Source organism: Vipera berus, assembly GCF_964194415.1.
Source record: "Vipera berus genome assembly, chromosome: 11".
Taxonomy (NCBI): domain Eukaryota; kingdom Metazoa; phylum Chordata; class Lepidosauria; order Squamata; family Viperidae; genus Vipera; species Vipera berus.
The window spans coordinates 924,007-993,384 of record NC_138214.1 but is presented as its reverse complement, the minus strand read 5'-3'; the positions used below and the strand labels follow the sequence as shown (position 1 = coordinate 993,384).

The window sequence follows — 69,378 nt, the reverse complement described above, 5'->3', positions numbered from 1 at the left end:
GATGGAGATAATCACCATGGTGATTCCCACGCCTGGTCACAAAGAGAAAAGAGGCCAGACCATCAGGAGACCTGTTGTGTTTCCGAGCTCCTAGGAGCCAGCCTGCTGCTATGGAAGGAAAGCATTGCAAAGAGGCAGGCCACCTGGTTAGCTCAAAGACCTGCTAGCTTTGATGAATGCACAAAGGTAGGGTCCGCTTTGTTTTCCCGCGAGGGCAACACGATGGCAGGCAGCCTGTGTTGTAGCCAAAACAAATGTATTGTCTTGAATGTTCCTATGAGATGTTTGTCAGCATTGCTTTTTCACACGGGTAATCAAGCTGATACGAGAACCCTGCTTGTTATCTTCGAGGAGGAAAACACAATGGGGTTCAGATTGCAGGTACTGTATGCTTAGGAGATCCGCAGGTGTTTCCTTGTTTCACCTGAGATCCATAGCAAAGCCCAGAAAGCAGTGTGGGAGACGCGGTGCAATTCTCCAAAGAACAAGTGGGCAAAAAAAGGAACAAAGATAAAGATCGGTTCACGGAGAATCTGCACAAAACCCCTGGTTGGAGCAGAACGGCCCAGTCCTGCCCCCACGCCTTGGGAAACCTGCGCCTGGGGCCCCCACACCAAGTTGGCCTGGCTTTGGGGGAGGAACCTTTGTCTCCAGAGGGACCCAAACCGTTCCTCTCTTGGCCTGAGATGTCTCCCCACTTCTGAAAAGGAGTCAAGGAATGCCAAACAGCCAACAGTAAACAGCCCGACCCAAGAGCCTTGAACACCTCGGCAGAGCCAGCCACTAGAATATCAGCTGAGAGCAACCCCCCCCCCCCAGCACTGATGATGTTACCTAGTTTGGGTAATGAAACGTCTGCAAAAAAAAAAAAACCCACAGAGCTCAGAGAGCACTGAAGACCCCACAGTTGAGATTCAAACTTAAGTGCTACAGAAAGAGACTTTCCCAGGAGTCTGTCCAAAAAAATACCAGGACAAAGAACAGAACTGACCTTGAAGTAGAGGGAGAATTCTCCAAATTGACACGGGTCCCAAGCTGGCAAACTGTCCCAGGGAGCACTCCATGAAGAACAGAGGGAGGCCGGCCAGGGCCAGCATGATGGTGTAGGGGATCAGGAAGGCTCCTGCAAGAGAGCAGCATCGGGTGAGAATTCAGCCTGCTACCTTTCTCAGAGCCACAATCACAAGCCAATACTTCTGTCCAAGGCATCCGCCAGTGCGAGGAAAGAGCAGAGATCCTCAAAGAGCCAAACATTGGGGGAAACTAGCTTTTGTCTTGCAGCTGCCTACTGGTCTAGAGAGGAGGGGTGACTGCATCCCCAGCGGGGCTCTGTTCATCCTGCAAAACAGCTGAAACCTGATTTGGTGCCAATGCCGGAGAGTGTGTGGATTTGGTTTCCACCTCAGGGACAGTCCCCGGCTTTCTTCGCACGCTTGGCACATTTGCGTAATAAATGGGATGAACCTTGAGCAAAAAGGGTTGAGTGTGCCCAAGCCATTCTAGTCCTCTGGGTGTGTATCGTTTGCTTTGACAGTGGCTCCTATTGTTAGTTTCTACTTTTTGAATGGAAAAGGACACAGAGAAGTCAATGAACCGGAGGAGAAAAGAGAGGGCAGCCATAAAACCTTCCAGCTGAGCACGGGGTCCATAACCCCAAAGTCTTTGGCTGAGGCCTCAAGGTCAATGGAAGAGAAGGACAGCCCAGCTCTTGAAGGGAAGGGCCACTGGGTTGTGGTCTCTCTAAAAAAGGCCCATCAGAGCATGGAATCAGAACTTGAGTCCTCTATTTGCACCAGGCCTTCTGCTCCACATCGTAGCCATCTGGGCACATCTGGACTTTCAGAAGTTGCAGATGCAAAGTTTCCAAACAACTGAGGATCTGGAATATCCCCTCAATGTTCTGCCTCCTGGTGTGCACTCATCTCCTGACCCAACGCTCAGAAAAGGGAGAAGAGGAAAATAGGATAGGTGAAAGAATGGCCTTAGGGCACAGTGTGGAGTGTGGCAAAGTCTCAGCCCTGGTAGCCCGAACAGAGGGTCCCCTTGACCACCCACTTCCAAGCCTACTAAGGCTCCAGGGGCCCAGGGCGGGGGCTGGCTGGGGTTCTCTGGACTCGTTCTTAACAGGCAGAAAGATTTCTATAAATGAGCCTTGCCAAGATGTCCCAAACCTTAACAGGCCACAAGCGTTGCGGCTGTCTCTCTGGTTCATTTGAGATCTAAGGCAGGGGTCTCCAACCTTGACAACTTTAAGGCTTGTGCTGGCTGGGAAATTCTGGGAGTTGAAATCCACCAGTCTTAAAGTTGCCAAGCTCGGAGACCCTGATCAGAGTTGGGCGGGCTGCATCTGCCTGGGGAAAAGAAAGTCCTCATAGCCAGCCAGGTGAGCGGCTGCTGAAGGACCCCTGGGCAGCTTTGGCCATCTGGATGGGGAAGCCTCCGCAAGCCTCTCCTTGTGTGTGGTGGGGTACAGCGGCCTCTTACCTCCTCCATTCTGATAGGTCAGGTACGGGAACCGCCACACATTGCCCAGGCCCACCGCATAGCCGACCATGGACAGCAGGTAGTCCGTTTTGCTGGACCAGTTGCCCCGTTCCGTGTTCTCATCCTGCGAGTCCGCGATCTTCTCAGTGGACAAAGTGAATTCCTTTGGAAGAAGAGCGGACAGTCAGCCCGTCTTCATCGGAACAGCTTCCTTCCTGCCCGGGGCAGGGAAAATGTGCCCTGGTCTGCTCAGAGATCCTGCCAGCTGAGGAGAGTTGGCAGCTGCCCTCTCGGAGCTGCCGCCGGTTTCCTCGGCGTGGCTCTTGAAGTATTTCAGAACCTGAGCCGGGGCTGCCCCCCAAGGCGTGCTCGGCCCCTCTTTCGCTCCTGCCTGGACGCGCCTTCGGGAGCTGCACCCAAGAAGGGACGCCGGATGGTGACCTCCCGGGCGGCGGGGGGGGGCTTTCCTGTGGGGGAACCTGGGCGCCCAAACCCGGGGAGGCTGGTGGCAGCGCAGCGCCTGGCGCCTCCTGAGCTCCGGCTGCTTCCCTCCGATGCTCAGGATCGCCAAGCGCTGCGCCCGGCGTCCTCCTCTTGCGCGCCCGCCTGGCCGCTCTTGCGCGGGGCTTTTCCCTCCGCCGAGGATGCTTCTTGCTCGGCTTGCCACGCTCACGGCGCCGCCCCGAGGGAGCCCGGCAGGTCTCCGGCTCTGGGTCCGTCTCTGCCGCGAGGGGCTCCCAGTCGGGACGGACAGCTGGGAGCACAGTCCCCGCGCCCCCTTCCTCTCCTCCTCCTCCTCCTCCTCTTCGCCCGCTCACCTTCTGGCCGCAGCGCAGACAGCTGGGCAGCCGGAGCCAACCCATCGCGCTCCTTTCTTGGCCGCAGCTGCCCGGTGGGAACCTTTATAGTGCCCGGCGAGCCCGTCCCGTCCCATCCAGCCCCTTCCCCCGCCTTCCCCGGGACCGGCCAGGTGGAGCCGAGAGGGCGGGGACGGGACAGGGGCGGGGCGGGGCGGGGCGGGACGGCAGGTGCGCAGCAGAGCGAGCGCGGAGGCTTCTGCTCGGGGACGGGGGCTCCGCTAGCTCCGAGTCGCCCCCAGCCCAGCTTGGCCGGGCTCTTGTGCCAGTCTTCCCACGACGCCCGGATCCTGCCCGGCAGGCAGCTGAGACGAGCGCCGGCTTCTTCCCCAGAGCGTTTCCCGGCCGGTCGCCGTCGGGCTTCTCGCTCCGTCTTCGGGCCTTATTCTCCCACCTGCCTTTCACACCTCGCCTCCAAACATTCCCAAATAGCAAAAGCCCCCCGACTATCTCCGCCGGCTGCCTTTCCCGTCTCCGAATCGCGAGCCTGGAGGAGGGGGGAGGCGGGGAGGGGGCGCCATGGCCGAAGTGCCAGTTCCCCAAATAAAAATGCAAATCACCCTGCCCCCTCCCACGCACCTCCGAAGACGCGCTTCACACTCAGCTGACCTGCTTGCTCACTTCGAAGCCTGACACAGGAGCACCCACTCCCCACCCCCGGTTGCTTCATTCCCCCCCCCCCCCCGGAGCTCCTGCCGCCTTCTTCCCTTTGCCAGAGGTCCAGCTGGGGAGGGTCATCGGTGAGCCCTTCCTGCCCGGGCAAGATATTGCAGCACTGGCGGCTCCCTCGTGAGGGCTGCTCAGTGCAGAGCCTGCAGAGTCATCAACAACCGTCGTGTATATGCCAACAGCCTTTCTGGCGGGGCAGAAGAATCGGCTTCCGTGCCAGGCATCCAAGATCCCCTCCTTTGTGCCCAGCAAGAGGTAGCTAGAACTGCCTCGGTTCGGAGTCCTTCCTGCCACTTGGGCAGAAAAGAGAATAGAGGTTTTTTTTCCTTGCCACCCACTTTGGGACCCTGGGTTGCCCAGTCTCCTTGCCAGGCTGGCAGTCCAGGGCACAGACAAGGGAGCACGGTTGTGTGTACAGTACAACAAGTGGTGCTGGAACTGTTTGCCACAAGAGGCAGCGGAATCCACCTGGATGGCTTTGAAAGTGGCCTTGTTTAATGGAGAGTTTACATTTCCTAAACAGAGTCTTTTCAAGCAGGCTGTGAATTCTAAAGTTAAAAAAGAATGTAGTAAGAAAATTAAATGCACACAACTGCTATGAGAACACCTGTATGCCAAGTTTTGGGACGATTCACCCTTTCCAACCTTGGAAAGAAAATAATGAGATGCGTAGCAAATGGAGAAATGTGAACAGTAAAAGAGAGCAAATATGCTGATTAAGAAGCTTTTGGCCAGGAATCTTTCAGGATGTGTCAACTGTGGGGCAACGAACTGGCATAACGGAGTGGGGTGTGCAAAGGGGGAGAACTTGGAAGATCTGTCTTCCTACAGTGGACATCTCAGTGCTTCAGGGGAGACCCCATCCTACAGCTTTGCTCCCAAGTTTCAAGCAAGTGGGGACGTACAGTCTTTAACGCCAGACTCTAAGATTGAACAGTCCCTGAAAAATCCCCCAAAATCCAACTATGGCCTCAGTTCTTCTCAGCTGGCGTCCACAAAAGAGGAACGAACCTTGAAAGTTCATGGAAGAAAGTCCTGGCATCATAGAAGAGTTTGAATGAGCCCTTCTAAGTGTCCAGCATGGTCACCATTACAGATTGGCCCGAAGAGCACAGGGCAAGGCCACTGCTCAAGGCGCCTGATTTGCCCGAGATGCATGGTAGGTAGGAGACCCACCACAAGTCTACCTTCCTGGTGGGGCGAAAATTCCGGGACTGGATGACTGAAAGGGGAAATGCTGCTTCTTTAGCTGGGCTCTCAACCTGGCCGTGGAGCAGAAGACAGATGTGCTTAAACTCAGCCATCTGAGAGCCCAGATCAAAACCAGCCCTTGGGCTTTGTGATCAGCACAGCAAAGGTCTGAGCATATTCTGAGTTTTTCATTTGGATGTCAAGACTTAGAAGGCTTATCCTGGATCAGGTGTGTTTACCTGGCTGCCCAGGTGGTGTCAAATACCCTTCTCTGCAGGGAGTGAGGCACCTTCTCTACTTACTGGGATTAAAAGATGTGCTGTCATGTGTGTGTGTGGTGTTTTCAGCATGAGAACCGAAGGTGGTGGGGAACAGAAAGGAGAAAAACCGCCGTGGCACATCCGTTGCAAGTGGCTGATTTTTAGGGAAGAATCGGGGAGGGGGTGGGATTTCAATTGTGCAATTATGTATTTGGCGTCACACCAGTTCTGCTCGGTGGACTGCTCCCATCGAGTAGCAAACCTCCTAAAACAGTTGCTTTCGTCTGAAAGTCTAAAGGCCGTTATTAATTAACAAATGGGTCAACAGTCTTCTAATAAGCAAGACACCTTGATTTGCCAGTCAAAAAAATTAGGTATTGGTGAAATTCCAATTTTCTTGTAGACTTGAGTGCTTGCTGCTTTACTGACTCCAAAACGTTTGTATCCTGTATCTCAAAGTAAAAAAAATATTTTCTACTATGCTTTCTAACAATACATTATTCTGCCTGAGCTCACTTCCTGATGCCTTCAGGGGCACAACCATGTTGTGATCTTGCCAGTTGGAAAGACGTGGCCTGCAGTGCCTTAGTCCTGGCTACATGTTGGACGTCCTAGTCCAGCCTGCAGTTTGGAGATTGTCAGAAGCTCCCAGCTCCATTCCGAACAGGTTCCACCCGACCTTTGTGGTTCTGGGATCAGGCCTGGCTGGCCAAGGACGCTCGCCTGATCCATTTCTCTACAAGGCAGTGGTTGGGCTTAGAATGGAAGTTACTTTTTCTCGCTCTCTTAAACTGTTTTCAATCCAACAGAGATATGAGAAATTTCATAAGATGCACCTTTATTTAAATACAGATTGATTAACTGAATTCACAGTTAAAAATACGAACCTCCCTGCTTTGAAGACCACGGAGTCCGTGAGGTTTATTCCAGATAAACTGCAGGGGGATTAAGTTTTTATCTGTTAAACATTCTTGTTTTGACCTTGTCAGTTTGCTAATGTCTTAGTGATGGGCTTGGCTACCAGGAAGCTGCCTGAAGTTACCAGTAGCTTTTCCAGAAACCAGTTTTTTATTGCATTACACGAAGGAAACAAGGTTTTAAGATAGGGCATCAGCCCTTACTATCTTCATATCACATTAATTTGAAAATTGGGTATGCATTGTAGTAATATTTGGCTTGGGTTAGTCTCGGTGAATGTGATTGTATGAGCAGTTGTGACTTATTGCCAAATGATATATTTGATTTAGATTTTTTTTATCCCACCTTTATTATTTTTATAAATAACTCAAGGTGGCAAACATATCTTATTTCCTCCTTCCTCTTTCTAGTTTTTCTACAGCCACTCAATTGATACGTCATTCTTATTTTTAATCCCTTCCACTAGCTGTGAAAAATTCTCAAGGCTGGAAGAATTTGAAGCAGTGGAAGAGAAATCACAAATCTTCAAAGCTGGGAACATTTCCACATCTGCAGCCTGGAAGTACCAGCTTCCCTGTTGGGGATAATTAAGCCAAACTCCAGAGTGGAGTTGGTGAAGCATCAGAAAAAGTTCCCAATTCACACCAAACATTTGTGTGATTCAGTAGTTCAAGTGAAAATGTTGGTGCAGAGATGTTTTCTCTTCTGGAAAATGGGAAGGAAGGTGACCAAAGATCCTGCCCCCTCCACCAATGATGTGATCTCGTGTTCAGAAAATAGGAAGAGAAGATGAGATTTCCAAGAAGCTTCACATCGTACCAGCTGAAGCACCACGATGGCATCTGGAACTGAGCCTACTTTTCCTTGCCAGGACTTTTATTAACCCAGAGTTGTCTCCCTCCCTCCCTCCTGTTTGTCGTGATCTTCCACCCTTAAGACTTTCAGGGTAGATCCCCATCCCCTCAGCTTCAGGATGACCAAGAGTGAGATTTCTGGAACGAATTTGCCCTGTGAACAAAATTGCCCCCTGTTCTTGGAGGTTCCTCCCGCAGTTCAGGAGATGCAGCTCCACAAAGGAGTCAATCCTATTGCTTCATAGCAGAATTTTGCATGCAGTGAACTAAGGAGGTGAATTTGAAAGGACAGGTTGGGCCAAGTGCCCCACCTTGCAAACTGGGAAAGGGAGCTTAGCTGAACATTGACGTAAGGAGAAAACACGGAATCAAACTCTCCAAGTCAAGAGCATCTTTTCCCCTTCTGAGCTCTGTCAGAAGGATGGACTAGCGAGGACTTTCAGGACAAGGTGAGGCTGAGTTCAAAGCCTGCTTCGTTCCAGGAAGGTTGGCGTGGCTGAGCTTTTCACATCTCCTTTGCCTAAGGTTTAACAGCTCCCACGGGCCTTAAGAAGATGAAGGCTGAAAAGGAAATCCAGGTTGCATGCTTGTACAGGTAGTCCTCGAATTAAAACCATTCATTCAGCAACTGTTTCAAGTTACAATGGCCCTGGAAAAAGGATTTATGAGCTGTCTTCCACTTATTTCTGATCTGCCCTTGACAGATTCTTATAATCAGGGTATCCTTTTCTTCACCTACTCAGAAAAATGAGCATGTTGACGTTCTACTGTTCTGTTGAGAATTAGCATCAATGAATGAAACCAACAACGCCCTATCCAGGTGGCAGTTGTGCAGGGAGGGGATGGTGGAAAGCATCTATTCTAAAAGGAGGGTGGTCCTGATATGCTGAAAATAATATTTATGTTTTGAACATGAGGCGTTCATTTTAAAAATGTCCATCTGGTTTCATGCACATAAAGTCATTTATCTTCCACGAGCCATGGGACATGTTTCTGCTTTACCTAGCATTTTATGATGTTTTATAGTTAATCAAACCAATTAGAAAGTTAAGGATACTTCATTTTATTGTTCTGCCCTTGTAATTCCACATAAAACAATAATCCAAAGGGCCACAACTTTACAAAAAGAAACATAAAACCACCAGGAAGTCTGCACTGTCTGGGCAAACAAGACAGCCACCCTCACTTGGTCCAAAGGGCAAGGAGGCACCAGGAAGACTTCTCTATGGAGGAGATGCATTCCCACCACAGCTTCTGCCAATCCGTGGAGGGTTGGCCCTCGACCCACACCTTATCTGGCCCTGAAACTCTTCCAGCTCCCCCCTCGCAGCCCCTGCCCCTTGTTTGGTTGGTGCAGTTCTGGGAACTGCTCCTCTGTTGATGCAACCTCTCGTTTTCAATCATCTTCAACAGCCTGGCATTGTAATCATCTTAGCGTGCAAACCTGTCTGGCAGAAGCCATGCAAGGGTGGTAGAAACCCAGGCAGGAGACAATGGAGGCTTTATCCCACCAGATTATCTGGTGACGAAAGATGAGAAGATGAACGGCTATACCCTCCTATACAGCGCAGTGGCTTGGCATTCAGGCACTTGGCACACGTCCACCTAGCCTAAGTATTGTCTCCTTTTAGTGCCATTGTGGATTAACTCCTCTGCAGTAGCTTGTTTGGCTGATGGACCAACGAAGCATATATGAAAACATTTCAGCCGTTGCAGCTTAGCTGCAAATAAAGCCCAGCACAGTCCTTGGAGTGAGAGCGCAATAGCTGAGGCTCCTCCAAGGAAGAGTGGCTTTAATGGGGTGCACGCCAGACCGGATCTCCTGGCTGTCTGAAGCCCTGCTAGGCACTCAGTCAGGTTGCTTCTCTTCTCTTACTTTTAGCTCTGGCTTTCTGCCTGAAGAGCTCAAGACCCAAGCAGCAGCACCTGGAGAGAGCAGAGGGGCTTCGGAATGGGATAGGAAGTCGGCATGTGGAAAAGAAGGAGGGTTAAGGCCACGTGGGGCGTAGGGAGAGTCCTAAAAGAGTATTTGTGGACTTACGAAGAAGCTTCTTGGATGAGAAGCAAAATGTCTTCAAGCAAAACCAAGAAAGTCCAGTTTCCTTTTGAAAAAAGCACCTTAGAGGCAACCGTGCCCTGGATGATGGAGAATCTCCATAGACATTTAGTGTTTCTGGAATTGCCCAAAGGAGAGAGGGGCTACTTGCTATTCTGCTGCAGGGAAAAAAAGAGCAATTCACGTACAAAGGAAAGAGAGGTTTCATGGTTAAAAATGTCCCCTGCAAAATGGGAACCGAGTCTCCTTTTCCTCCCCTGCCCCAATCTTGGGATCTTTCTTTAGCTTTAAGTGACCAGTGAAAGGAGGAATGGGGCCTTTGGTGCCTGCCAGAGAAGGTGGCATCAGCCCTGGGGTCAGATGAGGGTGAATAAGGCAGGGGTTGCGCTCAAGGGATGTTGCCTGTTCACGCACCGTAGGAGGGAGATCTGCAACCTGCTCTGAGGTCATCGTTTTTCTCAGGGAATTTTCATTTTGAGGGCAACTTCAAAGTTTCTCTGTCCATGAGGTGACAAAATCTGAATGGGGAAACACTCCTTTCTGAGCTCAGGAAGGGGACGTGATTCATTTCAGAGATTTTCCAGATTTTGAGTCAGGAGGCTGGGTCGCACTGCTTGTGTTTATTTTTACACATGACGCGGCTCTTTCAAACTTCCTCCAGAGACTCCCTGCAGCTTGGATGAAGGTCTTAAGCAGTCCATCATCCACAGTCTGATTTAGGCTTCCATGTTCAAAGTGGCCTTCAGGTTGCAACCAGTTTGGTCTTGCCCAGTTTTGAGTTAGCAGATCATGGATGGGACACGTGGATTGTTTTGTGTGTGTGTGTGTGTGCGTGCGTTTTTGTGCATTCAGCTTGCTAAAGGATGGATTTAATTATAAATTTTATACAGAAATAACACATTTGGGGATTTTCTCTGAGGATCCTAAAGCATTATATATATATGGGCATGATAATTGTATGGCCCTCTGTGACTCCTTGTGAGCTTTTAGAGATATTTTCTTGGATCTCTCTGGAAAGCAGAATATCGGTTGCTTCTTAAACTCTCATTATTTATTAAATTATTGTTCAGTGGAGAAATGTACATCCTGATGTACTCTAAGGCAGTTGAGGGGGAAATTCTCCTAAAATGATGTGGGGTTTTTTTTGTTTGTGTGTGTGTATTTTACAATGGTAATATTCAGAAAAGAGAACTGCAGGTGAGACTTAGATCTCTTGTGGGCGCGAAGGGACTTGAGACTGATAGCGCACTTGACCCCTCCCTCCCTCCCTTGGACTCAGCCTGGTCATCTACATTTCCTACAGATGAATTTGTATCCAGTTACAAGTGAAATCCAACATCCTTCAGGCACCAAGGATGGTCTCACTGCCCCGGATTGCCAAATTCTTCACCTCAATTGGCAGCTGCCTTAGAATTGAGATGTTTTGAAATGCGCAGACTGGAAGAACCGGTGAGAGGTGCTCCTTATGTAAGCTCAGAGAGGGAAGCCTTGCACTGCTCAAAGCCGGCACAATCTTCCGCACCCAGTTAGGTGACTCGATGCATTGGCAAAGGGTTTGAGGCAACTTGCAAGATGCCCAGTATCGCAGGAGGGGAGATGAGAGGTTGCCAGAGCCATAACTGTGAAACACGGAAAAGTTGTGATGTCATCAAGGATTCTCTGTGTTACAGCGTTTTGGTTTCATAGAAAGGCGACAGGTTTAATGAGGCTTTGAAAGAAGGATGACTACCCAGATGACCACAGTATGCCTCACAAAAGGCAACTCGTGGCATTCAGTGCCAGGGAATTTGGCACCTCTCAGGGGATGACCCAACTGCTGTCCACAAGGAAGCAACCCTGGTGCAAAAGTCAAGGCGTGGCCAACTTCTGGGTCTTGTGGTTGAGCTTTTCTGTAATTTCAACCGGGAGCAAAAGAGAGGGAAGAGGAGAGGAGGCAGGACCAGGTCCACACCCTGGGCTTCCTCCCACTGGAGTTTCGATGTGGACAGTATATCCTGGCTGGCACCTGATATAAGCAAATCCTCAGGGCTATGGAACATGCAAAAGTTAATCCTTGGGCACACCTGGGGGAAGCAGATAAGAACTGGATGCTTCCTTTCCTATCTCCGTGCTATTGCAAGAGCACGGAGTTGCCTTTGCCTCTATCTCTTTCCAATTCTTAGCTGCGTTCACCACACCGATGTTCCCCAGGGATCTCGTGGCCTGCCTGGGAGATTCCCCAGCTCTGTGCTGCATTCCAAGGGCCCTTGCTCAGCATTGGCTTTGAGGGCGTCCCATGAGAAACCCTTCAAGAGGGGAGGGAGACGGGGCTGGTCTTGGTCTTCCTCCCTGTGGCTGCCAAGCTGCCCTTCTGTCATTCCAGGACAGACAAGAGCGAGCAGGATGAAGAAGACCAAAGCACTTTCTTCCCTTCTCCTCCCTCCCTTCCTAATTACAAATTGGCCTCAGCTCTGCTTTGAAGCACCCAGGAAGACAGCCCAGCACCTCCCTCCTGGGCTGGATCCTGCCTCTCCTTCCCTGCTGGTTTTCCCAGAGCCGCGTTTCTTCAGGTGTGGTTCAAGGACCCTTGAGGATCCAGAATGCAGAATTTCATTTGAGTATCAGTCAGGGAAATGTGACTTTGGAATCTACCTCTGGTTTTCCCAGGTTGACTCAGAAAAGGTACAGAAAGCTGAGTTGGGGTTGAGAAAAGAGGTCTAAAAAGTCAGTATAGTCACTTGTAATTTCAGCCCCCTGGACACACCTGGATGGTTCTCTTTCCTGGCGTGCGTTTTCTGCTCCGTGTTGCATCACTGCTGTTTCTTCAAGAGGGAAAGCCCAGAATTGGTTCTCCTATGTGGTGTTGCGAAATCTTCCGTCAGATCAGAAATGACTTGATTAAATAATCCATTGCTGACTCGCTGATTTAAAAGGCAAAATATGAAGGCTCTCCATTCTCTGGCGTCTGCTGGTATGACAATTTTATTGTCCCTCAAATAAGACAAATAGCTCTGGGTGTGTTTTCCTCCTGGGCTCACGTTCTCTCTCATCTCATGTAAGGTCGGGCTCGGGAAATGCACAATAGACCCAAATTTGCCATGCTGTTCTTGACTTCCTTGTCTCTCTTAATAGGCACAAGGAATCCAAGAACAGGTGTGCACAAACAATGCTTTCTGACTAGTCAGACTACCTCTGAGAGGCAGGGAAAATTGCTTTCAGTGGCTGTGGAGGAAATGTACTTGATTTTCTGGAAAGACCCTGAATCAGAAGGTTGATATGGATGACAGTTGGCTAACTTGTCACCAGGGAGGTGGAGAATGTCACAGAGAGCCCCCTTTCACCTTTCTGATTGCCTCTATCCAGGCTTTTTTTTAAAAAAATGTTCACTTCTGGAGGGATTCGGATTGAATCTGTGTTGCACTAGGGACCGCGGAATTGGCCAACCCTGTTCCACCCAAGGCGCCTCCCTCTTCCATTTGAGCAGAAGAACCCACCAGAGGTCCAAACCCTGGGAGATCCAGAAGCAGTAGAGCTTGGCAAGTTGGTGAGGATCAAACTTTGAGCCAAGTCATTATGAACTTGGCTGTTTCGGTCACTTTGGTCATTATCAAATGATCGTGCCTCACAGTTAGTTATTTCAAATGCACTTATTTATTTATTATATGTGAGGGAGGAGGCATAAACATGGGTACTTTTTAAACGCACAGGCTGAACAATTAATTCTACTCCCTTTGTTCTAGAGCATTTATCAGCTGGTACGCTGAACATTATAAACTGATAACAGGATTTTTACACCCTCTGTTCCAGATTTTAGGGCTTCAGAATTGTTATTCTCATCTGTTGCCATGCAAGGACACTTAAGGCATTAAAACACATTCTTTCAACTACCGTTCAAACAATAAAAACCTATTTACAACAGGCTTCATTGAAATTATCTGAGATTTATGGAGGCGACAGATCCAGTTCCTGTGTGATAAATGGTCTAATTTTAGAACTGGAGTTGGACTGTTGATGGCAAGACTTTGTTAAGGCTTTTATTATTTTTAAATTTTTCATATACACCTTATGCCTAAAAACAGGTGAGTCATCAAAGTTTGGTCCAACCACAGATACTTACCTTCTATGTATTATACATATTTAATATGAGTAAATAAGAAGCCCCAAAATGACTGGAGACATGAGGTCATTCACCCCCTTAGTAGCCCTGGGGGTGACTCAGAAGCTTCTCTCCAGCAAGGAATTACTGACACAGAACTGTCAAAACATCCAAAACCATCTTTGTAATTTCTAAGATCCGGCTGAAGCCAAGAGAACAGAGCACCAACAAGAAGGAAGTTTTTTAAAAAGAAAATAACCCCCATACAATTATGCCTTCTGAACTTTTTATGCCTTTTTGTCAAGTTTTCCTCAACTTCTTTGTCATCCTTTTAATTCCCCAACCCTGAAATCATCTTTTTCTTCTTTCAACAAAAAGTCCATATAAGCCTTCCAGTATTTCAAAAAGTCTTTATCTTTTTATCTCTGAACCAACTGGTTAACTTCTCCACTTCTGCCAGTTCAGTTAACGCTATAATCCAATCTACTGAAAGCATTTCATTATTTTTCCAATGTTTTGCATATAATACTTCCAATATATAACACTTCCAACACTGATTTTATATTCCTTTATACGTTTTAGAGAATTTAGCATTGGTACATCATTTTGTAAAAGTATTCTTTTAAATTAAAGGACAATGTCAATTTAACAACAGTTCCAAATGGTTTCTCGCATACATTCATGTTAATATTGCAATCAAAATTTACAGTCCATTTCACCATAAAGTCTTTAACTTGTTCATCCTCTTTTTCATACCTTAGCAAAAAGTTATTCATTTCAGCTATTACCGTATATGACCATCATTTGTATATAATTCTATTTCAAAGTCATTTTGTTCTTAATTCCTATTATACCTTTACTCATATTAAACTTCTTTACATTTGTTCTAAGAAAACCATTGAAAAGGGTGTTATTCTGTTGCTAATTATTCCCTTCTCTGCATCTTAATTTCTTCCTTATCTTGTATTAATAAATTCTCATATTAATCATCATTGTTTATCAGCGATTTCTCTTCTGTGAAAGGCTTCTTGAATGGACATCAACCGTGGTATCTTTGGGAACAGCATGGCTTATATTCGTTCTTAATAATACGTCTCTCAGGTAATGATTCTTAAAAACTACATCTGCTTTCACCTTAAAAAGGCATGCCACCCAATTCTCAAATTATGACCTTCCATCGTCATTGGTCTGCCAAGGTGCCTGTCGGCTTTTCCCCAGAAGTTCTCCATCTTGTACTTTGGGCAAGGTTGTCTTGCTTGTCTACACAGTCGACCAGCTTGGCAGAGCTCCATGTCTATGAGGGATGATCTTTGTTCCATGCAAATGAAAAGGTCCATCCTTGATCTTGGGGGAGATGTTGGTAGAACAATCAAATGGGAGTTGTGTTGTCCTGGAAGCAGAAGGAAGACAGGCTGGAAGTCCCAAGGACAGTTGCAGAAGCCACGGGCTTTCTCTCTACCTTGAGTCCTCCTGGTTAGGTAGCGACCTACTTCTTCTCTTTCTCCCTTAGTACACCTACAGCTCTGTGCAGATAGTTTTTCAACCTCCACACGATTTAGAGGGGAAGCCTGCGGAATTAGAAGTGCCCAGCAGGAGCAGCCCAGCTCAGCCTGAGAACATGACTGTGGGACAGAGAACTTCAGTTTGATCTGTTCTGGCAAGCACCAGTTTGCTCCTGGGTTCACCACTGGTTTGTCTGGTCTGCTGATAGACCTAGAGTAAGAGGTGAATCATCGTCTTTGTGTTGTATTAGTAACCATAACAACACTTCTTTGGGGAAGCTCCGTTTGGCTTACGGGGCTGGTCTGGGATAGGTTTCCTATCGGCCTTGGTGTGAACAGAGGAAAAAGGACCTGCAGGAATACATTTTAGAAGGGAGAAGCTGAAAAAAGTCTTGATGAGCTTCTTTGTCCCAAAAGAATATGCTTGGTTTTAGGATTCTGTGGCTTTTAGAATATATACTTAAATGATCTTGCCACCACCCCAAATATTTGAAAGTCTAAAGTCTAAAGATTTGTGAGCACCTGCTTGCAGGTGAGTTGGTGGCTGGATGTTTTTGTCTCTGTAGCTTTTGAAAATAGACTTCCTTTATTTATCCCAGTGTTTGCCCAGCTTATTAAAAGTTTTGGCCACTGTAATGGTTGGCAAACAGATAAGCTGAATGGTCAGGCAAATGCCTGACTGCCGAACAAAGGCCGTTCCCTCCGTCCCACCTCCAAACATCTCAGTCAAGAAGCAGCCAGATGTGGTAGGTGGCATGAAAGAGATGTGAGTAGATAGATGGTCAACTGTAACCTCTGTTTGAATATCACCGGATCAGCCTGTGAAGCAAACAGGCAGACTGAGAGAGGAAAACAAACCCACAACTCTTCAGGGTGCAAAACAAGACAAACTAAAAAAAGACACGAGAATTATTAAAAGATTATCTGGAAAATGACTCAGCCTGGCTCTTACAGGCAAATATGGGAAGCTAACCGGCAGAGAGCAGGTGAAACTCCCATCTTGGCAGGCAGGTTCAGCTGCATCACCCTGGACCCAACCTCGCAAGTCAAGGCCTTCCTCGTGATCTCCAGGTTGCCCAATGTCAACGGAGAACCCAGGAAAGAAGATTCACACAGCCTCTGGATTGCCCGGAGAAAGGGAGATACAATATAGAATCTTGGAGATGGAAGGAGTTAAATTTCAGCCATAAAATATCTCATTTATTAGGGAATATGTGGCAGCCCAAAGGCCTGAGACACCAGCCTGTTCCCCAACCACACACCAACTGGTCTTGCCCACAGGGAAAAGAGAAGAACCTCAGGGTACCATACCTCCCACCCCTAATCCCCACAAAGCAACCATGGCTGGTGGTATCAAAAGCCACTGAGAGGTCAAATCAGGACAGTTACTTGAACCCTGCCCTGATCACAGCAACCAGTGCTGTGTAGGAAGAAAAAAGCAGAAACCATCATTAATGCCATGTGTTCTTTGACCCTGGCATTGCTGGAAAGGTTTTGCCCACAGAGCTGAGAGCCGAGAAAGAATGTGGGTTAGATTAAAAATGAGGGAGAAGCTGTTGAGGCATTTCTGATGAGCTGATTAAATATTGGATACTGTCTCTATTTCAACATCATCCTGAGAAGTGAAACTTCAGATGCTTTTCATGACCTTTGCTTCCTCCCCGCTGCCTGGAGATTCTAGGTATCAACATCTGGAATTGCCCAAATTTAGGAGAAATCTTCGTCTGGAAGACTTTGGAAAAAATTTTTCTCAATGTTGGATACAGTCATTGGTGATGTCTTCCATTTATGACCTGTACTGTGACGAGTTAGAGCACAAAGGTCCTATGTCTCTATCCCGGGCTGTGGAACAAAAGAAAAGTCAGTCAGTCGACTGTTGACTCAAAACTGGCCACAAATTTTTGTATTGTTCTTTCTACTCCTGGTTCCTCCTCCTGAAGGATTCTGAGTAGGGCCTCTAGCAGGACCTTGACCAGTTGCCGGGCTGAATATCTGTGATCTGGGTCTGACTAGGAATGGGTGGATCACACTAGATCTCATCCAGCTACAGAGATTATTCCATTTAGTTCCCACAAATTAGAGATAAAGAGAAGAATGGGAAAAAAGTGGTTTTCAAGCTGCCCTTTGTAGACAGTGTGTCTCACTTAGCTAGGTGCACGTTCACACAGAGAGGTTGGTCGACAGAAGGGATAACTTCCACTCAGGCCTGTCATCTATTCTTAACCAAGAGGACCTAGGAGGATAAGATACCTTGGTGGGTTCACACAAACCCTTCAAACCCCAATCTTAGTTGGAGACAACACAATAGTTATAGGAGAAAGGATAAAATCTCACAACAAATCAAAACAGTGGCAAAGATGTCCCCTGCCTCTGTGCGTGAATGCTGCCTGGGTGCTACGAGAGGGGACACCGCTCAAGAGACGCCCCCCGCCCCCTTAAGTAAGGCTTCCGAACGTTCAAAATTGATCAAGTGTGTGATAAGTTGAGGTGTTTTTGTTTTGCACATTGTGAACCTTTGATCCAAAACTTCATTCTTGCTGCTGACTGTCCTTTGAATGCTCATGAAAACGTAGGAGAGAAAGTTTGGAAGATTGAGTTCCACATGCCAGAAAAAGATTGGCAAAGAGCAAATCCAGTAAAGCTGCTGTAAATTCCTACCCTCCCTCACACACACACCATTTTCAAGAATAGACAATAACCAACATTCTTTCAAGCATTGCTATCTTAATCCCCAAGAAGAAGGCAATCAAAGAGATTCCCCCTTCTAATTTTAACTCCCCATCTCTTGCTTAAAGATTAAAAAATAGTAGAATGGATTTTATCTGTGCATTGGGAAGCTTATTCAGAGAGCCTCTGAAGATACACTTTCATTCCTCCGGCTTAGGATAAGATAAGAAGTTTGTATCTTGCAGAAATTCCAACTATCTACAGACCAAGCAAAGGGTTGGTCAATAAAAACATTTGTACATAGTACTGAAAGTCTGTAACAGCCAGAACCAAATACTTGGAGGTCATTAAGCAGAAGAGGATCAATCTCGCCACTGGAGGTATAACAGAATATCAGAGTTGGACGAGACCTTGGGGGTCTTCTAGTCCAACTCCTTGCTCAAGCTGGAAACCCTAGACCAGGGGTCTCCAACCTTGGCAACTTTAAGACTTGTGGACTTCAACTCCCAAAATTCTCTCAGAATTCCTCAGCCAACAAGTGGATCACAATGGTCTGCAACTGCCTTCTTTTGGGTGACTTTTTGACTCCCTTGATTGGCTGATGGATTGTGTGCCTAGCGACCACATAAATAGAGGTGACTTCCTAATCTAGGGTACAGTAAAGCCCTGCAATTTCCTGTCCCCTGTTTAGTAGGTACAATCTTGTGTAGCTTTTGGAGAACCTCAAGATTAATTGGGTGCTGCCATCTCGTGGGGAAGAGACGTATCCTCCAGCTGAGCTTGATTTGGGATTACAACGGCTGGCCAAAGATTGCAAAACCTCTGGAGTGGAAATGGGATGTGGTGCTGGTGCTGGTGGTCGTACTTGTGGTGCTGGTACAGGAGGAAGAGGAAGGAATGCTGGCTGGGGCATTCTGGGAGTTGAAGTCCATCCATCTTCAAGTTTCCAAGGTTGAGTAACGGTGGCCTAGGGAAAGGCAGACTAGATGAACATCTCTGCTGCAGACTGCTAATTCTGGCACCATTCAGAGGCCTCTACAAGAAGGCAAACCCCGAAAAGTGGGGCTGGGGGAATTTGGGGGCAGCACATTTCAGCCCCAGAGAGTCTCCTGTGTGCCCCAAAGGTCCCGGGAGGAGGTCTCCACGTTGCACAATGTCTTGGCCAACAGAGCTGGGAAACTCATGTTGCATCCGAAACCATGAAAAGCCACATTCAGGCGGATGAAGTAACGCAGTGGAAAAATAGACACCAAGGATCTGGCTTGGCAGGAAAAAGACAACTTTGGGCCTTCTGTTATAAAAAGAATGAAGGGGGCGGGCAGACCAGAAGCTCCCAGCTGGGTGCGTTCCTGAACGCTTTGGGTGCATCACCCAGAGATCTTATTTGCCAAAGGAAGAACAATCACATCCACAGCTGATGATATTCTGCGTGTGCAGCAAGTAAAACCAAATGCCTTGTTTGTCTTGACCACAGCCGTTCTCCGCACTGGAGCCAATCGTGCTCCTCCAGATAGGAGTGGGAGAGGCATAGCCCCCAAGATCCCCCTCCCCTTCCTGTCCCCAGGCTGCTCCCTTTGGTTCCTTGGTTCTTCTGGGCCAGAACTTTAGCAGCTGGACACATTCTGTGTTTCCTGCAGGGCTTTTCGGAGGGTTTCCTGCAGATCCATTTTCTCTCAAACAAAACCCAACAGAACGTGAGGGCTGTTATCCGACTAGCAGCCCAGCTGGGATCCTGGCTAATTCTTCCTGCAAAGATGGACAGTGAAGCTCTTACCTGTCTAGAAGCTGGACCAGCAAGGAGACAAAGAGGTCTGGAAGGGTGTGGGGAGAAGGCACAAGGATGCCAGAGCAGAATTCGGCTTCCTTGTCTCTTGGACTTCAGATAGCTGAAGCCCCTGGTGACTGTTTGGTCAGTATAGAGCAGAGAAGAAAGCCCACAAGCTTGCAATCCACTTGGACATAGCCTTTTCATGCCGCCATCTTGACTTTTTGACCCAACCCTGTGGACACTCTGAGCAGCAGGTCATGTTTGGCCTTTGACGAGGGGGACCCTGCCAAGCTTTTCATCCCTGAACAAGCTGCCAGACTTTTCCAGCCCAAATTAATGAAGGACTTCTATTTCTGTCCCTTAAAAGTTCCTATTGAGACTTTTGGCATGTCAGGGGAATTGCAAGTATTTTGGTTTTCAGGGGCATTTGGGCTGGCGTGCCCATCAGAAATCAGGAGATGCCAGGGACCGAGAATCTGGCGTGTTCCGCAGACTTGGTGGAGCTGCAGCGTCTCTCCTGGGACCATCGAAGGGGCTTGGCTGCCCTGCATGTGAACCCCTTTCTGCAATGACCCTTGCCTTTCCTGGAAGAGCCTGGGATATTTGGTTTGTACTGCATCCTCCTCCCCCAAAGTGGGACAGCCAAGTTTCTGGCAAAACAGCTGCAAAGGAGATACACGATGAGTGATCACCGCTTCCCAAGAGAGATTTGGAGAAGAAACTCCAAAGTCATTCATCTAAGCATTTTTGGTCGATCGAAAGAAGGCCTCTTCAACCCATGTCCCACTAACCTTGATTTAGCTGCTGATTGGGTCAAATTCTTGAACTAAGCCTTCTTACTTGCCAGAAAAAGCACAGCGGGAGATGCCATCCCCCTTGGAGAGCTTCCACAAGGACCAAAAATATCTTGTAGAAGGATTTTCTATGGCAGGCTTCTACGAAGAAGCATTAGGCAAGGCCAGCTTCAAACTTGATTGCACTGAATTTCTGACAATAAAAGATTTTGAAAAGAGGGAGCTCTTAGTGGGGGTCCCACCAGCCATGTCTTCAAGGTGGAACTAGTTACATCCTCTGAAATAACCCTTTCCTTGCTATTATCTGTTCTCAAAGGACCTGACGTGCTGGTTAAAACACGGACCACAAAAGCAACCTATTTATCAAATCCCCTGGTTGCCACAGACGGGGCCCAGGCAATGCCCGGTGAGCAACTGCCAAGAGGTGAATGCCTGGCCTATGAGGAAGATAACGCTCTGAACTTTCCATAATGTTCAGATAATCTGGTTGCCCCAGATGATGAATGGGGACCGTTTGAAGAGGCTTATCCCATTCTTCAAACTGCCCAGCAACTGTTTGTCTCCAGCAGCCCCAGGTAGGCACCCTTTGTGCAAGTCTGCATAATGTACGGAACTGAAGGAAAGACAGAAAAAGCAACTGGGAATGTAGAATTGTGGAGAACGTTGACACGTGGAGCCACTCCTGCGTTATTTTGGTTAAAAAAGAGTAATCGCTGGGACTTGAGGTCCTTATGGAAAGCTTGAAGCTATGAGACACCCTGCCCAAGATCTTGGGTGTGTCAGTTTGAGTTGGGAAGATTCCCAGCCTCGGAGGTCAGAAGGCCACTTCATTGTTCTATGGAATTTACTGTTCTGATCAGCAAGAGAGATTAAATTTTGATACTTTCTATGTTGTAGAATCAATAAGATGAAGTGCTGGAGATGGCAAAGCTGGTCACAAAAGTGACCTTCATACAACTATCTCTGTTTTCAGCCCCCCTGGATGGGGATGGATGGGCAGCCTCCGGTTCCGGAGGAGATGCAGGTTGAGGTGGCCTTCCCATCTGGCCATGGCCCCTTCCTCATCGCTTTTCCTCTCCTCATCAGAGGAATAGAGAGAGGTCCTACTCAGCCCAGTTATTGACAAGACCGAAGGGAGGGGCAGCTTGCAGGATTCTAGCATCTGGACACCACACTGGGCATTTTATTTTTAATTTGGAGGCCAAAGTCCCATCATCTCATTGAAGAACGATGGATGTCACATAAAGTAGAGGTCAACACAGGTGGAGGAACGTGTTAGCCTCATGTTCCACAGGTAAAACTGTGCAGGTGTCTGCTACAAAAATAGCAACAGGTTCTGTAGCATCTCAGCGTTTTGTGGCCTTGGGCTATTTGTCCCTCTGGCTAAAAGGAAGGTCACTAACGACATCCCTCATTCCTCAGCCCCCACTGCTGGGATAAGCAACGGCAGCCCACACTGGATCGTGGCCCAAGGCCATCACGGATTGGGCAATACTTTGAGGGAGGGTTCAGAAAGCCTTGCTGACACCCATCTGGCTGCAGATGTCTGGGAAGACTCTGGGCTGCTGGGTGCCATAAATCAGAGCGAGTGGGCCGCCCAAGCCGTGCCAAGGTGGGCTGTGGCTGCTGTACTGGGAGTGGAGAATTAAGGGGTGTCCGTAGGAAGGAACATATCGTTCCGAGCGGCACACTCAGGGGATAAACAAGCAGCTTTGCCCAGTATATCAAATGTCATAAGCAAATACAGACTGGCTAGAGAGGTTCCTTCCCTTTACACTGAAAAGTTTCTCACGGACACCTTCATGGAAGTTTGCATTTCATGGTAACTGCTAGGAGGGATCCTAAGGATAACCATCGGGTTTGGGGATGGAAGAAAAGAGTTAAGAAGAAAGAGTTAATATCCCTCTCCATGCCAGACCTCATTGTATTAGTTATCCACAATTAACCAAGCTGTCCTACGTTGATGCAACTGGCTTTTTAAAAAACATGCACTTCTAATAAAGGAGAATATTTGTAAGTCAGGGTTGACGTGAGGGATCCTTGCTGCTTTCTGAGCTTGCTTGTTTTCTCACAGGCGTTTCATTACCCAAACTAGGCAGCATCCTCAGTGCTAGGAAGGAGTGCTGTTTGCTGTCGGTTCATATCCTGGTGGCTTGCCTGTCTGGGTGGGTGGTGGGGGCTGCCTTAAGGATTCTTTGGCTGGGCTGTTTACTGATGTTCTGTGGCAGTTTCTTGATTGGGGTCTTATTTTCAGGCTTGATTTGGCCTACCAGCCCTTCAGAACTGCTGCACATTTTCTGCCTTCTGCAAAGTTCACCTGGGACAATTGACCCCTTGAAGGTGGGAGAGGTTAAACCCAAGGCCCTTGTTGATCCACGAGGGCAACCACATTTGGGGATGATGGCCTATGTGAAAGTGCTGTACAGTTACTGTTGTGGTCTTCCACAACCCGGCAAGGCCCAGGAGTGTAGGGAATGTAGAGCTTCCAGCTGGTACCAATCCAGGCACCTCTGAAGGGTACTGGGAAGTAGAAGGTTGCTGGGCACAAGGAAGAAAGTAATAATTTTCTGCAAAGGGGTGAATTGGCCATCGTGGGTCATCAGAAACTGAGAAAGACCACAAAAATGTGTCAGGACTAAATCCTATTTAAAACACAAAAACCAAAATGTAAACATGCAAATAGCTACTGTTGTAGAAAAATTAGACAGTGGGCAATGCAGACTAGCAAGAAATTGGTTTCTCTCCTCTCCCTAATAGACCTTTAGTGTGTTAAGAGTAGGAAGTGTTGAAAGTTAAGTTTCTTTGCAAACTCCTCTTTCTCAGGGCCATGTAAAAAACAAACTCTAGTCATAGAAATAGGCTGGGTTAGTATTTATTGGTAATTAATTGCCCTCTACCACCTTTCTCAAAGCAAATGAAAACATGGTCTTCAGTGGACAGATTGTCCTAGGAGATGAGCAAGGAGAGACTGGCGGAAAATTGTGAGTCGCGGAGACGATGTAACCACAGCCAAGTGTTTCCAGATGGTGGTTAGGGAACCCACAGTGGGTGTGTCAGTGGCCTCCCCATGTCTCCTCCTGGGTCAGCCTCTTTTAGGGACCGAGCAGTTTTGAGGGAGCTGGTTTGGCTGGAGGAAAAGGTTTCCCGGCCACTGTTGAACTGGGAGAGGCTCAGCTTGAATAAATGCTGGAGTTTATCCCGGAACTGCCTGCCCACAAAATAGTACAATAAAGGGTTGATGCAGCTGTTTGCAAAGCCCATGGAGAGCCCAAAGGGTAGCACCGCATCAATCATGGAGGTAAGGTGGCACCTGCTGATTACCTCCATCCAGGAAAGGGCATCCAGGAAGGTCAAGATGTGGAACGGGAGCCAGCAAATCAAGAAGGCCACCACCACGGCAGCCACCAGCTTCAACACCCGGTCCCTGACCCTCATGCTTTTTGCAAACCCTTGGTCCTTCTTCATGTGCATCCTGATGCAGATGTAACACCCAAGGATGATGGCCATGGGAAACAAGAAGCCAAGGAGGTTTTTCATTAAGGCTGTTCCAGCTGACCAGCTGGCGTAATTCTCGGAGGGATAGGCCATGATGCAAGCGTTCACGCCCAGCTCATTGATGTATTTGACTTCACGCCAGCAGAAGGTGGGCAGAGAGGTCAAGGTCGCCAGTCCCCAAACAACGAATGTGGCAATGAAGGCCCGTTCCAGTGTTCCTTGCTGGCACTGGAAGGGGTGCGCAATGGCCTGGTAACGGTTCACACTCAGGCACGTTATGAAGAAGATGCTTGCAAACATGGCCAAGGAAAGGATGGAGCTGGAAAGCTTGCACATCGCGGAACCAAAGACCCAGCTGTATCCGTTGGCATAGCTGGCGGCCCAGAAGGGAAGGGTGGTGAGGGCCAGGAGGTCGGCCACCGCCAGGTTGAAGATGTAGACATTGGCCACCGTCTTCGGGCTCCTCTGCCGACACAGTGCCGTGATGACCAGGCTGTTGCCCACCAGTCCAAGGATGAAGATGACGCAGTAGACCACAGGGATGAGCACAAACTGGTGGCTGGAGAAGCGGATGAGGCAGGCTTCCCTGGCGGAGACGTTGGTGGGAGACGGCTCTTGGGGAATCTGTTGCGTGGCGAGGGCGGTGGAGAAGTTCCTGAAATGCATCTTGTGGTCAGACAAGACGGGGCGGCCTGCAGGACCTTCTGAGACATGGAACCTCCGCTCTGCACTACCAGAGCTGGATGCGGCTGGCTCTTAAAGAGAGAAGGACAAGAGAGCAGAAGCATGAAGTCTGTCTCTTCAGCAGGAAAGCCTCCATTCTCCCACGGTCCCAGGCTTGGGAAGCTCCAGTTTTAGGAGGGCCCCTCTGGTTCGAGAGGGATAGATTCTCCCGCCTGAATCAGCACAGATATTCCCCATTAGCAAACTAGGGTCAGTTGCTGAAGGTGTGAGAAGGAAAGTAGAGAGGAGGATAGAGATAGCCTAAGAGTGGAACTGGGTGGCAGCAGAACTGTTCGCCCTTAAGTCCTGGATGCTATGCAGATATTTCAGCAGTGAAGAGGCTTCCTTAGGAGTATACATCATCTTAAAGCTGTACAGCCCTTTAAAGGATGGAAACCGATGAAAGAAAACTTGAAAAGAGCAGAGTTGTCACTTACAAGCTGAGAAACTGAATATGCAGAATCTGTCCGGTGGGGTGTCCCATCGGGAAATCCTCAGACATCCACAACTGCCTCCTTGCCCTGCGTCTGAGCAGCGATCACTCTCTGCTGGGTCCAGCGAGCCAGCCTGGCCTCTTCCTGGCTCTCCCCAGAGCAGAGCAGAAAGTGAGCGCAGTCCCCTGACCCAAAGGAAGGAATTAGCAAAATCCGTGCACCCCCTGCACACACCCGGTCTCCCTGCAGCTCTGGGGAAGGGAGTTGACACCTCTCTGCAGCCAATGAGAGTCAGGGGGGCTGGAAGTGGGCGGGCACCCCAGCCACCCATTCCATGCTGGGTGGGTGGGGATACTTTTCTTAACCCCTTTTGCATCTTCATTTCCACTCCTGAGTTCGCCTTTCGGTCTGGCTGCTGCCCTGAAGTTGGCGTGGAGGAGAGGAGAGTCAGCCAAGCTGAGCCAGGCTGGGGATTGGGGGGGGGGCTGGAGACTTGGTGGTGTTATGGGGGGGGTGGATTCACTTGGAGAGCAGAGACCCCGGGACAGCCCCCTTCTCTAAAGACACTCAGCAGGGAGGTGGAGTTGGCATTATCCCAAAGCCCAGCTGGGGTCCATCTTTTCTGCTGGAATGCGGGGAATTTACCCTACTCTCCCCATCCCCCCAGGAGGGGAACACTGGAACGATACTGGCCTCAGGAGCCACAAATAGCAGCTGGAAAAAACATCTCAGCTCTTTATACCAGAGTTTCTCGACCTTGGTAACTCCAAGAAGCATGGACTGCAACTCCCGAAATTGTTCTGAGGATTGAAGTCCACACGTCTTAAAGTCACCAAGGTTGAGAAACTCTGCTTTAGATCAACCTGCTCGGCCTGTTGAGATCACAGCACCTCTTCCACTCTGGTGCTCTCTGATCACCAACGCTGGGAGGGAAAACTTTTGGGAGGAGTTCTGAGCTCAACTTTCTCAGAATCCTTCTGGAGGCCATTCTTGGATCAGCACAGGGGAGAGAGGCCGGTGTTTTGCTTTTCTGGATTGCAGCTCTCCACTTATTCCTCTTTATTTTATAAAACAACCTAAAATGAGGAGGGAATCTGGTAGTAGCCGTAGCTACCAACCTTAGTAGGACACGATGGTAGCTCTCCAGGGGTTCGAGAAGCTCTGATCTTCTCAGGTTCCTGGAGAAGCTGGAGCTGAACGGGGAGTCCTGCGGCCCTTTCTTCCTGTTTTCTTTTCATCCATGGAGAGAATAGTGGCCAACAGAGAAAAACAGCTTTTGCAGCTGGTGAACTGGGTCCCGATGCACAGAATTTAGGCCATTATAAATTTACTAATTACCCAACGCTTGGAGGGTGGGGCTGGCCCCGTTTCCTGCTGTGAACAAAACATGGCACAAATTGAGAGTTGTGTTCCCCTCGGCCAAACGATGTGGTTAGTCATGAGGTATGACAGAAGATAATTCATTGCAAAGAGGTTTACAAAAAACCCTCCAACAGAATCCTTCATCCTCTGGTGGCTTCTCGTTCAGCAGAAATGTCTAAACAAAAACACACTTTCTAGGCTTTGGCAGCAAGATGGACTAAAATGCTGCTGTTTCCTGCACCACCCATTCAAAATGTTCTCCTGAGATGGTCAAGCTAGGCTCCGCCGCTGAAGACTGTTGCGCGTGCCAAGTCCTGTTTGTGGGATCCCACTGGAGAAGGCATCGGCAAGTTTGCGCTCAGAATTTCTAAGAAAGCAGAAGAACCTCTATGGAGATTCTCACAGTTGTCCCAAAGGTGCTTTTTCAAGAGGCAACCGGAGTTTCTTTGTTTTTTCCTTGAAGACATTTCGCTTCTGATCCACGAAACGTCTTCAGTCCAGTCCAAGAAGCTTCTTGGAGGAGAAGCGAAACGTCTTCAAGGAAAAACCAGAGAAGCTCCGGATGCCTCTTGAAAAGCAGCTTCGGGGGGGGGGGGGGGGAAGCCGAAGAAGGCACTGCAGGGCTGGCCCTGACAGGAGGCTGCGGGAACCTTTAGGCTTCTGCAGGCTGAGGAAACCCAGAGGTTGAAGATGCAGCCAAGGGTGGAAGCAGACCAGAAATGCACAATAGCACTTTTGTTTTTTTCAGCTTTGGATCAGTGGAATCTGGGCGAACGCTTTTCCAGGATTTTTTTTTTTAATCTGGGAAATTCTAAACTAGAATTCGATCGTGTGATATTCGGACTTCTTCTGCTACACGTGGCATAAACAACTTATGTCCTGGGAGGTGTTTTTCCTTCTTCAACCCCTTGTGTATCTAAACTACTTTTAGGATAATGCTTTTGATTACGGGAAATGCCCCGAATTACTGCATTTACCTTTGCACTTTGCAATCCAGCCTTATTACTCTTACCCAGGTTATTATTGGGAGTGATCCTGAAGACGCAGAGCCTGCAGCACTTCTAGCCAAGAAGAAAGACAATCCAAGGCCGGCTTCTTTCCCCGAGACTATTTCTGTCACCTCAAAGCTTTGAGAAACGTAACATCTTTATTTTCGAATTGGCAACTGTGCTTGGGGGAAAAAGTTCCCACACAGATATACGTGCTGACAAATCCCACCCCAAGCCAGACCGGCTGTAGCCCAGACCTTCCGCCGAACCCGATTCAGAAGGTGGGCTAAATTAAGCTGGCTTTTCTTGGCCAGGTGGGTTCCTGCCTGCTTTGCAAAAGAGAGACCCCTTCGCCCTTGGCACAGAGAGTGGGCTGGGAGGCTGCCATGGGGGAAGGGAAGACAGGAAGCAGCAGAGCTGAGTGAAGGGGGCTCAGCAATGGATGGAACTTGACCCGGGCCAGATGGGGCTCTCTTGAGGAAGGGAGCTCAAGCATCAAGGTGAAACAAAATCCCAAATCCCAGGCCTCGTTCAACGGTCTTTTTCAGGCTAGCGGATAAATTAAAGGTCAAGACTTGTGCCAAGAAGAGATTGGCAAATAGTCAGCAATCCAATAAAGGAGAATAGCTCAGGGTTGAAACGAGGGCTCTCTGGCGCTTGGCGAGTTTCTTGCAGACCTTTCGTGAGCCAAACTAGGTAACATCCTCAGCGCTACTGCTGGCTGGGGAATTCCGAGTGCCGAGGCCTTAAAGTTGCCAAGTTTGGGGACCCCAGGCTTAGATGAAGCGCAAATAAGCCCCCCCCCAAGTGCAGATGCCCCCCCAAGGGAAGGAGCTCTCTCAGCCCCCCGCCCCCCAGGAGAATGCAAATCTCACATTTCCCACGCTGCGGCAATCCAGCTGAGATCTGGGGCAGTTCAAACACTTTTAACTTTCCGAATCCAAATTCCAGAGTTGGCTCATCTATTTGGAAAGTTTAGGTCGCCCCCTAATGGCTGAAAGCAACTCCAACCGGGTCATGTTCATTTTTCTTGCATTAACTTCCATGGCTAAATTCTTTTACTCATGTATAATTAACTCCCTTCTGCAATTTTGGACTTTACTGCTGGGGGACTTTTTTAATGTTCTTTACCCCTCTCACCCAATAGATAGGCTTCTGGTTTAGCTGTTGGGTGAATGGATCAGGGTTGAAGGCAAAACGTGTTGTCACAAGCCTGTCACTTAGTTAACTAATAAACGATTATTATGCAAACTAGCTTTGAATCTGGACAGAGGCGGACGTGAAGGGGTGGTGAGTTTATTCCCATTCCATTTATATCAGGGGTGTCCAACCTTGGTAAGGCTGCCTGGGAATTCAAGTCCCAGGTCTTAAAGTTACCAAAGTTGGACACTCCCGATTTACATTCTTTTTAATGACTGAAGGATTTCAACCCATCAAACGACTGACAGGAACAGCTGGCTCTGGCCCACGGAAGAAGCAGGAGGATTCAATGGAGAGACATCCAAGACCCCCATTGTCAAAGCCAGGATTCCAAGCCAGAGCTGAATTTCAAAGAGGTTTTGCGAAAGAAATCCAGATGACAGGTTTATGAACCATTTTTATTTCATCGTCAACTGCTTTGTCACCATAATCCAAGGCTGTGAATATGTAACAAGATGATCTCAGGGGTAGCTAACAGCTTGCTAAAGCCAGAATATACTTTGCTCCTATGGATAAAAGTCTTTTCTTTGGTGATAACATTTTCCTTTTATTTATAAAAAATAGTTTCTTTAATCTCGGCACGTTCTGTTCTTCAAGTTACTAGTCCCTGCCTTTTGCAGAATGGGCCCGGTCTCACCTGTGGCACCCTTCTCACACAGTTTATAACAAACAGCTCATGTCAACTTAAATATCTTATTTTTTTTCTTTTTTAAAAAATGGTTTACATGCAGTTTTTTGGGGAAAAAAACTTTAAAAAAGTATGTCCAGGCAAAATACAAAACAAACCAAGGCAACACATAAAAATTGCATCAATTCGGTTCTCCGGGTTCAGTTAAGCTGAGGCAAGGTGGTAACCTCTGAAGATGGTACCTTGCATAAAAATGAGCAACGTGAAAATAAAAAACTCGCACAAAGGAAAACCTGTTGTCCTTTTGTCGGAAAAGGGAAGCAACAACACTGTTGTGCTGTAAAGGCAAACAAGAGCAGTGCCAGAAGGCTGGAGGAAGACTGCGCTTGGCAAGTGCCCTTTCACCAGCCGTTCGAACAGCGCCCACCTGAACCCGACAGGAACGCCTCAAGGGGCAGCTGGGCACCAAATGCCACTTCCCAAAAGGGAAAACTCGCACTGAAATCAGAACCAAACCAAGTTTCTAGTCCTTCGGGAGGAGGCCTGAAAGTGAGAGACAGTTGGGGTCTCAGAAGCCAGAGGGGAGTCGCCTAAGGCCTCCAGGGGCACAGCTCCCTCTCTGTGGCCAAATCGTGAAGAACGGAGTGTGCCAAATTAGCTTCCAATGGCAGGATAAATGATTTAAAATAAGAGCCTTTATGCCATCTTGCCTAACTTGTATGATTTCTACTAAGTGGTTTTGTTTTCTTTCCTTTTAAGGTGTGGCTTAAAAATGTTGCTGCATTTGCACCCATGACCGAACAGCAGGTTAAATTAAAAAAACAAAACAAAAAAAGCTCAAGCCCATCTCAAACCCTTGAACCTCTAGAAACTTTTTTTTTACAGGAAACTTTCTTTCCTTTCCTTTATCTTTTCAGGACAGGAGAGTCAGACGGGAGCCTTAAGGCCAATCCCCTGCCTGGCAACTCTCCCCAAAAGTGCCCCTCTGGACAAGGAAAGAAAACTTTGGTCGGTGTGCCGGCCACCGGCATGAGTGCGGATTGTTGTTCCCTTGGGCACTTGAGGAGATGCAACCTTGAAATTCCTGGGAGAGGGAGGGGGAGGTGGGGAGGTGGCTGGACTGGTTCCCGTCCCCTCTCCGAGGCCTCTCCGGGTCTGGGTTGCAAAGCCCCACGGAGAGTCCTTCAGCCTTTCTGGAAGCGGAGCAGAGCACTTCAGTCGGGCATCTGCGCTGGGGGTGGGGTGGAGGGCAGGCTGGGGGTCTTCGCTCTTTAAACGCGCTTCAGCCCTCTGCCCATCAGGCAGGCAAACACGGTCATCACCATCTTGGGCTTCACCTCCACCACGTCCTCCGGCAGGGCATAGACGCGGGCGCCGATCCTCCTGGCCATAGAGACAGCATACCTGGAGAGAGGAAAGAGGGGCACGCTCAGATTTGGCAAGGCCCGATTTACAAGGGATCTGCATGCACCCCAGCAGAGCTGGACCTGAACCCTGAGCCCAGCGACCTCCCGTGGGGATAGGTGGAGCAGGATGGGTTAACCTCCCCCAGAGCCCTGGCAAGGACATCCCGGGCACGGGGGTCCAACTGGCTTCCCTGGAGTTGAGAACAGGTGAGCCCAGCTCTTATGGCTTGCAAGCTGCAGCTAGCGATGGCTCAAGTCCTGGGCATGGCCACTGACCATGGCTTCCTCCACAACCTGGGATAAACCTGCTGCCTGAACCAGCCCTGCACCAGAGGGGGGCTAAAAGGCAACCAGGCCCGGTGTCTCACTTGGCATTGCTGTGCTTGTCTTCCTCGGAGAGATCGCCTGTCTTCACCAGCTCGTAGTTTATGCAGCCGGGCTGAATAGCATCAATTAAATCCACCACGGCCAGGCTGCTGCTGATACTTTTGTCCTGGAGAGAAAGATGGGGCTCATATCAATGAAAAGGGTGGACGCATCAGACGGACACCACCCTTTTTAGAGGGGGCGTGAGAACGCGGCGGAACCCAGTCGCTGGAGAAGATTGGTGTCAATTGGTGACGCTTCTGGCCCACTTGGAGCAGTGCTCAAATTTGTGGTGTTAAGAACTATGGATTTATAAGGTTTGTGCAAAGTACAACCAGCAAAGATACGGAACTTTTTCTGGTGGCGTCCAGGATAAATATTTTCAATAATTTATATATTTATTTTTTTAATATTGGGACTTATATGCCGCCCTATCTCCCGAAGGACTCAGGGTGGCTAACAACAATAAAGTACAAATAAGATACAAATATTAAGAAGAGATTAAACTATAATGCCTGATTGCTTTGCTTTCCGGAAACAAGACAGCTATCCAGGAAAACTATTGTGGTAAAGGAGCAAAAACTCCTTAATTATTATTTTATTGCAAAAGTCCTTTGTTTTCAGATGCTCAGTAAACCTTCAAAAATTCAGCTGCTGGAATTGGGAGGACACTTTTGTAGGGTCTGCTCTAAGTAGCAACGTCTCTCTGTTTTTCCAATTCATCCAATCCACTTGTACTCCTGGTCACAAGTTGGCTTCTTTGTGGCAACAAGATCTAAAGAGATAGACACCCACCTTAAAGCTCTGGATAGAACTTGATTTCCCAGCTTCTTTCAAGGTCGTGTTCACCCAATTTACGATGATGTCATCATTTGCTTTCTGACCATCTCCGAGGTTCTCCAAAACATTCAGAGTGTATCTGGGCAAAGGAGACACAGCTACTCAGCACACAAAAACTGGGAAAAGTCTCTAAGGGACCTGCTGGGTGTGGTTGAACCCCTAGAAATGTAGGTTTTTTGTGGAGAACATGAGCCTCCAATGACTTGGGTTAAGTGGCATGGGTGCAAGGGTACCTTCTCATCAGCTGCCATATTACAGCCAGGGTGAGGGTCGGGTTCCCATCATTGAGATCCTGCCCGCCAATGCCAACCAACGAAAACTTGGCTTGATTCTTCCCTAGATCGACCGCGTAGTTGCAGTTTTCCAGCTGTTTGGTGAGACAGAAGGAAATTGGGGGAATGAGGGAGAGAGAGATCACAGTTAAATGTTCGGTGGGACCAGGAAGCGGCCTTAGACGTTGGTGGTCTTCTTTTCATCCCCCCAGCTAGAAGACCGTGGCATTTGAAATGCCCCAAGCTGGTCTTTCCTATAAGCAAAGCGAGGGCTTTGGCCCTGAGGAGAGGCTCTCATTTCGCAGAGAGGAATCAACTCTTTGGCCCAATCCTGTCTGGAGTGAGGCTTTCAGCTTTGGAGCAGCACCCAGAACTCCTTTCACAACTTGGGCTAAAGCAACAGGATTTCCCCGAACAGAACTGAAAATGGCTAGTTTAGAAACAACCAGGCTCCAGCACCTTCTTCATGTTTGCCCCAAGTTTGGGGTATGGAGGTCTGTTGACTTTGTTCCAGTCGACAGGAACTTTGATCTTCTCGTAGAGCTGTAAGATCACCAGGGCATCTTGCAGGTCACTGAAAGAGAAGACAGAAATCTGCTCACTGAGACGTTCAGTCTTCAAAAAGGACCTGACGGATGGGATCCTGGTCGGGCCTCCTTCGGGCCTCTGAAAGAGAGCCAGACTTACGCGTAGAGATGGTTGACGTGAGGGCTTACGCCAAGAGAATTCATCCAGTTGCGGAACGTCCGCTCTTCACGGGTTTCACCTAAGATACAAAGAGTCGCTATTGAAGGAATCTGCATTTGCTTCTCGACAGACAGACGACATTATGGACACAAAACAAATGTTCTAAAAATGCTAAACCGAGAAAGAAGGAGAAGAAATCTTCAGGACACAAAGATTCAAAGAGCAACCAAAAGACAGCATCCTTCCCTTTCCCTTTCCCTTTCCCTTTTCCTTCCTTCCTTCCTTCCTTCCTTCCTTCCTTCCTTCCTTCCTTCCTTCCTTCCTTCCTTCCTTCCTTCCTTCCTTCTCTTTCTCTCTCAGCCACCCTTCCATTAATCACACAGAAAGAAAAACCTCGCACCTTCCAGCAGCGTCCAGTCAATGTCTTGGTTCTCAGGCTTGGTGAGGGCCGGGTACTTGTTGAACAAGTTGGCCACGAAGGCCAAGTTCAGCTTAGGGTTGCCACTCACGACATCTGCTGGGGTGACAAACTGCCGGCAGCCCAGCCTGTCCGCTTGCTGGAGCATGCACTCGGCCCTCTTGAGGTCATCCTTCTCCTGCAGGGAAGGAATGGCACAGGGCTCTTTCTAATGCTGCATTAGATGAAGCCGCTACCTTGGGGGGGGGGAAGTCTTTCCAAAGGTGGGTTCTGAGATCTGGAAGGCAGGGGGGGGGTCCACAGGAACCTGAAGATGGCAGTCATGATCAGGCTCTGAGGCTGCCATCTTGTTTCTTTGGATGTTCCCCCCCCCCCGCCCCTTTGGGATGTTCTGCACAGAAGGAGTCCCCAGTGAAGAGAACCACCGTAGACTGGTGTGGCTCTCCTAAAGGTCTTCAAATAAACAAATTCAATGTAGTCTGAGACTGAAAGTCAGCCGGGGGTCCCTGGTGCAGCCTTCCTAAGCACTGCTTGGTAGAGTGAATGCTTGAAACCAGAAGACGATGAGAGAACGTGGAAAGCATCCTCTAGTAACCACAAATGTTGGCCACAGACATCATCGAGTGGGAAATACGGCTTCTGCTGAGGGTTAGTGGAATAGTAGTTTCAAGGTTCCCAGCAGGCCACCAAGACCCCTACTCACATTGAAGCCTGACATGTTGATGTTGATCTGTGGCTCTCCCTCCTTCTGTCCTTTGGGGGAAATCTGGTTGAGGAGGTGGAAGTAGGCCCTGGAGTCCTGGAGGAGGCAGAATCAGACCAAGCGGATTAGAGCAGGGTCTCTCAACTTCAGCCCCCAGAATTCCCCAGCCAGCCTGAGACTGAGAAAGGCGGAATGAGAAGCAGGTGAGTTTTTTCAGCCCAGTGTTATGAATCAACCCCATGCAACGTAGTACATTCATCAGAAGTAGGAAGGGTTCCTGTACCTTAACAGAGTTATGGAAGTCGGAGAGCTTGTAAAATCAAAAGGAAAAAAAACCAAAGGAGAGAGAGAGGGAGAGAGAGAGTCCAGACAGCACAGGAGAGAAGAGAATTAAGGTTAGATGGACAATCGTTTCCACTGAGGGAAGGCGAAGGATGCCAGTCCCTTCATCCAGAGCAAACTCCCTGGAGGAGTATTCAACTCCGGGCTCCCTTCCCCAAATGAAAGACTTGCCTGGACAACCTCCCGCCGAGGCCTCCTGCCAATACCTTTATCTCGGAGCTGAAGTTGTTGATCTTGTGCCACCCGGCGCTCTCCAGGTGGAAGTTGGCCCATCGCAGGAGAAGCTCTTCCGGGGACAACTTCATCAGGTCCTCCAAAGTCTCTCCGTCACACAACAAGGCAGCCAGAGCTGAGAAGGGGAGAGAGGGAAGTCTCAGGCCTCCAATTCACGGTTCACCCTCCCCGGGGAACCCACTTCGTTGGCCTCTTCAGCCCGCGTGCCCCGGGAGGTCACAGAGGCCTCCGTGACGAGGTCCCTTCCGTGGATCCCTACGAGGGCAACCCTGGCAGAGGGCGGGGCCGAGAGGGTGACTGACCCAACGCCACCCCGTGGGTCTCCCTGGTCCCGGCCCAATTCTCTGACCAGGGAGGATGTTGCCTCTCAAAACTATTCGGAGGAGCCAATTAAACACTAAATGGTTTATTGGGATTCTTTAGAAATTGCCTCTGCTAAATCTTAATCCTTAGATTTGATCTCTAACTTTATTTACAAGGGAAACAAATTAATAACTTTCAGGCTTTAGGTCCTTGGCAGGTATTTTTCTTTTTTTATTATTATGCTGGATTATGAAACCAAAAGAAGGTCAAATAAAGGTTTTAATTTATTTATTTTTTATTTTTTTTTATTTTAATTCCATTTATATCCCGCCCTTCTCCGAAGACTCAGGGCGGCTTACTGAGAAGCAGTCTATTAGACGTGGCCAAGAGAGCCTGTGTCTATTCTGGTATTCTAAGAGGGTGGGAGCAAAGCTCAGCCTTTGGAAAACAAAATTTGTAATCCTATTCTTACCTAGAAAGAAATGAGACGCACTTCCGAACTAACGCATTTAGGAAATACTTTGGCTTAACTGAGGGTTAAATATCTATTTAGACCAGTGCTTTTCAATTTTGGCAACTTTATATGTGGACTTCAGCTCCCAGAATTCCTCATGCTGGCTAGGAAATTCTGGGGGTTGAAGTCCACACCTCTTAAAATTGCCAAGTTTGAAAAATACTAGTGTGGGCATTCTGCTGGCATGCCCCATTCCTTGCACCGTTCAGCCCAGCTCCCTTACATGTTTATCCCATCCTTCAACTCTCCCCAGTCAAAGGCTAGTCCAACCGTGCTCCAACCCTTTCAGGGCCCTGGGCCACCAACCGTGGAAGCGGGCACCGTTACACAGACACTGGCATGAACAACCGCCCGGCAGAGGCCCAGGTGGGCTTCCCGCACCTTCATTTTTGCTGAGCTCAATATCTGCAAACAAGCCAATCTTGATAATCTGCCAGAGCAGGCCGAGAACCAGATGGGGCTTCCCTTCCCTTAAATCCTCTGCTCCGATGTTGACCACGTGGCACCCAATGGCGGAAGCAGAATTCAAAGCCAAGTTCAGGTTTTCCTGCAAACGAAGAAGTCTTTTAACAGGAAGTCGTCTGCAGTCCTCAGGCTATGAGATTCAGGTCAGTTCACGATGACGCCTACAGAGGCCATGAATCTTTCCCAACCCCCCACCCCAATGAGAGGCATCCAACCAATGCTTCTCCGAATCAAAATATTTAAAATTCCCTGCCTTGAAAACCTTGAATGGAGAGATAGCAGGTTGAAAACAAGAGAGAAAGGGGTAGCTTTCTCACTGCCAGAGCAAGATAGGGCTTGAATGCTGGTAACTGAACAAGAAAGGAAGAGAGGAGGGGAAAGAAAAAAGATGGAAAGGAAAAAGGAAGGAGGAAAGAGGAAAAGAAAGAGGGAGGGGGAGAGACAAGGCAGAAGAAGAGGAGAGGGGGGGGGATCTAATTGAAAAGCTCCTAGTAGTTTCTCCACTTGAATAGATGCCAAATGCAGCCTTGCTTCGTCTTCCTCTCTGAACGCAATTAATATTTACTGAGCAGCATCTCTTTTGTTGGGAAAGGTTCTGCTTTCAATGTCCAACAAAGAGACGGCACAAAAGCCTCTTTTAATAATTTAAACCAAACAAAACACATCTCCTCTCCAGGCCGCCCCCTTGGATAATGAACAAATCCAGCATTATTTAAGCTGCGTGGAGAGAAGACCTGGGAAACAACGGGCCCCCACCTGAATTATGAATGGGGTGAGCTTCTTCTTGTTGATGGCTCGTTCATCAATGGTGTCAGGAACAGAGAGGTTGATCATTTTACTACGAGGAAGCAAGAAGGAAAATGAACACCCGTCCGGGAACCCCTGGAGTTAGAGAGAACTGAGAATAGCCTCCCTCTTCACGGGGGCTTCTCCTGCCCACCGCCCACCATGGGCACCGTCCCAGAGCAGAGGACTCACCACAAGACGATCCCGTCCCCAACGGCTTTGAAGAGGTCGTCTGTGTTTGGATTCATGGGGATGACATGCTTGCAGTCCAGGTCGTTTTCCAAAGCTTTGTTGATCCAGTTCACAAAGGCGTATTTCTCTTCCTCTAAAGTAGGAAGAGGCTCTGAGATTAACACTCAAGTGACACCAGTGGGGAAACCCACCAACGCTGCAGCTCAAAGCCCCCAGTGGCATCTGGGAAGGTAGAGTGGGAGGGGGTGCAACAGTTTGCCAAGGCAAGAGGATAGATAGGAGACCCAGTGTCAGTTCTCCCCTTGATGTCGAAGGCTTGTGGTTGGCACTGCAATACCATGTCCTCCATCTCACCCTTCTTGCCCCTTGGGCACCCCAGGATCAACAGTGCGTGAACTTCAGGTAATCCTCACCTGATGAGCACAAGTGAAACCAAAATGTCTTTTGGCCTGAAACCATTACAATTTTGAACCGTAGATCCATAAATGTTCATAAAGTGAGGACTACCTATATCAGAAAAATCCTGAGACAGACTTTCTCCCTGCTTTAGATCACCCAAGGACCAGAACTGCAGACCTGATGGATATTAGGCTATTGGGTCTATCAAGGAAGGTGGAGGAAAAAACAAGCAGGTTTAACCATTGGCATCGCTGTGGTGGGGTCTACAGAAGAAGTTTGGGCAGCTGTGAGAACTTCAGGGCAGATGTCGGAAGGGCAGGAAAGGGCCCATCTAGTCACAGGCCTGGCACGGCCGGGAGGGGAGATGAAGCTCACGGGCAGCACCTGAATACGAGTGTTGGGTGCCTTCGCTGGACAGCTCCGAAGTGCCCCCGATGGCGCAGATGCCTTCCTTCCGATTGATGGCCTTGCGGAAGGTCTTGGCAACGTCGCTGCTTTTCACTTCTTGGAAGAGCTGCAAGCAGAAATGCTCACTGTTATTTCATGGCCTTGAGGAAGTCTCTGAAGATGGATGGGATAAACCCCAAGAAGGTCTTGCTTCACAGTGGCCAAAGTCTACCTAGCCAGGATAACCCTGGGATACAACCCAGAATAAGTTCTGGGAGAGGAGGACCTGTGCAGCAGAAGAGTCCCACACCAATCCTGAAGACTCTTCTGAGAGATTCGGGGTGCCATGATAGCATCTTTCAACGTTTGAAGGGCTGCCACATAGAAGAGGGGGTCCACCCGTTCTCTAAAGGGCAGGACAAGAAGTAATAGATGGACACTAATCAAGGAGACAACCAATCTACAGGGGAGGAAAATTTCCTGACAGCACAATTAAGCAGTGGACTGACTTGCCCCTAGACGTTGTGGGGGCTCCTTCACTGGAGATGTTAAAGATTGGACAGCTATATGTCCGGGATGCAGTAAGGTCTGCCTTGGGCAGGGTCTTGGGCCAGAAGACATCCACAGGCCCTTCCAACCCTATTGTTCTTTGGGGCCTTTGGAGCAACTGCAACGGCTTCTGAGAAACCGGAGCCAGAGGTGGAACCTCTGAGACGGTCCTGCATTAACCCCCCATAACTTTCATTCTGAGCAACCGCCCAATTTAGTGGCTCAATTGTCTCCGCTCTGCTGCTTTCAACATTGTTTTATCACTTTACACATTTTAGCTCTGCCCAGAAAACAGCTGCGATGGGTGGTAGAATAATGGGGTGAATAAATGCACGGATGGAGGATGGAAGGAAGGAGAGTTGGGTGGTCTCACAGGAAAAGCCGCAGTCCAGGGTTTGGGGGATCAGACCGAGATGGTTCCAGCCTTACGTAAACAAATTCTTCAAAGCTGATCTTTCCATCTTTGTTCTTGTCTCCGTCGATCATGAGTTTCTGAATGATCTCCCGGACTTTGTATCCCGGGAGGGGAAGGTTGGCTTCTTTGAAGAGTTCGTGCAGCTCATAGTCACAGATGAATCCGTTGCTGTTGAGATCTTGCAGGTGGAAGACAGAGACAGGTGGGAAAATCAGAGCAGGGACAAGGGGGGAGTCTGACCTCCAGCCCCCTCACTCCCGACTCCCCTACTGCAGGGCTCCCCAGCCTAGGCAACCTTTTAAGACTTGTGGGTTTCAACTTCCAGGAGTCAAAGTCCACAAGTCCTAAAGGTGTCGCGGCCGGAGACCCCTGCGCCACTGCAAGGCCAACGTCCAAAGTCACTGAGGGCTTGTGGCCCTGCCCTGCTCCACTGTGGGTCTTAAGAGCTGCTGGGGCTGAAAAGCCCAGGGATAAAGGCTCTAACGTTTCCTACAGAGAATCCGAACTGGGGCCCCCAAACAGGAAGCGTTACGACTTCTTTCTCCAAGTCGGAAGTTAAATAGGTGTAACCGGGGGGGGGGGGGGAAAGCAAGTGAAGGGTGAGAAAATGTTAATGACTGCAACAAACAGGGGTTCTGGGAAATGGGTCCAAGCTAAAGGCATCAGGCCTGGTGCTGGCAAGAACAGAACCACTTACCAACTTTGGAAAAAGCCTCCCTGAGTTCCTCTAGCTCATCTTTGGATATCTGTGTGACGTTGGCCATTTTTGTGCCTTAACACACCACCTAAAAAGGAGCAGGAGGGAGAGAGACAGAAAATCAATAAATTAGGAACACAAGTCCATGTCCCATAAGATTCATCCATCCATCCACTGAGGCATCACAAGGGACTGATTCATTTTGCCAGGGCTGGGTTATTAGCTGGCTAAAGAGTTGCACCTCCCCTCTGGCGTGGAGAAATTATTGTGTTTTGAGGAAGGATTCTACGTTACAGTAAACCCCAAAGACGGAGAGGCACACCCCACAAAGCTTCCCACCCCTTTAAAAAAATCAAAGAAGGCACTCCAGACTCCTGATTTTTTCATAGAGTAAATCCTGAAATTCTTCAATGCTTTTTCTGGGGTCGCCATGTTTTTAAAATCCGCTCTGAAAGAGTCTCTCCTTCAGCTGCTTCACAATGGCTGAAAAGATCCATTCCTAACTCGGTCCCCTTCGCAAACTGGTTTATGCCTCCTGCTTTTCTGTCACCGAGGGACATGCAGGTCCCAAGCAAATAAAGAAATCCTGCAAATCACGTTCCCAAGGTCCTAGCAGACACTCCGTAGTCTGCACCTGGCTTTACTCTCCCCTTTCCCCCCACCCTCCCAGAAAGGGCTCCTGAGCACAGATGCAAACCGGCTGGGAGGGGGGGGGGTTGGATCGAGAACCGAAACTGAGCCAAGGCCAGACTAGGGTTTCGGGGGCTTAGCGGGGAGGTCTTCCAGAGGCTTTCCTACTGCTTTGGGATTAGTAACTATCCAGGATTAAAGCCAGCCACCCCCTTGGCAAAACAAGCGCCTCCTCCTGGGTCCTGGCCAGGCACACCTGGCTAAGCCACCTGGAGAAAACTCACAAACAGCGGGATGAAAACCAAACGTGGGGCGGAGGGTGTGTCTGTGGCCCTCTCTGGCCAGGGAAAAGGTGTTCAGAAAAACAGCCTCGACCAACAAGAGCCATCACGTGGGGGAAACCGCTGCCTGCCAGCAGGTTTGCTGGGAAGAGGCCCAGGGAACAGCCCCTCCCTGTTTGCAGCCCAGTTCCCCTCCCAGATGTTTTCCAGCTGCCAACACTTGCAGCCCAGAGAATCCTTGGCTCCACCAGTAGGCTGGGTCTTCTCATTGGGGGGAAGGACCTGAAGTTCCCTCCCTTTCTTGGGCAGGCAGGCTGATTCACCTCTGATCTGGAGCAATTCTGTTTTTCTGAGGGGCGGGGAATTTTCCTGTCCTAAGGCACATTTTCCTCTAGGTAAACAAGTGGGGGTGGGGGGGTGAGAGTTGAACCATCTCCTACTTTCCTGCAGCAGCCCTCTGGAAGTCTGAAGGGATGATCCGTTTCCTTGTTTGCTAAATTCTCTCCATGCCAAAGATGCCGGTCGTCCCTGTTTTATAGCCCAGGCGTTGCACAACACTCCATGGCTCACGGACAGCTGTGGAATTATCCCATTTTAAAAGCCGCTGACTTTTAAAAGTCAGGCTGGCCCCAGACTCAGTTTCGGGAAACGGAATAGAATTTGCCACTTACAAAAATGCAGGCCGTCAGTTGATCTCCTGTGTTTTGCTGATGAGACGGTTATGTCTTTAAGCAGAGGAGGCCTTCATTCTCTAATTAGTTACGTGTTGCTTTTACTAGTAGGAGTAAACCCCGAGGTCAGGGAACGCCCAGGCGGGAGGACAATCTGCAGGAAGTCGCCAGCTGCCATGACATCAGCCTGACTCAGGCTGAGCCCACTAAGAGCCACAGCAGAAGCTGCAGGAGACCCGGGACAAGGCCAACAGGCAGAGCCCCATTTCCACCTCTGGAAGGCAGAGGTTTTTCCATTGGGGCTCTGGGATTTTGTACTCCAAGTAGGAGCATCGCCAGGAGAGGGCAGAGATTGTCCATCCTGGCCTCTTCTCTGCTTTGGGAAGCTTTCTGGGGGAGCTGCGATCTTTTATTGTAGGTCACAGAGCAGCATCAACATTTGAGGGCTCCTGAGTAGGGTCAGCTTCAAGGGCCTTGAAAGGTCTCTCGTGAAGAAGGTCATTCTTCTGTCCTGGAAAGGAGCTGCCATGCATCTGCTTTTTGCAGAAATCGAAGAAAAAGTGAACGCTGAGGTCACATGGAAGTGAAGGAGAGTATCTAGCCTATGGTTTCCCAACCTTGGCCACTTGAAGATGGGTGGACTTCAGCTCCCAGAATTCCCCAGCCGGCACTGTGGCCAAGGTTGGGAAACAATCAATCAGTCAGAGCAAAGCTGGAAGGGACCTTGGAGGTCTTCTAGTCCAGCCCCCTGCTCAAGCAGGAGACCCTATGCCACTCCAGACAAGTGGCTGTCCAGTCTCTTCTTAAAGGCCTCCAGTGATGGAGCACCCACAACTTCTGAAGGCAAGGCGTTCTGCTGGTTGATTGTCCTCACTGTTAGGAAGTTTCTCCTTAATTCCAGGTTGCTTCTCTCCTGGATTAGTTTCCATCTGTTGCTTCTTGTCCTGCCTTCTGGTGCTTTGGAGAAGAGGTTGACCCCCCCCCCTCTTCTTTGATGTAGTCCAACAATTAAACCTCGATCTAGTCCAGCTCCCTGTTCAGGGAAGAAATTAATAATTGCAGCACCCAGACATCTCCAAGCTACAGTGATGCCAACCAACTGCAAACGTCCCCACTGTCAGTGAAGGGAGAGGCCTCCCCTCTGGGGCACCACAAGACCCTGAGAAAAAGCCTCAGAGAGGCTCCATCCGAACATGCGCGAGATAGATCATATATCGGTGCTCTCCTGGATACAGTTTGCACACAACGCCTGCCTTTTGCATACATCTTGCTAAAGAAATTCAAATTCATTTTTCTCCAAGTGCATCTTTTCCAAATGAATTTTCACAGACCGGAACAGCCACAGTGTAGGGATGAACTAAAATATTTTGAACTAGCTGCAGAGGCAAGACTTCGCTCTAAATGAAGCATAATCAGAGTTTTCCAATGCTTCTTGGTCCTGGTGAGTGCCTGTCCTTGACTATTTTAAATGTGCAACAGGCAAAATGGACATGGAGGAGGTGGGAGATGCGGACACGTGTTGCCAAACACAAAACTTTTCTAGAAATGATGCGTCTTCACCTCGGTTAATGCTCCTAACTTCTCGGAAATTTGAGAAAAACAGGGAGGGAGCTACATTAGTGCTTTCTAAGACCAGCTCCAATGAGGGAGGGGTGACCCCAGTCCCTCCCCAATTCCAGGCTGGGAAGGAAACACCTGCTGCTCTTATCACACCAGGCAGGGAGACCTATCTGTGTGTTGGGGGGGGGGTGTCTTACTGCCAACATACTTTAGCACAAAGCTCTCAGCACCTGGAAATGAAACGTAGACTTGCTTTGTGCATGGAAGGTCCTTTGCTAGCATGACAAACAGTTCTTTTAAAAAAAAAGTTTTGCAGAGGCGTCTAAGAAAGAAGTTATCCGTTTATTTCATGGGAACCTACAAGCCCTGCAGCTCTCCCCCCCCCTCCAGGGAGAAGTTAGCTCCTCTTTCAAATAATCGATCATTGACTATAAAATAACCAAATCTTTGGGGAGGTTAATCTCTTCTATTTTCCAACAGTGTAGCCACTGCCCAGATAACGCAACTCACGCCGGGCACCCGTATCGCAGAATTCTCACCAGCCTGTATTACCTGAAGTGCCTTCACCCTAGGAAAGCTTTAACCTTTTTGCATTCCTACCTGGAGAAGCAGCCAGTGTCCTTTAGACCTCCCTTCTTTGGGGGTTCTTCAGGGACATATTTTATGCATTTATTTTGCCTCCTCCAAAGGAGAAAATGCTCTTGGAAAACATCCCCAGCCCCAGCCCAGAGAGCTCGTTCAGCTGCTCAGAGGCCAGGCAGAAGCAGCCACAAGGACGTGAGATGGCCCAAATATTGCTGATTATAAAAGCGCATTCCGAAGGGAGGGGCAGGACGGTGGTGGCAGGGGAGGAGGATTTCCAACGTGCTGGCAAAGACATTCCTGGGAAGAACAGGAAAGCATCTCCCCCCCCCCCCCGCCTCGGCCATCTTTGCACAAGGCTGCATCTCCCACCTCCCCTTGTCTTGAGTGAGCCGGGGTCACTGTGGCCAGCCTGGCCAGCCTCTCCCTCCCCGTGTCTTGCTCCCAGACCTGAGGATGTTTGTTCCTGCCGGGCATCAGGTTACCGGCTTTAGGAGAGACACAAGAAGGGCTTTCCATTTGGCATTACATCATGGCCCGCACTGGATTCCTGCTGAAAACAATGACACACCTCTGGCAACAAGACACAAATTGCCCGTCATGCCAGTTAGGCAAGCAAGGCGCCTCTGCCATCTCCGGGTCAGGATTCCCGGGGCTCTCCGGGACCTTTCAAAGTTCATGCCTCTCTGGATCTCTTTGATCCCCCAGGATTTCCAGCAGAGCAGCCTCCGAGCAGCTGCTGCAGCCTTTGCTCCATCGGCTGGGTGCCTCACAAGAAAAGCCCCGGCCAGATGTTTTTCCTTACCGGATACGATGACTCGCACTTCCATCTTAGACCTTCTCCAGATGTGCTACATGGCGGTTCCCATCAACTCCGCCCCGCTGCAGTGAGCAAATGGGCCACCTTCCCAAGGCTTTCAATGGGAAGCAAATCAGAACCGGCGCTCTTGGCCCAGTGAACCGTAAAGGCCCCCCCAAACTGAGCAAACTCTGCTGAACGCAAAGACTAAACAAAAATCCAAAAGGTCCTCTCTCTTTTTCCCCCCATTCATTTCCTCCATCCTGCTGCCAGGCAGGCAGACTGGCAGGAAACCCAAGGCGGAGAGGAAGGCAGAGGGAGGCAGAAGAAAAGTTAAGGGCACAGAAGAGAGGAAGGTTGGCAAGCTGAATCTCCCACACCCCTTCCCACACACACACACACACTGCAGCAGAGTTGAGCCAGGCTCGGACCGCAGCATGAAGCCCCCTTACCTTCTTACCTCTACCGGCGGGACCCCTGAGGGAGCAGCTTCTCTCAGCCCAGCCCAGGCATGGGGGGGGCTTCCCCCCACGCCCCGAACAAACGCAGGCTAACGAATGCTGGGAGCCCAGCATTCTTCCCCAGCAAGCAAGTCCAAACATTTCCTGCCAGCACAGGAGGGTGTGCAGAGGGGAGGCCCCACTCTCTCTCGGCCCTCTTGGGCTGGAATCGTGCATTACACAGCAAAACTTGAACACTTGCGCACGCACACACGCACACACAAACAACTACCCGCCCTCCTCTCCTCGCCTGCCGCAGACAAATCCAGCCTGCCGGGAGCAGGGTCAGCCTTCACAAAAGCGCTGCTGCTGCTGCTGCTGAATGGACCGGAGATTGAGAGCAGCAAAGAGAAGGCGGGGGGGGGGGGCTGCTTGGAAGCCACAGGCATCTCCCCACCCCACCCACCCCCGGTGTCACTTGTGTGCATCTTCTGACACAAAGGCCTTTCTTTTCCACCCAGCAGCATTCCTTCTTCTGCCCAGACAGGAGTGGGGGTCCTGGCCCTGCCAACCCAATAGTGTGTGGATGGATGATTCCCCCCCCCCTGCAAGATTTCTCCAGAGGCTCCACGCTTAGGGCTTCCATTGGCCAGAGAAGCTGGTCCCCTTCGCCCAGCCCTGCCCAGCCCTGACCCAGAACTCAACTGCTGCTTCTCCACAAAGGGGAGACTCTTGCCCAGGTGCCTCGGGAGGGGGAGAGCGGGGCGTGAAAGACCGGGGCCGGGAGCCAAGCAATGCGCACATCAAGCCCAACGGAGGGTCCAGCTTTCCTTCTGGCTCCAAGGCCTCCACCTGCCCCCCCCCCCGAAGGCCACATGTGGGGCTGAGGGCGTCCAGGCTCCTCTAAATCTGCCAGGGCTGACCTGAAAGCCCTTCGGGGGGCCTCTCCCCTCCTGCCAATCTGCCAGAATTTAAGTCAGGTTTTCCAGCAAGAGAGTGGAAGAGACAGGACGACCGTTTGGCTGAAACGCTGTAGGGCCTCCCGGCTGAGCAGTGGGCCATGGGCCAGGGGTAGAGGAGCCCTGTTTTAAAGAGTCATCAGGGCTGACCCTGCTCGGTTTTTGGGGAATCAGGCAGCCGTTCTGCTCCTCGCAAGGCAGGGCGAGCGGAACATGCCTCCATCCTTTTGTCACAGAAGAGGCTCCAGCGCAAGAGCGAAGCATCGGCTGACTGAAGGCTTCGCTCTCCCCTGCAAGACCAGGCACGTCCCCATTGCTCTCGTTCCTGGTCTCTGCAGATCAGCACTCAGCAACTCCCAAAGCAGGAAGTGCTCTCAGGCGCTGCAGGACTCCGTTGCCTCCAGCCCAAGTCTGGGGGACGGCTGGGTTGCGGTCCAGCCACACGTTAGTCAGGAGCTCTTAGACCTTTCATGAGCATAGATGTCACAATGCCCGAATGATCATTATTTGATTTCCAACCAGGGAAAAAAGAGGAAAAGAGTTCTGCAGAGCGGGAGGCAACAACCTGCATCAGAAAAATAGGGAAGACTCAGTCCATTTCTCTCACATCCTGCCGATGTCACCCCTACTCTTAGAACTGCTGCTAGCACTAGTACTACCGCTTCCTCCTCCCCCTTCAGTCAAATCCCCGCCGAGCGCGGTTTAGCCTGGAAAGAGAAGCTACCTTCATAGCTCAAAGTTTTCCAAATAGGCAGATAATCCACCAGTTCGTATCCTGCAATGGAGGCACCCAAGTGCTCTTGATCAAGATGGAGGCAGAAAACGGGGGAGACCCGGCCTTCCATCGGGAAACGGTTCCTCAGTGAAACTGGGCAGGGCCTTGCTAAGGACGCGGGTTTCTCTGATGCTGAAATCGGGAGGAAGCGGCTTTTGCTTGGCATGGTGAGATCAGCTGCCCAGCTCCACACCCCGGAGGCCAAGGCAGCAGCCCATGGAAGGCCCGGCCGGAAGGCCACCGTGGGGGAACATCTCCTCTGAGAAAGGCAGAAAAAAGCCCCGAAGAAGCCAGCTCTGCCCCTGCGCGGAGGAAAGCCTGCAAAAATGAGGGGACGGTAAACGGCACCAGGATTCCTAAAAAGAGGCCAGTTTGACCTACTTTTGCATCACCTCCCAAGCCGCGCCCTGGAGCAGGAGAAGCGAGAGAAGACGAGGCTGCCTGGCACTCCCCTGTCACCGCCCGAACGTGCCTCGGCAGGCTTGGCCTCTCTGCCAGGGAGAAGAGCTGTTTGCTTTCCTGCGCTCCGTTCCCTGAAGAGCTACAGAGGAAGGCTGGGGGGGGGGCAGCGCAGGGCTCTCCTCGGAAAGGGTGACACAGCAGTTTTGAATGGAGGAGAGGGCCGTGCAGCAGCAGCAGCAGCCCTGTTTTTCTCCACCTCTCCAACCCTGCAGGAAGACCAGGAGGGAGGGGTGGAAATACTGCAGGTTTTGGGCAGGGACAGGTGGTGTCCCAAATCCCCTTCTGAACCCTGCGTGGAGCCAAAGAGGGCTTATTCGTAAGGTCTCCTGGAGAGCAAACAGGGTGGCAGCCTCCAAAAAGCAATGAGAACGAGGGCAGAAGAAGAAGCTGGGAGCGGTAAGAACAGACCAAAGGAAACAAAATGCATTAAACTAGTTCATCTACAAGGATGGAAAGTAGCCAGTTCTACCACCCCTATTCCGCCAACATAAATGGATTTGTTCCTAAGCACCAAGACGTCGCAAGGGACCGGCTCAGTGTGCCTTGTCAGGAGCACGTCCCCCAAATAATTTAGAGCGCAGCCCCGCCGGCAATCAGGCCGCGACCACTTATGATTTTTGATCATCCAAGACCGGGATGAGCAGCCTTTTGGTGGCTCGGAAGAGGCGTTGATTCTACGGGGAGGAGTCCAACCAGGGTCAATGGTGCTGAGGAAGGCAGGACCATGCTCCTGTTTTAGCACATGTCTGCACGTTTCATTTTAAAATATTGTCGAGCTGGCGGTTAGGCCTTCCCGTGAAGTGCATGCAGTTCCCCCACTTTAGATGATGGGACACCGACCAAGGAGCCACGAGGTTGCTAGTCCTCCGTTACGTTGAGGGTTGGAGTCGAACTCCACCCTTGAAGCATCTGGCAGATCATCTCTCCATATCCCCATAGCTGCCCTGTCCTCTCCTTCCATCCATGGGATCGAAGCACAGGCGGAGCAGCCTCCCAGCCTTCTTCAACGTGGGCTGTTGAAGAAGCCGCTTCCCATCTTCGTGGCTGCTCTCCCAGGCTTGCCCACCCTTCGGAGGCACAGCAGCCATGCCAGAGACTCAGAGCTAAATTTAAACTTCGCCTCTCGCTTTGTGGAGTTTGGCAGCATCGGGAAATGAATGGGTCAAAGCTGATTATTATCGGCTCCAGGCAAGAAGTTGGTCTCCATTGTGCTCAGGTAATGCTTTCAGCCCTACAATTCTGAAATGCTTAGGATTGGTAAAAGCAGCTCTGCAAATCTTTCCCTTTTGGGTTAGAGCACTTTCTATGCCTTCTTTCTTGTCTTAATCGTATGCATCCTCATCATTATTGTGCTTTGCAAGGCTGGCTGGGGAATTCTGGAAGCTGAAGTCACCACAGTTGCCCACCAGCCCAGTCTGGACTAAACCACCCCAGAGTCTTTGGAATCCGGACACAGGAAAACAGAGCTCTGACCATTTCAGGCTGAGACAACGCAAGATGGAAGGAGGGAATGGAGCCCTTTTTCAAAAGGAAAACAAAACACTTCAGGCGGACGGAATTTGCCTCTCACTTTCTATGCTGGCAGCCAGGGAAGGTGGGTCCTTCGTCTCCAGAGCGTTTCACCTACAGACTGAAAGGGGGCAGCCCGGATTCCTGGGAAGGAGACCAAATGCAGTTTCTCGTTTTTTTCCTCCGAATTTTATCTATAGCAACAGCACCTTTCCTAAGAAGAATATGATTTCTTTCAAGAGCAATGGATAAACCAAGATGCACCAGAACCAAAAGAGAGAAAATTCCAAGAATTCTCCCAAGTGGGATAAATCTCAAAAACTCCAGACAATCTCTAATCATTTCCCATCCCAAGCAGGGAGAATTGCTCCAGACTTTTTCAAAACAAAACATTTCTTTCCCCCAGAAGCTACCGGAGAGCATTTCTCTCTGAGCGTTGTTGGCTTGCAAGATGAACCAGACCCCCTTGGCAAGGGAGCCCCTTCGCTTCTGCAGCATTCCAGGCTCCCAGAGCTTGGGCTTAACCTTGGGAGAAACTCCCCAAATTTATCTGCTGGCTGCTGCAGGAAAAAGAGGGCTGGCCAACCCACAGACGTGGCCTCCTTCCTTCCTTCCTTCCTTCCTTCCTCCTTCGGCCACTCTGCCCCCACACAAAGGCTCGGCGAGACAAAAGCAGAGAAGACGGGTGATGTTCACAGGCCATAGGTTTACCTGGCAGATCCTCCTGGAAGGAAGCCACAACCAGCCGGGTTCAGTGTGGGTTACCTGGCCTGGAAGAGGGTTGCCTTCTCTCTGCCCTGTTCCAAATTCTCTGCCGGTATGGAAATGAGATGTAAACATCTCCTTCTGTTAGAGGGAAGGATGTTATTTTTCCTACAACCCCCATCTGGGTGTGCCTCAGACTCCAGTGAGGCCAAAATAACCATTATGTTGCCCAAAGACTGAAGTCTGGCGACCTTTATTTATAGATCCACCCCGTGGATATTTAGGGAAAATGACCTCATAGCTTTGGGGGTTTTAAAATACAGTAACACATCCAGGACTACAATAAGAAGTCCATTGGCTTTCCACACAGGACAGACAGGTCTTGAACTGGCAGGCCATTTGGGGGGGGGGTGTTATCTTGGGGGCTGCCCCACCCAAAGTTGCTAGTCTTATACACGTCCCCTTTCAAAACAGAGCAAAACCGGGCCTTCTCCCAACTGAACCCATGTTTAATGTACAGGTACGGAAGGTTTGAAAGGCAAAGAGGGCGAGAGACCCATCTCAATTCCGTCTCAGAGCAACCTTTAGATCCCTTCTCAGACCAAGCTAGCCAAACGGACAGGGCCATCGGCGGATTCTACACACGGAGCTGGAAGGGGGGGGGAAAGGACCGCTTCTTCAGAAAAGCGTAATCGTCCACAGAAAGGGGATTAAACACCGTTTGTGCATGACCCAGACAGACCAGCCATTGTTAATGCAGCTGATGTCCTTCTGGATCAGTCAGCTCTAGATTCACCTGCATAAAAATGACAACAGCCATAATCCTTCCTACTTGCTTCTGGGGAAAATCATCTTTTATAGGCCAATCGTCTTGCCTATCAAATGCTACTTATTTTGCGAAGCATCGAGCTTTTAGGGAAGCCTATCAGGGAGGCCGGACTGCATCTCCCAGTTTTGACCGTTTTGACTGAAGCGGACGGGGAGCGCTGCAACCTGTCTGGGAAACTCCAGGGGAGGAAGGCGCTGGAGAGGCCCAGCCTTGGGCAGGATCCTTGCCCCGGCGCTTGGTGGCCTCTTGAGGAGTTTTTCAGCTGCCTGAAGAGTCACTTCCCAGAATGAGCTCAGCATTTATGCATTTTGAGAAAGGAATGCAAGCAGGAAGCCAGATCAAAGGTGGAGGTCATGTCTGGAATCACAGCAAAATGGGTTTCTGGCCAAGACATTAAAGGCAGCAGCCAAGGCAGGGGAGAAGAGGCCTCCTCCCTCCCAGGTGGGCCTAAGTGAGGACTCTGACTCTTCCAGAAGGCCCCAGAGCGCTACGTCCCCCAAGGCTGCCCACAGAGGCTTGCAGGGCTCCCTCGGCCCTGGGGCAGCCAAGGGAGACCCAGAAAAACATCTGCCAGTGCAGAGCAGCTGCCTTGCAGGCCCATCCTCGCAGGCTGCTTGGGATTGTTGGGGGCCACTAGAAGTTGGTCTCTGGTGAAAGCAGCCGAACCGAGCGACTTAGTTGTTCTTTCTTAAAAAGGGCAAGAATGCACACGCCGCTCTTTCAAAGGTCGCAGAACCTGGATTTTTCTCACCTTAAGCACAGGACTGGGACAGGTTTGTTTTGATAGGAAAGGAAGGAAAGAACGGATAAAAAGTAGCAAAATGAAGCTTCCGTGTAAGGATGGAAAGAAAAAAAAGTGCTACTTTGTGGATAGAAAATATCCATTTTGCTTCCTATATAGAAGCAACATTTCTTTTTTGGATACTTTTTAGCATTCTGAATTGGTAACTCTGATTTTCCTTTTTTACTTGTCATTGATTCTGTTTGTTATCTATGCTTCTCTTCATGTGTTTATACGGTTTTATTATGATGTTACAAGCCACCCAGAGCCACTTAGGTGAGGAAGGCAGCACAGAAATTTAATGAATAAAATAAATATGTTTCTCAACTTTGTACATTTTGAGTTACTACATTAAGTGTCCAGTGCAACCAAGAGGCATGTGGCTGTTCTCTTTTGCACACGTGTGTTCACAGCAGCTGTTCACAACATTTGTTGTAGGGAAAAGAGAGACTTTTGCTCTGCTCTGAACACTTGTTGCAAGCTTGCGGGGTGAAAGGGCAGCTTCTCGTCCACCACAAAATCTTCGGGGCATCTTTCCTACCCTGTAGGGATGAGGGCTTAAAAAGAGCCTGTCTCGACAACTGCTGTTGGGTGCTAATATTCCCGAACAAGGCTGGGGGGGGGGAGTGTTGGGACAGATGCAGAGCAAAGCTCCTGACAATAAATTCCACCGAGCCAGGCTTTTGGTTTCAAACACACTCCACTGAAAATAATAAAGAAAGTGGGCATATTCAGGAAGGACTTTAATTTGTATTACAGCGGAGAGAACAATGCAGGCAGACACATCTATATAGCTGCAGTCTCCTGAGTGTGCTTTCTTGCAAAATTCAGCCCTTATCACTGTGTCACACCTGCAAGCTGCCCATTCAGAGGGATAACTGCCTTCCAAATCTGGTGAAGCTGAGAGCCCGCCTTGCCTAAAACCGCCTTATAATTTTGAATCGAGTGCCAGTTTTGAACAATTCAAGCCACTGAGTTCCCCAGAGCAAAGCTCCTACAATTTCAGAAAGAAGTTCAGAGTCTATATTTATGATCAGTGCATAGCAAAAATATTAAAAGCAAACATGCCCGTCCATAAAACAGAGCTGGGTCATATTTGCATAACTGGAGGGCACTCTCTCCCATCGTTTGCATCAAGCAGTGCTTGTGGCCTGGTCAGCTGACTACCATGTTCACATCCTCCCCCCCCCCCCCCAGTTCTGCCAGCTGCTACAGCCATTAGCTCTGGCAGACTTGCCCTGTCAAGAGACAGGAAGGGAGGCTGGAAGAAACGCAGCTTCGCCTCCTTTGTCAGGAACCCTTCGGCCCTTGCAAAGCAGTCAAAGCACCAGTTAAAATGTATGACAAGCACACGTTCTACACACTGCCATGAACTCCATCACAACTGCCGTTTAAGTCAAGGAAAGAGGAAGATTATCTATCATCTATTGGTATCCTGCTGGCTTCCCATAGTCAAAGCAGAGGAGCCCTAATATCCAGTGGGTGAAATATGAGAGGTAACAGGAAATGCAGAACGTCTGCACCAGAAGGAGAATTAAAATGGGTTGCAAAAACATGCTTGAGATGATGCCGTTGCATTAACGGCAAAGTAAGTGGGGGCTTTTTTGTGGCTACCAGCTGGCAAATGTAGCATCAAGCATACATTTGCCTGCTTACCATCTCCTGAAACCAGCCCTTCCCCAGATTGGCTGGACTACAACTCCCATCAATAGAGGCAGAGGGGAAGGAAGTTTTCTTCTTGGCTTCACATCCTTCTCCAGAGTGGAGAAGTCAAAAATAAATCCATGTTGTTGTGCATCTCGATTAGCCCTAACAAGGACATTATCCAGGTGGCCGGTGAATGAGCAGACGCACCTCCAATAGCAAGTCATAAGTGAGATGTGACCAAGGAATACGTGATTTGAGAGACGGAGGATAGCTAAGACCACTCATACTAAAAATAACCCACCCTGTGGTATTTTCAGAGGCTCTCCTAAAACATCTGCAAGATAAGACTCAGCCTTAACTGCATTTCTAACTTCCCCAAATATTCCACATCTGCTTTACATCAACAAAGAATGAGGAACTATATAAAAATAAAGTATCTTTGCTAGGACAATGTTCCAATAACCACAAGACAGAAGAAGTCCCAGCAAGTCCATTCCATCAGCTTGACATACCAAGTCAGAAGTAATTCTGGCAAATAAGCATTTTTTTACCACCATGTTTCCAAAAACACAGATACAGCAATATGCAGATAATAAAGTAAGCAAAATGATTTGTCTCTGAGCTGTCTGCAATCTCCCACAAGTTTTCTGGAAGTAAATCCCACTGAATTTAAGAACTCTTACTCATGAGTAATACACAGGACTGCACCGAGAGATTTCCAGCAGAAGAAAAGGTGGTCAGCAGGAAAGGGCAGAGAAATAATCCTGAACTGAGGAGGGAGGGAGATTAAGGAAGGCTTTCCAAAGAGCAAGGGAGGGGATGGGCGGGCAGCGCAGGGCAAGGAAGTCTCCTGCAAGATGCTTCTCCAGATGGTGGCAGCAGAAAGTCTCCTTAGAGAGCGTGCAACGGAACCCAACTGCAATTCAACATTTGCAGCATAATTTTAAACCCCTCGATCATGTGTCCCATCCCACTCACAGCTAGCTGACATTTTTTAATCAGGTGCAAAATCATTAAACTTTCCTCCAGATTAGATTTTCCAGGGGGTCGTCACGGGCATTTTTCTGTTACGCAAATGAATTCAGCCACAACGCTCACCCAGAATTTGTTTTGGCCCCTGACATTCTCAGAGATACACCTTAACAACCAAGATTCTCTCTAAAGTCATACACACATCAAGCCACATCAGGGTTTGCTGAATAAGCCAACAGTGGCTAAGCTCATGCATAACCGTAAGCCAAAGGGTGCAAACTATACGGCTGGGGTCACCCACAGTTCAGATGGAGAGGGAAGCTCACCTCTGATGCCCAAATTCTGCCACCATGGTCCCTCCCAAAGTCTTCCTCCACTGAGGGTAACTTTGCCGTGCTTGTTGGCAGGTAAAACCCATTACTGGAAGATCAGTGACAGTTCCTCCAGCACAATCCGTAGCTTGTTTTGGTGACAGCAATTCTCAACCTTCCCCCAGAAACTCCTTTTTACTTCACCCAAAAGTTCTAACATTCAGCAGGTTTTCTCTGTTCCCCAAGTCTCCCAAAACCAGGTCTGCAAGAGGAGAGCCAAAGCTAGCCAAAGTTCAGGAGGACTGGCAGCCCCGTGGCAGGCTAATTTTATTAAAAGGCAGAACTTTCATGAGAGTTTGTTTTAATGAAGTGGTTAGTCTGCCATGGGGCTGCCAGAGTCCTCTTCATTCCAAAAGCGGACTCTGTGTGTGTTCCAAGTCTCTTAGCCTTTTCCTTGACTGGTCATCATTCCCAGCCTCCCGGGGTGTAAGGCTAAGCTCCCATTATCCCCAACCGGTTGGCAGGATTGCCCTTGTAGTCTAGCCCATCTGGAGGGGGATCAATATGGCTCTCTTTATTAAAAAAACAAAAAACAGTCATCCAAATCCCTTTTTAAAAAATGTCCTCTGCTTCGTTTCTCGCGCCTAGCTCCCCCTAACAAAGCTGCTTCAAGAAGGTAAATTCTGAGGCGCCTCTTGTATTGAACAGCTTTTTTTATCCACAGAAAAGAATAAAAACAGGAAGCCCCGTTTGGGGCAATACCCTCACATTCCACAGGGATTACGCAATATATTAGCCGTAGTTTGCTCAGGCCACTCGGCCCTGCTTGCTTTGGGAGTTATCAATAATATTTTTAGGAAGCAACATCTTAAAGCAAGAGTAAAACCAGAAATCAAGTTTCTGAAGTTGAATTTTCTCTCTACTAAAGGCTTTAATTTGGGGGCCAGGATGCAGCTTGGCTGCAGCTGTGTCTCAGGAGCCAAAGTGGTCCTAACTCCCCCCCCTCCCCGCGCCCCTTGATGCTTTGGCTCTGAGGCTGAATCTCACAGGGTCTCTGCAAGTTTTGAGATTTGACAGGAAAATGTAAGCAGGCGCGGAGCCAAAAAGAGAGGAATGGTTTGTAAGCTGCCCAGAGTCATAGATGCGAGATGGCAGTTATATAAATTGGAATCGTAAAGAAATGAAAGGAGAAGTACTGGAGAAGTATCATGTGCAGAAGTGCCGGCATTTGACCCAAGTGCTCAGGGCCACCTTCCCTGCTTCTTGGCACATCAAATGTGCCCGGGGTGCCTGCCTTTCCCATGGTGTTCCCCTCTCTGCTGCCCCCAGCAGCCCTTCCCCCTCCTCTGGAGGAGAATGACACTCTTATCTTGCCAGGCTCAAGGGTGGGTCTACGGGAGGGCTTGACCTGAGAAACTTCAGCCTGAATCATCCTATTGAAGAAGATGCCCCGGGGACCAGAGGGGACGTCTCCCCCTCCCCTTCAGCCCTGACCCTTGAACTAGAATTCCAGCCTCAAAAGGAGGGGATTCATCAGAGCAGCGATTCTCAACCTCAGCAACCGTGAGACACGTGGGCTTCAGTTCCCAGAATTCCCCAGCTAACTAGCAGATATCCAGGCTGAGAGCCAGAAGAATGGAGCCCTGGTGGGGACAAGCCCCCAAGAAGGACTCCTGCGACCCCCATCTTTCCTCTAGCTAGGCTGGCCCACCTTCCCTGCAAGCAGGAGCTCAGGGGAGCCGCCCCGGACCCAGGGGGTTCTGCAGAAATCCCACCAGAGCCCCCGACTTTGAGGGCTGCTTCAGGAGCCCTGGGGAGCCCTGGGCCGTCGGGGTGCAGGAGAGAGAGAGGGGGGAGGGGCCGCCCTTTAGGTGCCAGGCCGAGACCTGCAAGGAGATTCATTTTGGTTGCCTTCACCGCCTCCGGATGACGGCCGCACCGGAAACCGGAGAGGCAGAGATGGTGGCATCCTTGGCCAAGCCTCAAAGGCGGCTCTGGGGCGACTCCTTCGGCTGCCGGGAAGCCAAGGGCGGGAGTGGAGGGGGGGAAGCCAACCGGGTTTGCCCCGATGGGCAGCCCGGACTGGCCGCCGCGCGGGGCCTCAGCCAAGGAGGGACCGGCGGCTCCTCGTGCCCAGCGCCGGGTGGGGCCGGGAGAGCTACGTGCAGAGGCCTGGCCGACGGGGGGAGCCCGCTGCCTGCGGCCCCCCGTCCCGCCCGCCCAGGGGGGCAAAGGCTTCCGAAGCGGGGCGCCGAGCCCTCCGTCAGCCCTCGCGAGGGTCCGCGAAAAGCCGCTTCGAGCGCCGGTGAGGAGCCGGCAGCCCCGTTCAGAACTTCCCGGCTGCCCAGCCGACTTTTCTCCGGGAGCCGCGGGGAGGATCGGCCGCTCCGGCCGCTGCCAAGACCGGCCGGGCCGAGGAGAGGCGCAGAGAGGCCGGGGGAGGGGAGGGGGGGCCGGGCGGGCCTCCTCTGGCTCTCCAGCCTCCCCCCCACGCCCAGCCCGCGCGCCTCGCCGCCCGTCCGCAGCGCCGGGAAGCCCCCGGCTCCGCTTCCCCGGCCGCCTCTGGGCGCGGCGCCACCCGGGCCTCTGCCTGCGAGGGGGCTGCGAGTCCCGGGGCGGCCGAGGTAGACTGTCCCTCGCGCTGGAGGCTCCCGAAGAGCCGCGCCCCGCTCCCGTCGGAGCCCTCGGGCTGAGCCGGGACCGGCGGGCTCCCCTCCCGATCTCCCGCTCGGACCGCCCGCGGCCGGAGCTCGCCCCGCCGGAGCCCCCCGCCCGCCGCTGCGCCACTCACGGCTCGGCCGCTCCGCCCTCCGGCTGCTCGCCCGCTGCTCGCCCGCCGCGGCTCTCCGCTCCGGCTGGCACCGCCGCCGCCCCGCCCTCGCCCCCCGCCCCGCCCCGCCCGCCCGGGGCCATTGGCCGAGCGGCCGCCCGTCAAGGCCGGGGGCGGGCAATGGGCGAGGGAGAGCCCCCCGCCGCCCCGCGGCTCTTGGGGGGCTGCTCCGCCGCGGAAGCGCCTCTCGCGGGGGGGGGGGTCGTGCCGGGCGCCCGCCTGGGCTGGAGGGGCGGCCAGAGCGGCCTGGGAGGCGGCTGCCCAACTGGGGGTCTCGACCCAGCTGAGCGGGGCGCTTTGGGCTCATCCCGGACGCCTCCTTCCCCCCGCCGAAGCTCCCCGGGCCGCCCGCGATCCTGGCGGGCCTCCCCCCGCTTCGCCCAGCTCGAGCGGACTTCAGCGCTGCGCCCGCGGGTGCCGGGAGAGGGCGAGGGGGGTTTTCCCCGCCGCAGCGCTGCCCTCCCCTGCCAGGAAGGTTCCGAGCCCTCCGCTCCGCCGAGCCGGTTGGCTCGCTTCGCGCCTCTCCTCCTCCTTCCCGCTTCTGGCCCTGAACCCTGGGCCGGCGGCTCTCTGGCCGAGGTGGGGCCGTCCACGGTTAGCCAACGGGCCCAAAGGAGTTCTCCTAGGTTGTCCCGAAACCAAACAGATGGCCAGCATCGGTGGATGCCTCTGGTGCCAATGAGAGGTTTCCAGCGCACCGTTGGCTGGTGTTGGATGCTGGCTTAAGTAGGCCATAGCTTGACCCAACTTCAAGGTGGCATCTACTTCTTCTCCAGATCAATCCGTTCCAGGATGAGGCCCTTGTGGACTGTCACATACAGCATCTACTGCTCTATCTGTAACATAAGAAGCAAGTTTTAGACCTGCCCAAGCCAGAACCGCTGGAACCTAAGATTACCAAGCCGAGCTGCGGTACTTTGGTCAAGTCAAGTGTTCAAAGACCTTTAAAAAATAAATTATGCTAGGAATAATGGTTGGAGGTCCAGGTTGGAGCACCCGTTTGGTCTAGTGGTGAAAGCACCGGCTTAGAAACTGGGAGACGTGAGTTCTAGCCTTAGGCATGAAAAACCAGCTGGGCCAGTCCCCCTCTCTCAGCTCAACCCACCTCAAAGGGTTGTTGTTGTGGAGAAAACAGCAGGAGGATTGGATACATTTACCATCTTGAGTTGCTTGTAAATGGAATTTTAAAGAATCTTTTAAAAAGGTCAGCAAGGAGCATGCTAGGTAGATACCACCAAGTAAGACAACTTTATTTAAAGCTAGAAATGTTGCAAAATATTTGAATGTCAGGTTTTGGGGTGCTATAGCCAAGTGAAGAGCCCTGGATTTGCACGCTGAGAAATGTCTCCCTCCACTTCTCCAGGGGTGCCAGAGCATGGCAGGCCTGTCACGGGGCTCCTCGGCTGTCAGCACTTGGTCTCCGCCCAGGATGTGTAGAGCTGTGGAGCAAACAATCCCGGCCCGCTTGGGCAGGATTGCCAGCTGCTTTTCTACAGGAAGATCGGACTGAAGTGGGCTCTGCAGAAAGCAGGACTGGAGGACTTGTTATCCTTTCAAGCTTCCCTTTGGTAAACCCAGCCTCAGGGCAAGTGTTATTTTCTGCTCATGTGGGACTTCCCGTCTACCTACAAGCCTCGCTGACTTTAAATAAACTTTCTGCGCATGCAAACATTGAGAGCGGTTGACTCTGCTCTCAAAAGAACAAACCAAAGCAAATATCTCCTTTATTTATTTAAATGTATTGGCCCCTGACACCAGTGGACAATGCGTGGGGTAGAAAAGTAGAGGGAACATAAAAACAGCTAAAAAGGTTCAATCAAACAGACAGCCCAGGCTAAAACCACGACAAAGTCTCTCTCAAAGATCTTCGGATGGGATCACAAGCAGCCTGATCTGGATTCAGGAAATTCTGTGGGTCCCTTGTGTGCCTGGTCACTCGGAGCTTCACTGAGTCGCAGATCGAGCAGACCTGGAGATTCCCAGGTGCCCCTTAAAGACCTCCAGCTGCTCGTCCATTTGCCTTCTCTGAAGTTTGGCGGGCTTGCTGTATTTGAAGGGGTCGCCACCCGAACCGCTGTTTTTCCTAAAGACACTGTTGTTCCGTTTATCCTTTGGGGCTTCTCCATTTTTTTTTCATTTCTGATCTATACATCCCATAAAGCACGGGTGGCTCAAAGGCAATCATTCAATAAGCCACGATTGGCGGATGCACATATTCAGCTAGTCCCGAAGCTGCAGGGGCTGACTCCACCCAAGAAAGTTGGAGCTCTGCCTTCTGGCATGCACAGGACATCATAATTTAAAAACAAAACAAAACACACATATCAAGGTAGTAGCTACAATAGTCTGATACACCAAAAAAACCAGGGAGAGCTTTGATCTCACCACTTTGACTGCCATCTTGACTTTTTTTGACCAGACCCTACTGGCACCCTGGTGCACAGCCAGGCGGTCCATGTTCACCAGTCAGCAGAATTCCCAGCATTCCAAACCAAAAACAGATTACATGCGATCAAACATCTTTTGTTCCTGGAAACAAGTCTTGGGGTTTCCTCTCTTCAAACACCACATGAGTCCCTCTGCAGCTGTCCGGGCCGAGAGCCACTTGCTCAGCAGCTGTTGGGGGAACAGAAAATCCAGGCTCCTGGAGGGGAAACGGGGGGCCCTCTGGGGACCCAGCTGAGCGAGAAAAGTCCAAAGCAGCAGCAGGCACAACGTGGCCAGGAAAAATATTGGCCCAGGACTTCACCCTCCAAGTCTTCCATTGGAGAGCAAGGCTGGGGTGAAGCGGGACTGGAGGCCAGGAGCAGATGGGGAAGGGTTTGGAAGGCCAACTGCCATCTTAGAAGTGCTTTTAAACAATTTTTTAAAGTGCCTTTAGTAAGGAAAAAATAGCAATGCTACAAAAACAACTTACCACATAGCCCTGCTAGAAATGGGGATAGGAGAAGAGAATTTCAACAAAGACAAATACTAAGATCAATTATTAAAAAGAGATTATGAACCGATAAACGGTTTTGTATTTGGGCTTTAAGGCAACCTGTACATATTTTCTCTTGATGATGTGTGGAACAGTTAAGTCTTACACTAATAATAGTCAGTTGGAAATAATATTTGTGCATTGTCTTTCTTAAACACGGAAGGGATGGAAAGTGTTCTAAGTTTAAACAGAAATGAAATTAAAGTATAGGTTGTGTTTTTTCTGGAGGCACATAATTTCAAGTTTGTTTCCTTTAAACTGGAATTCTTTTAGAATTCCTTTTTGAGGAACTTTATGACTTTATCTAGAACACACACACCCTCCAATACAGCACTGGCACATCGTAGAAGAAGGCTCAAATTCCCAGTTGTAGCCTAGCCCCCCCCTCCCCCCCATCACGAGTCCAGTAAACAATGGCCATCATCAGCTAATCGCTTTTTAGGCCTTTTCACGGCAGGGGAAAACCTTGAGGTTTGCTCCCTACACAATGGGGTTGATATGGTGATCTTTGACCCCCTTCTTTGAATTAAGAATGACTTCTGCCTACTGATAATACAGTATCAAATCACCTTCCACGTCTGATTTGCTGTTTTGTGTCACAGCCCTTCCCACTTCCTGGGGCCTCAAGAAATGTACTTAAAAGGTGATGAAAAGGGACAAAATGGGAGGATGTGGTTTGGGTGCTCCCCCCCCCCCAAAGAACGTTGCCCAACTGCTGGGTTAACAGCTTGAGAGAGAAGATGTGAATAAAGCTAGTGATATGCAAAGTTAAAGGCGCACATTTCTGCCTCGAGGGTTTTGTGACAAGTCAGAGAAAAATCCGGGTAGGAGCTGGGTCTGGTCTCTTATCAAGGAACCACGATTACCACCAGCCAATGATGATCGCCAGAGGAAGAAGGATGGTCATGAGGATAACCTTTGTGAGCTTCTGAGATCAAGGGCCATCTCTTTCCATGCCCAACTCCCTTGGGTCCCACGACTCAAGGAGAGAGAAGGCCCTCCTGAGGCTTTCACTGCCACCCTAACAGTTCCACCCATGAGGAACAAGCAAAAGCAAATCATCCTGGCCCATCAATAGGGCTTCATGTCTGTCCTTCGGCCACGTGCCTCACTGTTCACTTGCTCCCAACTCCAGGTTTTCTGGATGATCTGAATTCTCTAGGTCCATTTTGGTACCTCTTCAGATCAGTGGATTCCATTGGATGACCCGTGTTAGGAGCTGGAGAGAGGGAGTGCCCATCTTAGGATCAGAAATTATGTTGGGTGGATGAAGAACATCAAATTCAGGCTGAACTCAGACAAGTCAAGAGATCTTAAGCAGTAAAGCTGATTCGGAAGTTTGGTTTCAACTTTGGCTGAATGTTATAATCCTCTTGAAAACAGAGGATCTGGTTGGTTCCCAAAATTTTGAGAGTTTTTGGTACAACATGTCTGAAAGCAACAAGATAGGAAATGGCTGATTGTGAATAATGGAAAATCCATTCTAGAATGAATTACCTGTAGGTATTAATTTTTAGTTTTCTCTTTCCCCCTCTTTCTTTAATGTATACATGCTTGTTAGGAACTTTTCTTGTCCACAATTTTTATTACTATGGATTCGTCTATTATTTGCACTTTTGTGTAAATCAGTACCTGAGCCCAACCAGAGGACTTTCTCCCCATTGCCCAAGTTGCAAAACAGCGGGAGGAAGGCCTGCGAATCGCCTTGCAATACTCAAATATTACAACTGAGAAGAGGGGCCCTCACTGATGCTGGGTGTCTCTGCTTCTTGATGCGGCCATAGTCACCTCCAAAGACCTAATCAGCATTAACACACTGGACTTCTGGGGATTGAAGAGGGACGCTCCATCTCTGCCCCTTCCTACTCAACAGCTAAGCTGAACCCACATTCCTGGTCTGTGTGTAAACGCCCCCACTTAGCCTATCTGTATGACCGGTGAACTAAGAGAATAAAACTAGTAGAAAAAGAGGCTTGAACAGTTAGCCAGTTATCATGTCTTGCCATCGAATCTAACCTTCAGGTTTGTGTTGGTTTTTCATAAATTTTGCTTTCATAAAAACAGAAAATGTGACTTGGACTGCCTTGCCTCTGACCTAGGAACTTGATCTTGGAATTGCTTCTCCCTGTTTTAGATTTGCAAAATGCCCCAAATTGGGTCTTTCTTAAGGCAAGCCAGGGAGATGGGCCAAGTTGCTTCAATGAAAGGGAAGCATTAAAGCAGAGAGGGAAGTAAAAGAGGCTGCAGAGGGAAGCGCTGAACTTCCTCGTGTTAGTGACACACAAAAAGCATTTGATAAGTGCAGTGGAAAGTCATGCCAACGGTGAGCAAAAGAGGGAGCAGTTTGAGGTTGGGCGTTGTTCTGTTTTTTCTCCCCAGGCTATTAGAGGGGACTCGACCTCCAGAGATGGAGATCCTGTAAAACCTGAGTGGGGACTTTTTCACAGAAATGTATGCCAAGACTTTCCTTGACCTCGGTGCTGAGAAGTCCACTTTGTTGGTGTGGAGACAGGTGCTGGTGGCCCCGTACTCCAGGGGAGCCGAGATGTATTTTCAGCAAGAGCTTAGGTGAAATTTCATCAGGATGAGAGCCGAGTTCCTCTGTCTGTACCAGATGGAGTTAATACTCACGTCATGCCACTGAAACTCTGGCAGAGCAAGTCTTATTTTTAACACATATTGGGAAAAAGCTGTGAATTGGGAAGCTCACAATTTTTTTAGTTCCATATTTTACTTCCATATTTTAGATCTACTTCTTTGTTTCCAGCTCTTAAGAGCTTTTGCAGTCATTTTTTTTCTTTTTCAAAATCAGGGGTTTAGCAAAAGAGAGAGAGCACCGTAAACATGCCTTGCTAGGAGAGTGGCATTTCCACACTTCTGTAGATAATATCAACTCAATAAAGTATAAACAAACAAACAAATAAAACAATGAATGAATGAATGAGTAGATAGTGGGAGACAGCAGGGGGTCCTCTCTCCCCCCCCCTTCCTGGAGATGTTGGGCAGCGGGATGAAACAGGTTGCTAACCTGACCAGCCTCTTCTCCTTCACTTCCCCCCTTAAAGGAGCAGCTAAGTGAGACCAACCTGTTGTGTAATGCAGGTGGCCACCAGGTTGACAACCCTCCTGGTTAAGCACTTCATATGAATTCAGACAGATAACAAACGTGCTGATCATTTCAGCTGGGAATTTCAGAAAACCCAGACTCTAATCTGAGTTTTATTTGGGAGAGAATAATTTACAATTAAAAGTCTTTTGCTTGTTTAACTCCCGTTCGGTTTCACTGCTGACACACACACGTGCACATATCCACTCCCACTCCCACAAATTGTGTACCAGGGGCAATAAAAACAAAAATCCTTTGCTTTTGTCTGCTCTGAAATAAACTGAGCCATCTTGAATAATTTTTAACTTAAATTCCATTCCCCTTCCATACCACATTCCTTTAATTTCCATTTCATTCAGCTTCTTTAATCTTTAATCATTGGAGTATCAAATAAACTGAAATTTTACAATCACACACTCAATACTTTGGATTTTTTTTTTTACTTTGTAAATTAATTCCATCAGAAAAGCAAAGGGACTAAAGCTAAGAAAGAAAATAGCCTCTTGTGGGGCCTTCTTTATTAAAGAGTCTTTGTCTGGGATTTCATTTTAGCATCTCTCTCTCTCTCTCTCTCTCTCTCTCTCTCTCTCTCTTTTTTTTTTTTTTTTCCTTGTCCTCCTGGAAAATTCATCCTGGTAGCCCTCACGTTACATGAAAGGATGCTTTTTTTTAACATTTTGAATTCAGTTCCAAAGAAAAAGCCAGAAAACAGACAATATGTGCATGAAGGCGAAGGCCTTGCTCTGACCCTCTTGGCCCCGAATTCTTTTTCCAGGTCAACTGATGGATGGACTTGGATGGAAATAGTTTCTCCTCAACCTAAAATTGTTCCGATGTGGACTACAGCTCCCATGAGCTGAAGTTCCACTGCCTCATGGTTGGTGCCCCAACTCATCTGGAAGCCACCAAGCTTGAAGAAAGAGGCATTGTGGTTGGGGGTTTTGTCCTTGTTACAGGATTCTACAATGTTACACAATGATCTAACAGGCTCCACTCTACCATAGGGCATCGAAGCCGGTTAGCAAAACCATCTTTTTAGAGCCTTGGAAAGCTGGAAAGGATAATTTCAGTCCATTGCTCTGTGTCCCACACTCTGGAATGGTGGACCGCACTTCTTGAATCTCTTCCGGGTAACCTCCTGAAGTGTGCAGCCTCCCACTCCACCTCTTCCAACAGGGCTCTCCATCCTAGGCCATGTTGCGCCTTGTGGAGTTCAACTCTCAGAATTCCTCAGCCAGCAAGGCTGGCTGGCTGGCTGGCTGGCATGGCTGGCTGAGGAATTCTGAGACTTGAACTCCACAAGCTGTAATGTGGCCGAGCTTGGAGACCCCTGTCTATGAGGCCAACACCCCAGCTCTCTCCCTCTCCCCCAGGCAGGAGGGCTTCACTTCGTCTGAACCAGCTAAAGGTCTTTCTGACCTTCTTCAACTCTTGACAGCCAAGGCAGCAGATTCCCCCGCTTGGAAGATCAACCTTTTTTCCTAACCAAGGAACCTGCTTAAACCCCGAAGCCAAATCCTTTGCCCCCTTCAGCCAGGGAGGAAAGTCACTGCAGTTTCATCCATTGAGGTGCCCCCCTCCCGTCTCCTCTGCCTTGGCCTGCAGCCCAGCGCCCTGCGCTCTGCTTCCTTTCCAGCAGGACAAAAGGATCCCTTCCCTCCATCTTCCATGCACGGCAGACCAGAGGTATCATTTTCAGCTGCCAGGCGTCCCTCCCCAGCTCCCCTTCAGAGACAGCTGCATTCCTGTGGTTCCTTTCTGGCTTCAGGGCAGCCCTTGCTTGCTGCCTCCCAGCAGCAGAGGAGGAGGAGAGCCGGCCCCCCCTCCGCCACCTTGCAGAGCCCCCTCCCCTCAGATAACAGGCCACTTAGGATGGGAGGGGGGCTTAAATCCCCTCCGCCTAAAATTCAAGCGGACATCAGCACTGTTGTTTGTTAGAGGAAGAAGGAGAGAATAAAAATTCAGGGAGAGGAAACTGAATTCAGTGCCAGATGTTTGGGCTTTATGCCTTCAACTTGTGGACTCCCTTCCCTTTTGAACAGATGTGAGCCGAGGAACATGGCGGGTTTTTCTCCCAGAGACTTAATGCTCACACAGACCTCAAGTCCGAAAGCTCAGAAGACTATATCTCTGATCCCAGGGACTGACCCAGATTGGATCCCACAATATAATAATCCCCAAATCTAGGACTGCTTGCTGTTCCGGTCAAAGCGTTTGAAAAGGGAGATCCTCAACCAGGAGAGAATATTTGCAGCTCAAGGTTGAACTGTGAGACGAGGAGGAGGAGATGATGATGATCTGGCGTTCATATTCTGCTTTTCAGAGTAACTTTGCCTTCCAAAGGAGGAAAAGCCCTTGGCAAGGAGACCGAAGTGGAAGTGGTGCACCTGATGAAGCCTTCCAAATACACCTCCAGTGAATCAATAGGAGGCTAAAAGCTACCGAAGACAAAGCTAAATATACCTAAATGGTTTTGAAATAACTGCCCTGGAGAAATGTTCCCTCCTGAACTACAATATCTCTAATTTCCTCCTTTGCCGTCCTCAGAGCTGGTTGCAAAGTGAGCCGAGGAGCATCTGAAGGCCCCTGAGCTTTGGGTCTCCCTGGCCAAAGGAGGAAGCCACAAAGGCCCTTCTCCTGATGTCTCCCGCCCCCCTTCCCAAGGGCCGCCTGTCTCCCCCACTTCCTCCTTGGAGACGAAGCTCCCTTCAGACCTTCTTGGGTCTCTGCAATGACATCATGGACACGTTTCCTCCTCTGAAGGGCCCTCCGGCATCAACGCTGGAGCAGAGGATGCCAAGCCTTGCCCTGAGGCAGTCTTTGTGGTGTTTATGGCACCTGTGGAAGAAGCCAGTGGTGGTACCGCCATCTCAGGTGGCTTTTGAGAAGTCTCCTCTCCACATTCAAGGACATCTGCAGAACTTTGGACAAAGCAGCTTTTTCTCTTCCCCACTGATGGAGCCTGAGATCGTTCACAGCGATTTACACTTTTCTGGTGCACACAGTTTCCTTTCTTATCAGAAATATCACAGAGAAATGTTTTCAAAAGCACCTTTGCAAATATTCAGTTTCACTCTGAATCTTGGTTCCGTTTGGGGGGGCTCAGCTCAACTTCCTGTATGGACCACTGCTTCCATTGCTGAGCTCTCTTTGACAACAACCACAAGCCTGCAGCTCATCCAAGAATACCTACCCCTTCCTATTTCGAGACCACCTGGAGATAAGGAGGGGGTTGGCCCCCTTCCCCACTGACTGCCCTGGCAAGGAAGGGCCGGACCCACTTGCGTTGCCACTGAATAGAGGGCAGGATAGCCAAACACAGAGGCTACTGGATCAGTGGCGTAGCGTGGGGGGTGCAGGGGGGGCGGGCCGCACCGGGCGCAACATCTGGGGGGGCGCGCTCGCACTGAGCTGCTCAGGGAGCCCCAAGGGCTGCACAGAGTCGGCTTGGCTCCGCTCTCGAGCTGCTCTTTCTTGCAAAGCGAAACGAGTCCGGCAGGTGAGATGAGCGGCCACATAAACTGAATAAAATAAATAGAAGCGCCCAACTCTCCGCCCAGGCTCAGGCCAACCGCAAGCGCCCCAGCAGGCTTGGCCGAGCGAAGACGGACCCGCCGGCCGGCTGGCCTAGCTTCGTGCGCATGCGTGGCTTTATTTAGCGGGGCTCACGTGCGAGCTTGAATGCAGCGGCTCTTGCAGGTTGGAGCCCCGCCCAGCCGCCCTCGAGAGGGACCCGGAAGCATCCCGCATGCGCGCGACTCTTCTTGGAAAGTCTACGCTGCTGCGGGGCGCGTCTTTTCGGCGGTGCCATGACGTCACCGGGTTAGGGGGCGCAAATTGCCCCGGGTGCTGACAACCCACGCTACGCCACTGTACTGGATATAGCTCTTTATTTTGGAACTGTGCAGAAATAGCAGACAGGTTTCTTCAGATGGGCTCAGAATGGCCAAATTTAAACCCTCCCTTCCAGGCTGTGGTTTGGGGAGACGAGAAGAAACACTTACCTCTCCAATTTGCACTCAGCTTTTCGTGCTTAAGAGCAGCCTTCGGATCCCAGCCAAACGTCTGCAAAAATAGCAGCAGACGAGCTTCTAGCCCAGAATGAAAACATTCAGGTTTGGGGACCTCCTGCTTAGCTGGGGCCTCTGCAAAGGCCTGGGTGTTTTTTTGGGGGGGGATTTCTCTCCCAGTGCTATTTTGGGCTGTGAAAGCAGGTTTTTTTTATTTGCTTGGGGTGCTGGAGAGCTGGAGATTTAAATTTAGATGGTGGGGTTTGGCTGTTCTGGGGGTGACAATCGAGCCTGGAGGTGTCAGGGTGGGTATAAGTGTGGATGCTGGTGTGTGTCTGTGTGTGTGCGTGTGTTTGTGTGTGTGTGTCCCTTTGTCTTTTTAGGCATGGCAGGGCTGTGACACTCCTTTAGGAATGGGGGGGGGAATCATTTGGCATTTTCAGTGAAAAGGAAGATTTTGCATCATGTGGTGGCCAAGTTAAGCCTGTTTTTAACTTACAAACTGGCAGGAAATTATGCTGCTGTTTTTCAGCATGTGCACTGTCAGAGGATGACAACACTTGAGTGCTCTGGAGGTTTTGAAATTTTGCATTTCAGGCTCACTTGATGAATCTTTGCAATCTCTTGAAGATTTCTTTTGGACGTGAGAAAAACTGCGTGATCCCAGACTTACTGAAAATCACTTCCTCTGGAACCTTGCTAAACCTGCCGAGATCTGAGGCAACAGCTTGGCCTACGATTTCTCAAAGCATCCTCTCTTCGACCCGACCCAGCTGGGAACTGCAACACAGGGCTGCAGGATGGGCTGTTGCTCCTGCCAGCTGGCCCTGCCCTTTTCCATGGCACTCCCTTCCTTTTCTGCTTCTTCCCGAACAGACTTTCTGCAGAGGCAGAGAAGGCTCCGTCCTGAGCCGGTTGGGGTTTGCAGGCAGAAGGGCCCGCTTGCTCGTTTCTCTTCTGCTGAGTTTCCGAATGCCTGCCCCATTTCGGCCACAGTCTTCTCGGCCTCCGATGTTCACTTCCTGGGCAGAAGAGTCAGATGTTAGCCCTGGTTCCTGGGGCTAAATGCCACCTCCAGTTTTAGCTCCCTTGCCTGGGAGGGGCACCGGGCTTTTGTCTTGCCAGCCTCAACCCAGCTGGCATCCGTATCCAGCAGAGGAGAGTGCTTGAAAGGAACCAGCCCACAGTTCTGCCTCTGGTGAGGTGGCACATTCTAAAAATAAGAAACCCCAGAGGCTGTGGAGTTAAAAAAAGGCTCCATTTTCTGCCTCTGCTCTTTGAAAAGAGTCCAGCCGTTTGTCCCTCTTGATGGCTGCTGCCCCCCTGCAACTCCCCCTCCCTCGCTTTTTATCTGCTGCCGCTGGCTGGCTGCATATCCTCAGTGTCAAATCTCTGAGCCGAACCAGCTTTCAGCCTCTCTGACTCTGAAGGATCTAATGGAGACCTAATGGACTAAAAGCCAAGGGCATAAATAAACCACCAGGAGGGGGGGGGGGCTGAAAGCATCCTCCAGGTGGCTGCTAGGAGTGAGGTCCTAAGAGTCAAGAGAAATGCTCCATCTATCAACGTCCGCCAGGGAGGAAGGGTGTGAGATTTTAACTTTTAAAACTTTAACTAGAGTTTTTCAGGCCTGAAGTGTTAAGTTTAGGGAAATTTGGTGACTGAAGGATCAATATGCACACTGGATGCTACTTAGAAAAAGCAGCCAAAATACCTGAGAACACTTCACATCAGAACCACATCTTTTTCACACACCCCAAATGCCATTCCTTGCATGTCTTAAGAACATTTCCTGTTTGCAGCTGCAGAGGGCAGCCTAGAGGGACAGAAGTGCTTATTGCTGCCATCTATTGGTGCATCTAAATTCTTTAGCAAAGAATTAGGAATAAAGATTGGATTGGACCAGACCAGAGCATTCAAGCACCGCCTTGAAACCCATTCTTTAAGGAATTGGCTGCGGCTTTCATCCCAGCTGGTGATTTTGAGGAGGCCAGGAATCTCCCCCAGGGAAACCACCAATGGCCACTCTTCCAGGTGGTGTGACAGGGCTTTTCAGAAGTTTCCATTGCAGAGTTTTGCTCAGAACACACTGAGGGCACATGAAGGCAGCATGATCGACACCCACACGAATTCCTCCCAGGTCCAGGTGTTGCAACATCTGTATGTCATTTATTTATTTATTTAATTGGATTCGTACACCGCCCTTTCCCAAAGGACTCATCCCACTTGGCTGATCTTCTCTGGGTGGAGAAGCTGCAGAATCAGATCCCGAGGCCTTTAAACCATCCTGGAAAGAAGGTGATGGCACACCAGGTCCTCAGGGTTGCAAAGGCATCTCCCAGGGGTGACCTTGAGGCCAGCAGGCGTTGAAGGCAACTTGAAGGAAGTTCAGGTCAAAACAGGTCCGACTGAACCAAGAGCCAATTGAAAAGAAACTATCCAAGCCAAGAACGAGAAAGTTTCCTGCGAGATTGTACTTTTAAATTCTTCTTCCGAGCAGGCCGTGTCATCCAATAAGTGAAGCGTGCAAGCAAATGGAGTGCAAATAATTTCCAGCTTGTGCCCAGATTGATGGTCTGAGCTGCAGAGTGGACAAGGGACTGCAATTTATTTTATTCTTGTACTCCTGGCTGAGCTCTGTGCCAAGTAAACAATCAGGTGGGTCAGTTCACCCACTGTTTTACTTCCTTTTCACAGGAAGCTGCTCTTCAAAAGTATCGGGGGGGGGGGGGAAAGTGCAAAAGATGGAATGTCAGGTAGCCCAGGAGACAGAGGGGGGGGAGGGGGGCCTCTCTGCAAGGTGGGTCCCAGGCCCAGACATTGTTTTGCACAATGGGATTGTGAGGCTGTAGCGGGATGGGTACAAGGGCTAGCCTAGAGGCTTGGGAAGGTGTTTTCCTTTGGGACAACTAGAAGGCAAAAAGGGCAGGCAGACAGTGCCACCGACTTCTGAGAAAGTGGCATGGACAATGCCAGGGGACACCAAGGGCTGAGCATTTCTTGAAACCAACTTTGTTCTAAACGGGGTGCAGAATTCTGGGGAAAAGAGAAGGCTAAGTAGAACAGGAACAACAAGCGAGTTTTAGCACAATGCCAGATGCAGATGCCTCCATGGGTTGTGTGTGTTTGTGAGTCAACACGGCAGCCATGGCTATACACTCAAAGCCTTGCCCCTTTTCTGGGTGCATCGCTGACCGCCATCTTGACCCATGCGACACCTCTCTGAGGACCCCCTTGTGTATTTCGTCTCTGCCACTGTTGCATGGCTGTGCTCCCCCCTGCAATCATCACATCCTGAGCTCCTCTTTTTATAAATGTATTCAAGGCAGCACAGAGAATGAAGAGTGGCCACTTCCTGCCCACAAACCCTCGAACATGCAAGTTACCGAAAAGCAGGAAGAATATTTGCAATGACAGAGGAAGCACGCCCCGATTTCGAAAAGCAGACAAGCACGGTTGGCAAGTGGATGGGCGGCCCTGGCAAGTCTGGCTTGCAAAAAGAAGACACACGGCATGGCTGGCCTCAGGTGTCTGTTTGCCAAGATGGAAGGAAAACGCAGCTGGAATCAACAGCAAGTTCCAAAACAGCTCAAGCATTTCTCCTAAGTGGCGTCAAGTTGGTCTTCAGAACGGGCAAG

At 49.9% G+C, this 69,378-nt stretch overlaps 3 protein-coding genes across 5 annotated transcripts in view; all 3 read right to left on the bottom strand.

Annotated features, from left to right (window-relative positions):
• Positions 1-3,412, bottom strand: part of SLC6A14 (solute carrier family 6 member 14) — a 13,176-nt gene extending 9,764 nt beyond the window's left edge. Inside the window, exons 1-4 of the mRNA XM_081336806.1 lie at positions 3,303-3,412; positions 2,485-2,647; positions 992-1,123; positions 1-32 (exon numbers count right to left, since the gene is read on the bottom strand). The exon at positions 1-32 is cut by the window's left edge and continues 133 nt beyond it. Of these exons, the coding sequence (XP_081192932.1) occupies positions 1-32; positions 992-1,123; positions 2,485-2,647; positions 3,303-3,347 (372 nt within the window). The 5' untranslated portion in view covers positions 3,348-3,412. The remainder of the gene's footprint in view (positions 33-991; positions 1,124-2,484; positions 2,648-3,302) is intronic.
• Positions 3,413-23,125: 19,713 nt separating this feature from the next.
• On the bottom strand, positions 23,126-24,933 carry AGTR2 (angiotensin II receptor type 2; the record flags this gene model as incomplete). The annotated part of the gene is made up of 2 exons (XM_081336310.1): positions 24,751-24,933; positions 23,126-24,345 (listed from the first exon to the last, which is right to left on the bottom strand). Exon 2 carries the CDS (start codon positions 24,254-24,256, stop codon positions 23,126-23,128), a length of 1,131 nt encoding a protein of 376 aa, XP_081192436.1. The 5' UTR covers positions 24,257-24,345; positions 24,751-24,933.
• Positions 24,934-28,684: 3,751 nt separating this feature from the next.
• PLS3 (plastin 3) lies at positions 28,685-55,670 on the bottom strand. 3 transcript variants are annotated; one of them, XM_081336577.1, is made up of 17 exons: positions 55,606-55,670; positions 38,902-38,989; positions 38,219-38,382; positions 37,238-37,367; positions 36,455-36,587; positions 36,233-36,314; positions 35,393-35,558; positions 34,167-34,309; positions 33,902-33,928; positions 33,619-33,714; positions 32,898-33,093; positions 32,498-32,576; positions 32,270-32,384; positions 31,772-31,905; positions 31,494-31,617; positions 30,701-30,825; positions 28,685-30,330 (listed from the first exon to the last, which is right to left on the bottom strand). In XM_081336577.1, the coding sequence occupies exons 2-17, from the start codon at positions 38,966-38,968 to the stop codon at positions 30,198-30,200; spliced, it is 1,914 nt and encodes a 637-aa protein (XP_081192703.1). In that variant the 5' UTR covers positions 38,969-38,989; positions 55,606-55,670; the 3' UTR covers positions 28,685-30,197. The 3 variants fall into 3 exon arrangements, with proteins under 3 accessions (XP_081192703.1, XP_081192705.1, XP_081192704.1); XM_081336579.1 differs by lacking the exon at positions 33,902-33,928; XM_081336578.1 differs by lacking the exon at positions 55,606-55,670 and having other exon boundaries at positions 38,902-41,474.
• Between the last annotated feature and the right edge of the window lie 13,708 nt (positions 55,671-69,378).

Excerpts from the sequence above, each read along its gene's own strand:
- PLS3 (XM_081336577.1), bottom strand. The coding sequence starts at position 38,968 with ATGGCCAACGTCACACAGATATCCAAAGATGAGCTAGAGGAACTCAGG. Across the intron at positions 36,315-36,454 it reads GGGGACGGGATCGTCTTGTG|TAAAATGATCAACCTCTCTG; the intron begins GTGAGTCCTCTG and ends GCTTCCTCGTAG. Across the intron at positions 31,618-31,771 it reads ATATGGCAGCTGATGAGAAG|ATACACTCTGAATGTTTTGG; the intron begins GTACCCTTGCAC and ends TCCTTTGCCCAG.